General features: G+C 42.0%; 6 protein-coding genes across 6 annotated transcripts in view; 1 reads left to right on the top strand and 5 right to left on the bottom strand.

Annotated features, from left to right (window-relative positions):
• Nucleotides 1–27,649: 27,649 nt before the first annotated feature.
• LOC6565119 (irregular chiasm C-roughest protein) lies at nucleotides 27,650–43,151 on the top strand. The gene is made up of 7 exons (XM_001991053.2): nucleotides 27,650–27,694; nucleotides 38,404–38,964; nucleotides 39,476–39,676; nucleotides 40,733–40,960; nucleotides 41,333–41,435; nucleotides 41,544–42,092; nucleotides 42,234–43,151. Exons 2-7 carry the CDS (start codon nucleotides 38,413–38,415, stop codon nucleotides 42,989–42,991), a joined length of 2,391 nt encoding a protein of 796 aa, XP_001991089.2. The 5' UTR covers nucleotides 27,650–27,694; nucleotides 38,404–38,412; the 3' UTR covers nucleotides 42,992–43,151.
• A 5,618-nt stretch (nucleotides 43,152–48,769) lies between these two features.
• LOC6565118 (estradiol 17-beta-dehydrogenase 8) lies at nucleotides 48,770–49,821 on the bottom strand. Its single transcript, XM_001991052.3, has 2 exons — nucleotides 49,654–49,821; nucleotides 48,770–49,582 (listed from the first exon to the last, which is right to left on the bottom strand). Exons 1-2 carry the CDS (start codon nucleotides 49,694–49,696, stop codon nucleotides 48,879–48,881), a joined length of 747 nt encoding a protein of 248 aa, XP_001991088.1. The 5' UTR covers nucleotides 49,697–49,821; the 3' UTR covers nucleotides 48,770–48,878.
• A 2,733-nt stretch (nucleotides 49,822–52,554) lies between these two features.
• LOC6565271 lies at nucleotides 52,555–53,535 on the bottom strand. Its single transcript, XM_001991050.1, has one exon. The coding sequence runs from the start codon at nucleotides 53,533–53,535 to the stop codon at nucleotides 52,555–52,557; it is 981 nt and encodes a 326-aa protein (XP_001991086.1).
• A 7,792-nt stretch (nucleotides 53,536–61,327) lies between these two features.
• LOC6565269 (zinc finger protein hangover) lies at nucleotides 61,328–62,401 on the bottom strand. The gene is made up of 2 exons (XM_043216223.1): nucleotides 62,338–62,401; nucleotides 61,328–62,274 (listed from the first exon to the last, which is right to left on the bottom strand). The coding sequence occupies exons 1-2, from the start codon at nucleotides 62,399–62,401 to the stop codon at nucleotides 61,328–61,330; spliced, it is 1,011 nt and encodes a 336-aa protein (XP_043072158.1).
• Nucleotides 62,402–64,029: 1,628 nt separating this feature from the next.
• Nucleotides 64,030–64,999, bottom strand: LOC6565485. Its single transcript, XM_001991047.2, has one exon. It carries the CDS (start codon nucleotides 64,981–64,983, stop codon nucleotides 64,243–64,245), a length of 741 nt encoding a protein of 246 aa, XP_001991083.1. The 5' UTR covers nucleotides 64,984–64,999; the 3' UTR covers nucleotides 64,030–64,242.
• Nucleotides 65,000–69,462: 4,463 nt separating this feature from the next.
• The window catches only part of LOC6565484 (transcription factor SPT20 homolog), a 2,709-nt gene continuing 282 nt past the window's right edge, over nucleotides 69,463–71,889 (bottom strand). The window contains exons 2-3 of the mRNA XM_032738059.1: nucleotides 71,367–71,814; nucleotides 69,463–71,243 (exon numbers count right to left, since the gene is read on the bottom strand). Of these exons, the coding sequence (XP_032593950.1) occupies nucleotides 69,494–71,243; nucleotides 71,367–71,814 (2,198 nt within the window). The 3' untranslated portion in view covers nucleotides 69,463–69,493. The remainder of the gene's footprint in view (nucleotides 71,244–71,366; nucleotides 71,815–71,889) is intronic.

Genomic DNA, 71,889 nt, shown 5'->3' with positions numbered 1-71,889 from the left:
CATTTAAAGACGCCGCGTCGCGCGATTTCCCAGGCCAAAGAAAAAGCTGCGCTTAGGTTAACATGAGTCGTCTTAATTAAGTAAGCAAGCAGCCGCCACTTTGGCAATTTCGGCTGAGGGTCTCACAGTGGCAGGGGAAAGAGGGGCCAACAAAATAGTTGGTATAAATAGTTTGTTGTTTTTGTAATGGCACATTGTGCAGGAGGCACTTTTCCTGAGAGGCCTTTCATTATTTATTTGAATGGCTCAGTTTGTTACGTGGCAGCCTAAGCAGAGCATTATACATAGACATAGTAATAATAAAAAAAATAAAAAAAAATACAGAAACAAAAATAAGTGCATACAACTAACGACTGCAAATAAATTAAATTGCAACGAATTAAATGAAATGAAAACAAAATTGCGACGTTGACGCCGGCGACGAGGCTGTGAAAAATGGCTTCCCATTTTTCATTTGCCAATTTGCAGCAAAACGAAACCACAACAAAAGCAACAGCAACAGCAACACCAAGAGCAATGGCAATAGCAACAACAACAACAACAATGACAATAACAAGAGAAAAAACATCAAGCACATCTAAAAACAACTGCAAAATGGGAATCATAAAATACACACACTTATGTACATACCCTATATATGTATGTATGTATGTATGTATGTATGTATGTAGGTGTACATAAATAGCAAGTTGGACAAATCTATAAAGTCATCCAAAATTGAATCAAAAACAACAGCAACAAAATATGCGAGCTCGTAAAAAACAGAGTTTGTTATTTCCAGGTGTATCCGAGCCCAAAACATATCCTAAAAGCCATCCACATTCAGAAGCACACGCCCATTCCGATGCCCAATCACCAACACCATCAGATTCCCATCCTGATTCCGATTCAGATTTCGATTCACATCCATATCCACTCAATTTGCATGGCAGCTTCTTCTTTGTTGTTGTTGTTGTTGTTGTTGCTGTTGCTGTTTGGAGTATTTCTTGTTTTTTTCTTCCTGTTTTTGTTTTTCTTTTTTGTGTTTATTGCTCATATATAAAAATCTGAAATAAATCGCCGTAATTTAAAATTCAGTCAATGGCGTCGCAAATAAATCAAATATTTATTGTAACGCATTTAAACACATGCATATTTCATCAATAAAAGGGAAAATACATCCAAATACACACACACACACACCCACACACACACACAGACACATACTGCAAATAGTGTTTGGTTCAGACGCTTAAAATCTATATCTGAAGATATATCAAGTTGCGTAACTTGGTCAAAACCGATTCAGATTCTGCCACTTAAAGTATACAAATTGTAATTGTGCAATTGTGCCACACAAAAGATTGCAAAAATAAGCACGAACGTTCCAGTCGGGCATAACTGACCGCTGAATACTCTGATACCAATGCAACACTAGCTCATAACAGGTGGCAGTTGTCAGCAGGTGGACTGAGCTCTGCAACGGCCTGTAATCTGCGGCGTGCCTTAAATACCCATTTATTCTTGGTTGACTCTGAACTGATTAAAATTGAGTAAATGGATATAATGACCTTGTGCAGAGTATGTATCTGGCAAAAGGAAGCCACTCTAAAAATACATTCTTGATCTTGCTTTGGAATATAAGTTCTCGCATAGTCGCTTGAAGACAGACACATTCACATTTACATATGTATACACCTAGGTAACGGCATCGTTACGATGTTTTGGTTCCGATACGGTCTTTTCGGCACTAATACTATCAATTCCCGTATTTGGGTTTTCAAAAATTAATTTTTTAGGTTCTGGTTCCGATTCCAATTCGGGTTTGAACACAATAGTCAAAACTCAAACATTTGCACTAATTAATTGTTTCTAAACTGAAGGTCGCTATTGCTCTTACTTGTATTATTAACAGGTAAATATATGTTTAAACATTTTTGCAGAATTCATCCAACAAATTCGGAAATCACTTTTTTCACAATCTATCTGCTTTGTTCCATTTTCTTTTTGCCCTCCTAACTTTATTTACTTACGAGCATTTCTTGGGAATTGTTTTTCTTTGGTCTGTGCTCGAAAAAAACCGGGGAATATTTATTGTTGTTGAACAAGTCTAACAATGAAGACAAGAAAAATATGAAAGACAGCAAGCTGCAATTGGCCGAGACTTTTCAAGTTTTCAAGTTCATTGTCACTTGGTTGAAGAGATGCAGATAGAGAGATAAATGGAAAGGGAGAGCCATACAAATGCAGATAGAGCTGCAGATGCAGATATCAGTAAGACCCCCTCAAAGGCAGAGGCAAAGGCGACGCCAACGACCGCTGAAAGAGCTGAAAATGCCATAATCCAATTATGAATTTTCACATAAATTTTTTACTCAACCCAAACTCGAAGTCGAACGCGACTAAAAAAAAACAAAAAAGAAAATATAAGGACGGCAGCAGCAGCAGCAGCAGCAGCAGCAGCAGCACACAAGACACATCAGGCCAAATTAAAATAGCTCGAAGAGAGGGGAGCCCCTCAGCCCGCTCGCCTAATAATAACAATAAATTTTCGAGCATGAAGCAATTCAATGAAAATAATGTCTGAATGAAGATAGAGTTGGAACTGACGGGTGATGGGTGAAGGCAGGCGGAGATGGGGACAGAGATGGAGAGGGAGATGGGGATGGAGATGAAGCTGGAGCTGGAGACAATGTGGTTGATGTTGATGACGAGGTTGATGGCGACAGACGAGACTGAAGCTAAAGTTTAACTTGGGGACATTGGCAGTCTCATAAAGCGCTTTGTGCTCAGCTCCCCCAAAGCGCCCCATGCCAACCGGTATGGGGTGCCTGATGCTGATGCTGCTGCCGATGCCGATGTCGATGCTGCTGCTGATGATGGTGCCGAGAGAGAGAGAGAGAGAGAGGGGGAATCGTACATTATTTTTATCAGTCTGTCATAGTCATAATGATAAAGCTGCCTGCTTGTAATAATTACACTCAGCCTCTCCAATGATAAAGCGCCAGCGCACTTTGTGCATTTTTTGGTTATGGATTCGGATAAAATTGAAAGAGAGACAGAGACAGAAACAGAGAGAGAGAGAGAGAGAGAGAGAGTGGGAGAGAAACTGATTTTCAGCTCGATATGTTTTCAGGAGAGACAAGGGAGTCAGCTCTGCACTCGGAGAAAAAAATGCAGTTCTGCCCAAAATTCGCAAAGTTTCTCGTTTCGAGTAGGATTCATTCTAGAACTATTTAAAGTAAAATAAATCATTCTTTCATTCTTTGTTCTGTTAAGTAACTCTAAACTGAATCCACATTTCAATGGAAATTTTCCAAACTCCAAGCGCTACTGTATTGTTCCATAATTATAATATAGGCAACAACTCATTTGTGAATTGCAAGGAAACTTGTTTAAATAAGAATTAATATTTGTCGTTTTGTATCTTGATCGTCATAACTTAATTTAATTTTTTTCTGAGTGTGAATGGCAGCCAGACAGCTGGCAGACAGGCAGACAGACAGACCTCAAGTTGACTCATTCAAAGTCATCATCAGGCAGCGACAACGTCAACTTTGTCATTCTCAGCGCACTGCAGTCTGCACCAGCCAAAGAAACAACAACAACATCAATATGAACATCAACATTAACATCATCATCAGCATTTCTAGTCTGTGGAACTGTTGTCATCTTAAGTTGAGGTCGCTCTCCCCTTCGCAGCCAGACGCCACATCTTAGAGCCATCGAGTATGACAAATTCATTTATTAAACATGCTTTTTCATGCAGTCAGTCAGGACACGTTTTTGGGGCATACATAAATGCATACATACATACATACATGTACATAAATACATACATATATACATTATGTACATATATACTATGCTTGAATTGTGTTGGCTTCTCTGCTCATTTAGTGCATCCATTTGAGTTGATTAAAATGCATTTTGACGAAGAACTTGTTGCCAGTTGCATCATTTGCAATCAGTTTGTTTCGTTTTTTGTTTCGTTTTGTTTTTTTTTGTTTCGTTGGCATATTAAATACTTCCCCGAGAACATTTCAAAGCTCATTTCACGGATCCTTAATCCAATTCCCGTTGCTGCTTATCGACATTCTCTCCCCGATAAGCAGGATTGCAATTAACGGACTCTTGACGCTGTTGATTCGTTCATTTTTTTTTGTTTCTTTCTTTTTTTTTTTGTTCGGCATTATGTGAATAATCTTTGGGTTGACATGTCAAATCTTGTGTAATTTACATTTTTTCCAGTGTAGTTTTTCACCAGCATTGCTCTTAAGCAGTAAGAGTTCTGCGCAGATGCGTCTGCAAATTCAAGCATATCTAACATATGATCAAGCCTATATATATCGAGTGCCCAGGACCGACTTCTGACGGCCCAGGTTTATTATTATTAGGAACTGAAAATTGGAGTTGCTCAGTTCTGTACTCTTATTTGGGCTTACATTTGTTACCTGAGTGAGATATAATAAAAAAAAAGAAATTTAAGCGCGAAATGAAGGGGTTGCATTATTAATTGTAATAACATATGAATAATACATAATTTAATTTTGATAAATGATTAAAATGTAAATATTAAATTATTTTAATGGCATTAGCATTTGAGAAGCTTGCGGCTGGCTGGCTTGTTATTTGATGCATTCGAATCATTTTCATTTGCATTTAGTTGAAAATTTGAGAGTTAAGATTCGATGTGCTTGCCTCAAATGCTGCATGCAGCATGCTGCTTGCTGCTTGCTGCGTGCTGCGAGCTGCTTCAGACAATTGTAATCTTCACACTCGCTGGCACTCTCGAAATCACTTGCGTTCGCACAGCTCGAAAGCACTTGGCTTGAGATTGAGATTGCGTGCCCCAAAAGTTTGAATTTACTCAAACCAATAGCACACCCACAGCCCCAATCCCAACCCCAACCCCAACCCCAACACCAACCCCAACCCACATTTAAAGATAAGTATATATCGAGTGATCTGTTGCAAGTGCTTCACACTTGGCATGATGGCGGGGCGACTGTTGCTGCTGGCTCTGCTCCGTGTGATTATCAGCAATTTTCATAAAGAAATGGAAAATCGAAAATGAAAACGAAAACGAAACGAAACGTAACGAAACGAAATGAAATGAAAGCAAAGTGCCTGGCAACGTGGTAAAGTGCCGGGGCCACGGCTCCGATGCCACGCCCGCCAGTGAGCTACGTGCCTTTTTGGCGTTTTTGCAGCCTCTTCGACGGCCATGGCTGAAAAAACAAACAGCCAAAAATAATACACGTAATATCGACGACGACAAGACGACGACGACGACGTCGACGACGAAGTGAGAACATTTTCCAACAACAAACAATGCCCTCAATTTCAAGATGGGAATGGGAATGGAAATGGAAATGGAAATGAGAATCCGAATCAGAATCAGAATACGACTGCGTGGCGTATGATATGGCAACGTTGATGGAGTGGCTGAATTCTGGTGAGCAGTAGGAAGAGGAGTAGGGCTTGCGGATGGGGGCGTGCGAACCTATGCAAAGTGATTGCTGGCACGGCAGTGTGACAAAGGCAATGCGTGTTAATTAAAACCCTACCAGCTACTAGTCAATATTGAGACTAATCAGCCAGCAATATGCCCCATCCCCACCCCGCACATAAGTCGCTTCCAAAATGGCAAAAAAGAAGCAGACAACCAATGTCTGGCATATGGAGTTGTGAGTTGTGGGTTACGCGTTACGAGTATCCAGTTACGAGTTACGGGTTACGAGCTGCGAGACGTAATGCTGGCAAATTTTAATTACTTACATTTCACTTTTCAAACAGGCGGCAGCCGCGCAAGTGCAGATTACCCACACACACACACACACACGCACATCCCCTTATCCCCACAAGCACTGCTACCAGCCTAGTCCTCGGTCGCCTACCCCTTGCCTCCATCTCTGGCTCGTCTAAGTCCCAAACGTGCTATAAACCGGCACATGGACAAGGAGTCGCACTCGCTGCTGCAGTCACGACTTCAGGTCCGAGTCTGATTTCGAGTCCAACTTGGAGTTTAACTCTTCCAACAGGGTTGTAAGTGGGGGGGGGGGGAGGAAAGGAGGAGGGGGTGACACCTTTTTAAGTAATTACCGTTCGTTCGCTCGCTCGTTGGCTCGCTTGCCATTCACCTTGAGGCGGCCCCAAAGCGCAGCTCAAATAACCCGAAACCGTCTTGTGAAATTATTTAGACAGCGAAAGTAATCGGATGGCTGGACAGACAGACAGACAGGCAGACAGGCAGACTGACTGGCAGACTGACGGTCAGACAGTAAGTACACTTTGAAAAAGATATAGCGCGTATATCGTGCATTTATTAATTCAAAGGTGGTTTCTGAAGATTGCATTCCTATTTACAAATTATAAAATCTAAAATCTTTAACAATTCCTGTAAGCAACAGGAGATATAGGCTCAGAAGGGGAACAGTAGACCTGACTTGGTTGCAATGCATGAAGCCCCCCCAATAATAATTACATAAAATAGTTCTAAAAGATATGAAAAATACAGTTTGAAGACCTTCGCCAAAGGGCCAAGTATTTAATTTCTTTAGAAAATATTGTAAATATTTCGGATAATGATTCTGCCGATTTAGAACGATTTAAGAATTAGATGCGCTTGTGATCGTGTCCCACAACTCATAGTGATTATTTGGTTTTTATTTTTTACAGAGCAGATAAGCAATTGATTCGATAGCTTACTTTTTGTGAGTGTTGGACAGAGTTAAAAAACAGACTGGTGCAAAATGTAAATAAACTTCAGTGAGTGCCAAATGCCAATACGTATGTGCGCGAGGGAAGGCCTCCTCCCGCATTCCATCCACCCACTCCGGCCTGTGCCTGCTGGCGGATGGGGGAAGCTCTAAGAGTGGAGCTGACTTCATTAACTGCCGATTGGCATTCAAGGAAAAATGGGCAAAATGGGCAAAATGGGCAAAATGGGCAAAGGGGGCAAAAGGGGGCTGTTGCCAGTCACGGGGAATCGAGTACTCTTCTAAACCCATTCCGACTGTGGGGCGGAGGGTGGCCGAAGGGTGGCTGAAGGGTGGTCGTGGGGGAGGGGGTGTGGTGGTGATGGTATGGGAAATACTGCGCAACTCAGTCGTGCGGCACCAAAAGGTAGCATTTGCGGAGACCAAGAGCAAAATAGTGCTGTACGCGGAAACAGGTGCCTTAAAACTGAGCCAGATGCAATTTGATAAGCATATAACTGAAACACATTGCCACATCTCGCAGCGCTCCCAGTCTTTGGAACAGTTAAATTTGCACTTAAAGTTATTCTTATGCTTGACATGAAGGTAATCGGTGATCGGAGAACGCTAATACAGCACTCAACTGTGCACATGCTAAATTCGCCAATTGGTTCTCGCTTCGCTTCCCGAGTGCCCATCGGACATTGATTAAGAGTAGCAAGTGATAGATCTCAGATCTTTACCTTGGACGAGCTTCTGTCAATTTTAAACTTTGCCAATGCACGGTTCAGAGTACATGCGACACCAAAACATTGCCTCACTTTAATTTAACGTGCTTCTCGTTTTTCAATTGACTTGCACTTGACTTGTTATAAGTATTTATTTTTGTTCTCTTTGGCGTATGTACTAATCACAGTGACTGCGACTGTGACTGTGACTGATGTGAGTCACTGTTTCTCTCAGCACCAACAGATTAATCTTTCTTTTTTTTTTGCGTTGTGCTAACGATAATTACATGTCGTCTTAAGCGAGCACACAAAAACAAGCAGGCCGGAAGTGGGTGGCAATTCTGGCGAAAGGGATGCGGTTAGCAATGGTAAAAGGCAAATGGCAAATGGAAAAGGGGGCATGCGGCATGCGGCAGGCGGCTGGCGGCTGTTGCTCAGCGTCCTTTGTTGCAGTTTGCCAAGTGTTAGTTACATGGCCGCCATTCCGCTGGCACGTAATTTGCTGATTTTGAATTTTGTCTGCGAGAGGCGGCAAATGAAATGCTTTTGCATTTTAATGCGCCCAGACTGACAGCTGGCCCCATGATGGCCCGCCAGCAGCAGCAGCAGCAGCAGCAGCAAGTATACGTTGGTCGTGGGAGGGGGAGAGGGAGGGGGGGGGGTCTGCTAGGCAACAGCCAGCAAGTTGATCTTTGTGCTATTCTTGCTTTTGCATTTGGTGTTTGGTGTTCTATTTTTTTTTTTGGTTTTTTTGGTTCAAACTATTTGTTGCTGGCGCTGTCAACTCGGTTCTGGCAAAGCGGCCCCGGGCCATTTCTCCCCCGGAACATATTTGCACTGTCTGGCAATTTTTAAGTAATTTCAGCTCGGCTGCATGACTTGACTCGACGTGGTCGTCGCCTCGCCAAAAAGTAGGGGCTGCTGCTGCTGCTCCTGCTGCTGCTGTTGCTGCATCCTGTTTAAATGCTTCACCGTATTTCTTTTTTTACAGTCACTCCAGTTGCAGGCAGCGCGTCGCTTAAATTAAAAATAAATTTTACAGTAAACACACATAAAAAGAGACGCTGGCGTCGCAATCGTCGCTGGTTGCTGCTTGCTGCTTGCTTTTTCAGGGGCAGATAATAAACAGGCAGCCAGTCAGTCAGTCAGCCTCCCCTCACTCCCCTCAACTCCACTCCGCAAGCCCGAAAAATGCTTTCCAGTATTTGACTCTAGAATACCCAGCAAAAACTAAGTACAAATACATCTTATTATATAATTCCATTCTTTGGCAATAAAATACCAAGCAGAAAATGACAATCGATGTTTAGCTTATCTTTGGCATTAAAATCAATCGAAATGATAACCGTCAAGTGGAAAACCCTCAATATATTTCAATCAAATAATTCCAGCCTGTGACTACAAACAAAAGAAGGGTGCACATTAAAATTGATGGAAGCGATAATCGTCAAGACTGAAATTGATAATTAGGTTTTATTTTATTTTAAATATTAAATGAGAGAACGGTTGACCTGAAACAAGTGAAAAACATATTTAGATTATAAAAAGGGCTCACTAAACAATAAGCAACAATCGTATCTTGTCTATTAGTTTTATCAGTATCAAAAATAATATCTTACAATTTGTAAATTTTCTAAAATGTTCGAAAATGGCAACAAAAGCATGCATTTCAAAATATTTAGTATAACCAAAAATTTAAATAAATCGGTTAACAAATGAGAAGTTTAATTTCATCGGAATTTGCATATGATTTTTGGTATTATAACAGGGTATTTCGGATCGGGGCAAGATATTGCTGGACATTCAGAAATAGTTGTCGACTGTTGCCGGAGATAGGATAGCACTGCATAGGATTGTATGGAATTGGTTTAGATTGGCGGCATCTTCGCTTTTGTGCCATGAAATGGGCTGCACGCCCTTGAATTTGGCACAACTCATTTGCCGTTATTATTGTTGTTGTCGCTCTTGTTGCCGCTGCCGTTGCCGTTGTTGTTGTTGTTGTTGTTGAGGATGAAGCGTGCCAAATGGCAACCGCCGACATCAGAATGAAATACAGCTGTCCGGGCAAAACAGGGGCAGAACCAAAGCGAACCATTTCTGGGTGCGTTTGGCCACCCTAACTGTAAGCGTCACGTCTGATATTTTTAGCAAACGCTGCATCCGCTCTTGGCTGACAACAATTGGGTGAAGAGGTGGAGGAAGGGGAAGGAGAAGTGGAAGGGGGAGGGGTTAGGGGATAGGGGATACGACAGGCCGCTGAGAATCGTGTTGAGATGAGATGAGTTGGCAACCGAATGCGACACGGATTCTGCAAATGGCTTTGACATTGAATACCACTGTTGCCATGTGGACGTGGCTTAAGTAATGCAACACCCCCCTCCCCCTATGTTCCTTCTCCTCCTGTCTGTGAACAATCTAATGAACAAGAAAACTGCAGCGCCTCAGTGTTGAGTGTAGAAAGGAATTAAATTAGATTTGATTTCATTTGACTTGATTTAATGGAATTGAACTCATTAAAAGTCACAGCGCCCACACTGAAAGAAAATGCATTGCACTGCATTGCATTGTATTGTTTGGGGGCAAATTGTTAAAAATAGTTGCACTCCACTCGCTGGCTGAGCAACTTCGAGTGGAACCGGACGGAGAAGCAGGAGCAGAAGCACGAGAAAGAATGTCTAATTGCTATTGGGGCGTCTCGTTTTAAACATAGAACTTGGGGCACTTCCAGTATAGTGCACCTCGCTTCGATTTTTGCAACTAAATTTGTCGCACTTTGTCCTTTTCTACGAATCGTGAAATGCTATAAAAACTGTTGCAATAAAATAATACTCATACTCAAGGTAATGTAAATTTGAATGAGCGAATGAGGATAAATAAATAAATATAATCCAAAAACAATACTATCAATTAACAACCAACTAGTCTGACTACTACAAAAGAAAGTAGAAATCTGAAATATTTAATTTAATTATTAATGTAAAGCAATATAACAGAGTTTTCCATTGCTCTTTAATATAAGTTATCTTAAAGTGCTTAAGCTATTTTTATGTACTATGTCGGTCTAAACTTTGAAAATTGCCCAAAAGTGAAAACCGCCCTGAAAATTTAGAAAGTTTTCTTGTACTAAAAAATAATTTGTAAATTTTGGAAACAAATTTGTTAAAATTACCAAGGCTTTTTAATAATTTTCAGAAATATTTTTAAGCTCTAATTTAATTTTTAAAGGAATAAAATTTTTCCTTAAAATTATAAAGAACTAATCAAATTTGTTGTTTCATTTAAAAATGATGCGTAACAGATAAAACTCAAACCCTGGAAATTTGATATATTTCTCTCAAAATTTGCCAATGGAATGACTGTAATGGGATGACTGGAATGATGATTTCGGGAACGTATATTCCTACATAAGTCTGTACTCTTTGTATGTCAGCTGCGAGCTGAAATCGCGACCTGCCCAACTAAAACATAGTTAAACCAACTGGATTGCGATTGCCCTTGTCGATTGCGCATTGTTTATAAACATTTGTTGATAGTCGTTAAATGTAAATGGAACAGGCTCCAACCAAAGACGGCCGCTGCTATCAGTAGCTCTGCCCCGATTCCCCCGCTCCCTCTTTCTCCATCTCTCTCTCTCTCTCTCTCTCTCTTTCTCTCCCCACTCTATTTGTGACTATCTGATGCGTAAATTTAGACCAGAAAGCATTGATATTCCCATGCGTGAACCATAAATTATACGACAATTACCCAACAGCGGTAGCAGCAGCAGCAATAGAAAAAACCAATGGAAAAAAACATACACACACTCGCACACACGCACACACACACACTACATTAAAAATTGGATGGTGAACACTTCATCAGAGAAGATACCAATGCGAGGGCAAAACGAGCAGAAAGAAGCATTGCTTAGTCTAAAACCAACTAGGAGAACACCCCATCCTGCCCCTGGCCCATCCACTTATCCACCACACAACTCCTCTATCCCTCTCTCTCTCTCTCTCTCTCTCGCACTCTCTCTCGCACTATCTCTCGCTCTCTGTCCGTCTGTCTGCCTCTCCATGGAATCTCCCTCACACCTCGCACTCACACGCGTAGTTTAAATTGCGCTCGTCGCTTCGTGCCATAAATTCTCACACACACACACACACACACACACACACACACACACAGACACACACACACACGTACACGCGCAGACAAAATGTTAAAATAAACATTTGCTTTAATCTTTGGAAATCATGTATGTTTGTCTCTTCCCTATTACATCGGTCTGTCTGGTTGTCTGGTTGTCTGTCTGGCTGTCTGTCTGTCAATCCGTCAGTCTGTGTATCGATTCAATTATGCATGATCCCAGAATCGGCGCATCATGCAGACAACTGATTAACACGTCGCAACCAAAGCGGCTCCCACAGTGTTGACGCACATCACCTTCAGCTGTTCTTTGCATCCCTCCTCCTCTTTCTCTTTACCCTTTTCTTCGTTTTATACTTCGTGTAGCTCTTTCTGCTTTTTCTTTGCTTTTTTTTTAAATCTTTTTTTGGTTTTATTTTTGGCAAAAACCTGTGGCAGCCACAAGCGCCCATTCACGATCGCACCAGATGCCATATGCCAGCGTCTCAAGCAAGATGTTGCCGGCATTGATTGCCTCCTGTCCCAGCGCCACGTCGAGAGTCGAGATTCGAGAGTCGAGAGTGGAGAGTAAGGAGTTCAAATTGGCAGCAGTTGTGGGTGCAACAGCTGTGACTTTGATTGAGGCTTAGCGAAAGCCAAAAATAAAACACAAAACAAAAAAACCAAAACCAAAAAAAAATAAATAAAAAACAGCTACGATTCCGACTGAGTGTCATGACAGCGTTGACCTCAGGCAAATTCTTCAATTTGGGCAACAGTTGCAGTGTTGCAGTTGCAGTTGCAATTGGCCACGAATAAAACCCACGCGTTGCTTGGCCCACCTTCTTTACACTAAGCGAAACATGTTTTTTTTTGCACAAAGTTATGGAAAAAAACTTTTAAAAAAAGTTCAGGAATTCCTTAATTCCATTGATATTCCCAGATTAATTTGAATTCGTAAGTCCACAAATAACAAATGTATGTTGTTTTTTTAGTGTACCCCTTCCCAGCCACAGATGTGGCTATAAATTCACAATTAAGTTGCACCACTGCGGCGGCAGGAGTCGGGGCTACCTCAGTGGCAGTCGGCGGGCAGAGTCAGCCAAATTATAGACGACTTTGCCAAATGATATCCAAGCAATCATCTTAATGATTAACCGCAGCCGGCAACAGCAGCTAGAAGGCCCTGGCTCAAATAGACGCTCAACAGGGCCAACTGCTGAGATGAAAAACACTTAAACATCCAGGGAAGCCACCAGGTTCTAAGTTCTAATCAAGCAGGTCAGTTGGCCAACATTTCAAAAATGATCGTGGAGGTGATCCGACATTTATAATTATTCATACTTATGCACATGGAGGAGATTTGGGTGCAACTCACAATATTATCGATAAGATTCTATATATGCCACTTTGAAATTTAGTTCCTCTATATCTATCGATAATAATGGAATTAATATTAATATATGCAGGGAAACGCTATAGTCCTCTAACTTCCGTTCAATTAATTCTCTACAGCGCAGTGCATCAAATTACTCATTTTTATTATTTGCCGAATACATTATATTTGTATATATATCTATATATATATATATATCTCCTGGTCTAAGAACTTGTGTTATGGTTCGGATGGGGCTGAGCTGAGGTCGCGGTGCTGAGCACCAATCGGGTCGCGGGTTGCGGATAGCGAACGGCCTCCCCTCGGAGAGGTTAGCTGCGAATAATACGAGATTTCTCGTAAATAAGCAGTCCCGGACAAACAGCGGGTGCGATAATGTTGATCGTACCGACAAGGCGCTTGTGTTGCCGCCTTCCAAAGTATAGCCTCACACATCCCCCCTATCTCCCCACATAGTTACTCACCACATCCTATCCCTTCATCTCACTCCGGACCGGACTAAGGCCGGGTATTGCGGATCTCTGCCCGGGCGGACACATATTTCTCCGCAGCTCGTGGGATTCCATGAAAAAAGTACGATATGCTAAAATACCGCAGGATCTCCCTGCGGAGCTTGTCGCAAGACAGTTGGAACGACCCTCTTGTGTGGTAGACCATCCTCCACACCGTGCTGCTCCAGCAACAAACAGGAGAGTGCCACAGGCACAAGGAACTCTGGCTGTGAGTCATGGGAGACCGATGGCTGGTACACCCAGACCACCGCTCCCAACACCGAACGCCGCGAGGCCAAGGGGTCAACCCGGTGGGCTGGATGACCCAAACCGGAGAAATCTTTGCGGTTCTAGGGTCAAGTGGTACCTTCGGTATCTCCAGCAGGGACTCACCCCTGATGAAGCCCTGAAAAAGGCCAAAGAGCCCAGGGAGGACGTTGCAGCACCTACGCCAGCTCTGAAAAAGCGTAGCAACAATCTCACACCACCGGTGGCCACCCCCAAGAGGATGTGCCCGGAGGTTGTGGGCGTTGCCCGGGTTCGGCAGCGGCAAAGGTACTGATGAACAATGGGCCTGGAAATTTCGACCTGCGCCCAAGCACATCGCGTGCAGCGGCCACGAAGCCCAGTTCGCCGACACCCACCGAGCCTCGCCTGTCTTACGCAGACATGGCAAAGAAGGTAAAGGTGGCCGTGTTGCCCGTGGATTTCCCACGGGTCATGCTCAGTCACGGAGATTTATCTGTGTTGGAAGAGGCCATCATTGACGAAATCATTGCGTCTGGTGGAGATGTCGTGGTCTCATTTGCGGGCATTCACTTCCGTCAAATACCTGGGAGTCACTTTTGACAGCAGACTTAACTTTGGCACCCATGTGCAAAACACGATATTAAAGTGCTCCAGGGCGCTTTATACATAGATATTAAGATGGCTGTACCTGATGGTAGTAAGAACCATGTTAACCTATGGGGTGGTTGCATGGGGTGACAGGGCGCGGATGATCACCGTGAAGAAACAACTACAAAAGTTGCAAAGAATGGCCTGCGTATGTATGACAGGAGCTATGCGCACCTGCCCAACAATGGCCCTTGAAGCCTTAATGGAGCTCACACCACTCCACCATATCATAAGGCTCAAGCAGAAAGCCACGCTTCTCAGGATATCAGCAGAAGGAGTTGGGGGCAACCATATCCTAAGCCATAAAGATACCCAACTCCTTTCAAATGAACTGCTCCTGCTAATGCAACCTAGGGACGAAATGGTAGCCGAATACATATTCGAGCGAAATTTCGCAGTTCGTATGAGTAGTAAAAGGGAATGGACAACTCTGGATGAAGTCCATCCCATGAAACCGCACACCATAAAATGGTACACCGACGGATCACTCACGAATCAGGGCACCGGCCTTGGAGTGGTGGGTCCTCGGGTATTTTACCATGAATCCCTGGGAACGCACACCAGCATATTTCAGGCTGAGGTGTGTGCGATAGGGAGATGTGCGGACATCAACATAGAACGTAACTATCGGAATACGGATATATCCATCCTATCCGATAGTCAAGCAGCATTGAACGCTATAAGTTCGTTCGAAGCTAGACTTACTCGGGACTCATAACAGGCTCACCCTACGATGAGTCCCGGGTCACAGGGACATAACGGGAAACGAGACGGCTGACAAGCAAGCTAGAATGGGGGCAGAAAGGCCCCTAACAGGACCAGAACCGTATTGTGGCATAGGGAGGCACACTATACGACTGGAACTTAGAGACGAGGAGAGACAGAGACGGCATCAGAGCTGGTCAGAGGCAGTAGGACTCCGACAAGCCAGATGTCTCCTTGGTGGTTATAATCTTGTACGTTTTAAGCAGATTATAACCATGGGAAAGAACAACCTTAGGATACTTACCGGTCTATTGACAGGACACTGTAGACTAAGGAGTCACCTGACAAAATTGGGTATATATAGTAGCGATCTCTGCAGGTTTTGTGAAAGAGAGGAGGAATCCACGATACACATCCTGGCAGAGTGTGTCGCCTTAGCTAGAAGAAGAAGCAGCATCCTAGGGGCGCATGTTTTGAATTGCAAAGACATAGTAGACCTCAACCCAACAAAGATCCTCACGTTCGTAAGGGAGTTGGGGCTGATGGAAGAGCTACAAGCTCAGAAGGGGGGCACAATAGATCAAATAGGTCGCGGTGCAGCTTCCCCCCTAATAATAATAATAATAATAATAATAATAATAATAATAATAATAATAATAATAATAATAATAATAATAATAATAATATATATATATATATTCCATAACATTAGATCGATAACTCGTTTGCTAGCATAGTCTCGATAAGACACACATGCATGGTGTTGAGGAGCCAAAGAAGTTGCAGTTTGTGTCTTTTTGTGCTCTTTGGATTTTGGTGTGCGGCACTCTTTAACAGCGCGCTTACAGTCGCTTAACAGTGGCCGAACATAGCGAGACGCAACACGTTCGAGTCGGTTCGTGTTGCGAGCGTCGGCTCGCTGCTGGGTCGCAGCTGAGTCTGTGTCTGCACCCTCACCTGCTGCTCGCATTGCGTTTCGTTAGTTCGTCGCGTGCGTTTCGTGTCGACGGATTGGCCCGAAACCAGAAACCCAACAGCAAACACAAAAAATACCGATTTCTCGACAGCGTTTCGTATATTTTGAAAACATTACCATGTCCAAAGACAACGTGCGTTTTTAAAACTTGTTCACATATGAATTATATTTATTTATATTTTTTTTTTGAAAACATACTTTTTTTTTTGGTTTAAGTGCAAAAGTTAATCAGAAAGAAAAGTAAGCGAAATAATAATAGAAATAGAAACTGCGGCGTGGATTACCAGTGTGACATCCGTTGAAATTGCAGATTTCGGAAGAGTTATGAAGTGCATGCGTTGGCGCCGCAGCAACCGCAGTCGCAAGGTGCAACATTAAATAAAGTGAGAAAATAACAACAACAACAACAAGATAAATACAACACAATTAAAGCAAAAATAAATAATTGCCAGCAAACCGCCAGTGAAATTTCAAAGCGGTTTATTTACTTTTTTGGCGTGACATTTGAGCTTGCAACAAGCAGCAGCCGCAGCAGCTACAACAATAGCAACAACAACAGCAGACGCTGAAAATGTGAGTACAGAGTATAAGCCATAAGCCGCTTTTGGCCTGTCCATGCCACTTTTACTTTTATACCCCCCCTAATCCACCAGTCCCCTCAACAACCTCTTGGATTATTACGTTTCTTGTCTTTAGTTAATTTTTTTTTTTTTTTGTGGCTGCTAAAATGTTGCTCAACATGTGTGTAAAAAACAAGAAAGCAAAAAATAAATAAATAAAAATAATACAAATCCAAGTGCAACGCGCTTGCAACACAAAGCTGCGTGCCACGCATTGCAAGCGCATTTAGACGTAAATATACCAGATTTTTGGCTTATGCATTTTAATATTTGCCCTCTCACTCACTCTCACGCACACTTAGCCAACACACTTTGACCTTTTAATTTTTATTGCTTACACAAAACAGTTGCCGCAAAATACATTTTTTTTTTATGTTGTTGTTTTTGTTAAGCCAGCTTAGTCAGTTAGTCAGTTAGCCTGCTGGCCTGTTAGTCTGTTAGCCAGTTAGTGAGTGGGCTGTGCCCGCCAGTTGTGGCTGACATTTGCGATTGAACCGCTTGGTCGACTGACGCCTTTGTGTGTTGACAGTTATACCGAATTGGCTCAAACATAAATAATGGCATATGCCAGGCTAACGGGTGGCTTACGGCGAGTTTACTCAACAAATAACCATCGAGTAACTGGTGGGCTAAGGCGAGTGCACTCAACAAATAACCGAGTACTTTTCGAACACACTCAGAAAGACGGCTCAGAAAGGCAACAAATCAACAAATTTATTCTAATAATTTCATTAATTTTATTTCGAAATTTGTTCCCTGTATATTTTTTACTACTATACAATTTCATTGTTTATTGATGTCTTTCAAAAATTTAAATATGTTTTTCACTAGATTTCTTTTAATTTTGTTTATGCAGAAGAAATTAAAAAAAAACAGCTTAAAATATAATATTGAATTATATATATATATATACATGTATATATAATATATAAAGACTAAAAAAGAGTGTGTGCATATTAAATGTCAAATGTGTGAAAAATCGAAAAGAACTTTAAATAATCGGTTAAATCTGGCAACTGAACTGAACTGTGCCCAATTTGGCAACACAGCAGTAAAATTGAATAGAAAATTCTACAAAAGCAGTGCCTATATATATATATGTATATACATATCTATATTCATAGGTATTTAGCACATCTGACAATTTCGAAGAAGTCAAGTTAATGGCTTCTCCTCTCAGTCCATAGGCCGCATGCTAAGCACATGCTGAACAGCTGCCCCAAACCATGCCCCAAATTGTGTGATCGTTAGGTAACAATGCTCAGGTCTCCGATTCAATTTGTTGACTTCTTGACTTTAGATCAACTGAGCTGGGCTGAGCTGAGCTGAGCTGAGTTGAGCTGAGCAGTCAGGCCATAATCATTTAGTCAGTTCGTCTCGCATAGGTCTTGGCTCTGTTTCGGATGCTCTTTAAAATGTCTCTGCGCAGCCTCCTCCCTCCTATCTTCTCCCTCCCCACAGACCCAGCCCCCCAGCGCTTTTAAATGATTTATGACTACTGAAAGATAGAAATAGAAACAGACAAAAATTAAAGAAAAATAAAAACGATTATCATTATTTAAGCATGAACTAAAAACAAAAAAATAAATAAATAAAACAAAAAAAAAACATTAAAAAAAGAAAAGAAAAAAAATAAATACTAAACACTTGGAAGCGTGTCGTGGGGCTCAAAAGTTGCATGCTGCTTGCTGCGCAACTACGTCCTTGCCACACCTGGCAAGCAAGGAGCAGAGGAGAAGGCTAGTGGAGAAAGTTTTTGGTTTTTGGTTTTGCTACTCATAATTTGGCCCAATTTGCTGGCGTTGCAAATTGCTAAAATGTCTGGCAACGACAGCCGGCGGAAGTGCAACATGCTCAAGTTACCGTTACTGCTCTTACTGCCTCTCTTTGTAGTATAGAACGTATTGATTGTGCAGCAGCAGCAAAAAATAAGAAACCAAAATCATCTTGGGCACTCCGATTATTGAATACCCTTACAGACAGCAGTCAAAATGGTTTGCCTCCCAATTTCGACATATTGATTTTCGATTTGAGTCCGACAGTGGAGCATTGGAACAGTTACTCGCGTCTAGCTAGCTGATGGGTTCGAGGATGCCGCATGGCAAAAGGTTGTAGCAAGGGAATTTTAGAAAGCCGAAGCAGGCAAGTTGCAAGTGGCAAGTGGCAAGCCGGTAGCCTCGATACGGTCGATCGTTTTGACGCGTCCTCGTCAGCATGTCGAAAACTTATTTCTTTCCTGTTGCTTTTGTTGTTGTTGTTGTTTTTTGCTGTTTTGTTTTTATGAGCCATCCTGTCGCTTTGTTAGCTCTTTGCATGCCACAAATTATGATGCGGTGCGGATACCTTGCAACATGTTGCCTGTCACTCATTCGGTTGCAATATTGACAAGTGAGGCAAGCGATCAATGCACCAACTGCTATTGCTATGACACTGCCATTGTTGTTACTGCCACCTCTTCATTTCCCTCTCAATCCCTCATTCCCCTTGCCCCAACCAGTGATTTCTCTTATGTTGCAGTTGCTGCTGCTGCTGCTGCTGCTGCTTCTTTTTTGCTGCACGCAATAACTTATCATATTTGTTCGTCGATGTCGACGTCGACGTCCATTGTTAATTTGGTTAATTGGAGGCAATTGAAAGACGCTTTGCAGTTCATTAAGTCTCATCATAGCAAGGGGCTGGTGAGAGGGCTGGGGGCGGGCGAGTGGGATAGTTGGATAGTTGGAGCCAAGCATCTTTACGCCCATTTGCCGCATGTGGCAATGTACATTTGGTGACGAGCGTGCTTACTGCGCTTTGCCTGTGTGTTTGCATTGTCGCCAGACTAATTAAAATATTTGCACTCAAATGCTTGAGCAATAAATATTTGTCAAGCTATCATCATTAGAGACGACGACGACCCCAAATAGCCGAAGCACTTTGGGGCATGCCAAATGGAAATGGAAATGGAAATGGACATTAAAACAACAGCAACAATAGCACAAACTGCAAACGAAAACGAAAATGAAAATATAAATGAAAACGTACTCATGGAAATTAAAATGAGAATGAGAATCTATGAGCGGCATTTCTAAAGTGCCCCAGTTTGATGGCGGAAGGGGCTGAGGCTGAGGCAGAGGCTGAGGCAGAGGCAGGGGCAGAGACAGAGACAGGGGCAGTGGCTTTTTGCTTGCAGCTAAAGCTCTTGAAGTGCCCCAAGGCTTTGGCCTGCATTTCAGATGAGCTTTAATGGCGCCGCCTTAATGCAAGTGAAGCGCTTCATCACTGCCCAACCCTCTCCACACCCCTCTTAGCCCACACCAACCCATGCGCCACGTTGCAGCAAACAGAACGCCAATTAATAGTCATTGATGGAAAAGTTGAACCAGAGCACATTCAAGTTGAAGTGTGCCCCGTTTTTGGGCTGACTTGAGGGTTGCCAGCTGTCCAACTACTTATGTATGCATGTCTCTCCCTCTCTCTCCCTCCCTCTCTCTCTCTCTCTCTCTCTCTGTGTGTGGGTGTGGGTGTGGGTATGTGTATGCGTGTGTGCTGGGTAGTTCCGGTATGTGCTTTGAGGGTTGGCAGAGTGCCCAAAACAAAAAAAAAAAAAGATAAAGATAAAGATAAAAATAAAGAGGAAAAAACCATGTCAAATTAGTCCAAATGCGAATGGCAAATAGAAAGCCAAATGTGAATTTCAAATGGCCATAAAATTTGTTTATTGTTTGGCAGCAGCTTTGCCGAAAAACGTATACGATTTTGTCGTTGCCAAGATATGAAAAAAAATAAATATATATATATGATTATGGCGGCATCTGTTAACAACTCGAAACTAAAATCACAATTGAAATCCAATTGCGAATCTAATTCATTGCTGACTATTTAGCTGTATTTTGGAATACGACACGCAACTGATTTAGCTGTGAATTCATTTTAATTTTGCCATTAACATTTGGCAGCTCTTCAACGTCTCTCTCTCTCTCTCTCTCCCTTACTCTCTCTCTTTCTCTCTCTCTCTCTCTGTCTTTGTCTCGCCTCCCAAGGTATTTAAATTTGATTTGCAGCTAATCCCTGCTATCTATCTACCGAACCATCACTAAATGGTACATCAAGCATTTTTCTGAGTATCCGTATCATTGGCACAATCTTCATGCAACCTATCAAAAAAGTATAAAAAGACATTCCCTAAGAAGGAACTTTAGAAGGATACTCGTTATACTTGTTAATAGTAGTGGGTTTGGGCCACTGCTCGAATCGGTACCTAACAATTTTCGGTTTCGGTTTGACAATCTGGGTTATGTGCCTTTTAATCCCATCCATAAAAATATTATGCTGTTGATCATCGATTTGTTCCTTAATCATTTTTGTTTCACTCTAATCTGAAATGTGTGCTTGTCTTGTCCGTTTGTTCCCCAAGCAAGCAAGCTGGTGTCAAGCACTCTCAAGCAAACAAATATTGATCAGTGAGTAATACATATCGATGCATTAGCCAGAGAGGCACAACTTGTTTCAAACAATACTGCAATAATTGCTTAATTTTATGCTCTATCTGTTTGCCAAGCACAGAATTTCTCAATGCAACGGATACTGCGGAACTTCCTGTCAGGTGGCTCAGGCGATCATTGTTAATACTAGTACATGCCGCATGCCACATGCAACATGCAGCATACATATTACTACTACTACTTAGTATATGTGTCTGTCTGCACATTTATGAGACAGCATCCTATCCGACTGGCAAACACTCAGTCACCGTTTAGCGTAGAGTAGTTGCTGCCATTATCAAAGCGTTGCCAACACCTCTTCCTCCTTCCTCCTTCCCTTTCCCCATACCCGCACTCCTACACCGACCCCTGCTGCATACACATTCCCCAACCCCATTCCGATTTCTAAGCAGCGTCTGCGAGAGAGAACTTATGAAAATGTTTTACAATATCCTTTTTATGTTATTACAAGTGTACGTCCTTGTCGCCAGCTTTGTCAAAATGTCTGGCAACGTTTCTATGTGTGTGTCAGTGTGTGTGTTTATTTTTTTTTGCTCTGTTGTATTTTTTCTTCCTTTGGTTTCTATTTTTTTTTGCTTTGTGGTGCCGAGGGGGGTGCGAGGGTGGAGCAGGTTGACGCCTTCGTCGCCCGTCGACAACTTCGCGCTGCGTTTGAATATGTCATTACTCGTCGCTGTTTGCCACACCCGCTCCGCTGTTCCCTCATCCCTCCAGTGGCAACAATAATAAGAGCTGAAGCAGCAGCAACTACAATGTTAACGCCTCGTCCTTCGGCTCAGCTCCTCCTCCTTCAGCTACTGAAGCAGAAGCAGAAGCAGAAGCAGAAGCTGAAGCTCGTCAGCAAGAATGTATGTTGTCGTTGTTGTCGTTCTTTTGATACCCCGTAGAATGATTAAGAAAATGGGTATCCTAAGGTTGCGACACACTCAAAAACACTCAGAAGAAGTAAGCCCTGAAATGTTGAATATTTTTAAGTTACAATTTGCAATTTGGAATTTGGAATTTGGAAAAAACACACATCTGGAAATAACGTTAAATATAAAAATGAAGCCTTTAGCCATTTCTGATTTTTACAAATCATTTCTAAATGTACGCATGGCTCAGAACATCCACATCCGATAATATTGATTGACCAGATTGGCATTAACAGTTAGTGAATTTGAATTTGCATGGCTTCGAATAGAATAGTATCAAACTTTTTGTAATGCATTTGGCATATTAGCGCCTTTGAAGGCCAACTTTAAATTTGATGACGATTGGAAAATAAATGCAAATATTTAGAGTATGTGAAACTTAATAGTGTGGAGGGATGGGTACAGGGTATCTTCAGATGATGCCACTCTCGACTAGAGCACTCTAACTTGTTGTCGTTGTTGTTGTTCTCGTCGCCCAATGCTTTCGCTTGGCGAACGGAAGTGACAGTTGAACATTCATTCATTCATGCATTCAGTCAGTCAGGCCATGCCCAGTACCCAGTACCCAGTACCCAGAGACCAGTGTATTCAAACTCACAGTTGCCAGTAACTGAAGCCCTTCCCACCCACCTACTCCCCCGCATTCCCACCAGATTATTCCCCGTTCCCTGGCCAAGACGAGCTTCGGTTGTGTCGGAGGCAAAAATCAAGCCAGCGACCAAGGCGAACATAAAGGAAAAGCTTGACGGGCCAAGTAAAAGCAAAAATTCTATGGCAATTTGGCGGCATGTGTGTGTGTGTGTGTGTGTGTGTGAAATGTCTTCGTGACGCTCCTTTGCCGGAAACACAACGCTATGACGGAGCGGAAGTTTTTTGGAAGCGCATAAAATTATTATGGAGTCGTCTTCCATTTTTGTTTTTTTTTGCTCCTTTTCTTTATATTTTTGCTCCTTGCTTTTTTGCCGCTTCTCGCTGGCGTTGTCGTTGACGTTGACGTTGCCGGCGCGTCAATTGCGTCAGGACCTTTGGCTAGCACTTCATAGTCTGCCAAGCTTTTTATGGACGGGCATGCTTGCCAACGCAAACCGCACCAATCCCCACACTCTCCCAGCCAAGCCTGGAGCGGTTAAAGCAGCGATTGGTTCTGGGCTTCATCCTCTTCTTTCAATATATATATATATATATGTATATAGCATTTTTAGCATTCAGCTTCAACTTGAGCTGCGCACCCATTTAGCATTTCTTTGTATCTGTAGCAGCATTATTTTTATGCGCAAATTTAATATTTATATTTGGCCCAAGAGTATTTTAGCCATGACTACAGTTTTATCAACTAACTGACTGACTGACTGGCTGACTGACTGGCTGCAAAGTTGGCAAGTTCAGCGGTCTGGACCAACCACAAATGGGTCGTCTTATCTATGAATCTATAGATGGCACTGCAGCTCCCAACTCGCTAGCCTCTAACCAAATGGCATTTAGATAAGCTCAACTTTGAGAGCGGCCGCAAGGCCGCATGTGTATGTGAAAATACTGGCAAATATCTGTGGCTTCTGCTACCAAAATGATAAATTTTCACACAAACCTAATTATTGCCTAAAAAATTCAACTAAAATAAAAAGAATTGAAATGAAAATAAAAACAACAGCAAGGTCAACTGAATAAAACTTAGATACACTTTCTGCTTGGCAAAAAACCTTTTATAAGATCAACTTTCAGCTAGTTAAATTGAACATGAATAAAATCATGATTAAATTTTAAGCTAAAAACATAAATTCATATATCAGTAGACAGACTCCCGTCTGCAAGTGTGTGTATTCTTTGATGTGCCTTGGTTTTATTAATTGTGAGGTATTTATACATTTTTACTAAAAGTAATTTTTGCAGTTTTTTCCCAATATTTGCCAGTCAGACTACTGACTCAAGCGACTGTTTTTTCTACTCCTCGATTGGCTAAACTTTTGAGTCATAAGTCAGCTTTATTTTACAGCATACTTTAAGTATTTAAAGTGAAATTGAAATTGGGCGAAAGTTGACTCCGACATTCGCACACCAAATATAAATATATATAGGTGGCAACAATTGAAAATTGAAAATTGAAAAGAATTGAGCATGTTCTCGAACAAATGGATATCAGCAGCCACAGCAATTTTAGTGTGACTCATTGCTATATATGCACTGCTGGCAAACCCGCCCCGCCCCCCGCGCCAACTCCAGCTGTTGCCTTATCTAAGCCGCCTTCTTTTGTCCTGCTCCAGTTAAGCAGTGTAGTTGTTGCTGTTCCACAACCCACCCTGCCCACCCCATCATCCCTCCAACTGAAGTAATCAAAAATAGAAAGAACGCAACCCTCTGAAAGAGCTTGGCTTATTGTGTCTCAGCCCCACGCACTTGGCCACCCTTCACTACACAGCCCACACCCCTCGTCCTGCTGGCAGGATGACTCATGCGCTAAGCAGCCGCTTTGTCTCATTTGCAATGCCTCTTTTATTTTGCTTATTATAGTTGTGTGTTGGTTTTTTATTTTTTATTTTTTATTCTGGTTTATTTGTGTTTTTTGGGCTGCTCGCCCCCGCTGCGTAAATTAGCGCATTGGCCAGCAGCTGACTAGTGACTGGGACAGCTGACACCCTCGATCAGAGAGTTGGGCCGGATAAATCACCCCAACGAAAAAGCGAAAAAGTTATCCGAGCCACCAAAGCTTGTATCACATTTGTTAGACTCGTTCTCTCTCTCTCTCTCTCTCTCTCTGTCACTCTCACTCTCTCGCTCGCTTTCTCTCTCAGTCAGATAAAGCAATTGCATTACTTCACTTTTTTATTTATTTGTTGTTGTGAATACAATTTTCTGTTGAATTTGTAAAACATTTCAAAGTACAACAAGGACAACAAGCAACCACTTAACGGTTGTTGCCACGTTCATCCATTTTGTAGCTGTCTGTAGTCTCCTGGCCGTATCCTGGAGTGCGTTTTTCACCCCCCACCACCCACACCACCCCCACCACACACACACAGACACAGAGACACACACGTAAAACAGATATGTATTTATAAATTTGTGTGTTTATTTTTTTTATTCAGACAGACAGAGAATCGACTGATTCATTCAGCAAACAGGGCTTTGGGTTCCATTTGGTTTGTTTCGGTTTCGTGCCACACGGTTTTCTATCTTCGTGTTGTTGTTGTACTTTTATATTTATGTATTTCTGTTTTTTTTTTTATTTTCATTTTTGTTGTTTTTCTTTCATTGCATCGCATGTTTTCTTATGAATACGTCGCATATATTTCACTTTTATGCCACCCGCGTTGTTGCCGGCAAAACCCACCTTGCAACACTCGCACCCCTGTCCCCGCTGTCCAACTGCTTGCCGCAACTGCAGTTTCGTTAGGCTGGCGCATGCAAAAGGATAATAGAGCCAGGCTCATGAATCATGACCTGCTGTTTATCATATGCAGTCGGGCGGCCAGCAGGAGGGCGGGTATGTGCCGGTGCCGAACAACCCTATCTGTGGTTACTTATAGGCTCCACTTCTCCCTCCGCCCCCCTCAACCACCGTTTCACTCACCCCTACCTCCTTCTTTACCTGCTTTACCACAAATATGTCAATTTTTCAATTTGTTACATGTATGCATGGAAGTGGCAAAGAAGTTGAAATGCCGAAGAAACTTGACTGACTGAGAGACACCCATTATTACGTCAAGTAATTGGAATGCAGAAAACTTGATTGATGCTGATTTCAGTGAAGTTCCCTTGGCCCAACCAATAGTCAAGTCAAAAATCCCTTATGTATATCAAGCATAAGTTCCATGAATGTTAAAGCTTCTCAAATCTTCACGAACTGAAAGTTATCCACATTACTGCTTAAAGCTTCTCTAGTCATCAAGAACAGAAACTTAAACACATTAATTACTGCGTTCAGGCGTGCAGAATTCCAACTGCAAACTATTTTATGGCCAGCCTCAAGGGAACTCTTTGGCAATTTTGGTAAATGTAATTTTTGTTGCACTGCCTGGAAAATACTTGGCAACTTGATGTAATACCTAAAATACGACAAAACTATCAGAAGGATAAACAAACAATGCCGTAAAATAATACAATGCAGACAATTTTTGCAAATATTTCCATCAATTATCTCCGTCTTCCTGTAACATCTGTATCTTTCAGATACATCCGTATCTCTGTGTGTGTTGTGTGTGTGTGTGTGTGCGTAAATATACATTTTCTGCATTTGTCTCCAGCTAGCGTAATTCAATTAAAAACTTGCGTTAGCAGCATAAAACAAAAATGCTCTGAGCCGGAAAAACTATTTGTTGTATGTATTTGTACATATATATATATATCAATATCTATATGTGTGTGTATACGGATGGCTTTTTCTGCCTTGAAATTGTCCAAGTACAACGTCGGTCATTTAGCCAATGCTATTGGCCAGCTGCGCTTTGTGGTCGTCTGAAAGCCATTTGAAATTTTTGAGTTGGGATCGAGCTCAGTGGCTGCCACAGGAGGCCATCATAGAAACAGCATCAAATTCAGCTTGAAATTAAATCCGATTTAAGCCCATCCATCTGATATTGTTTTTGAAGCCACCTTTTCTAGTCTCACGGATCGTTTGCCAGCCACTAAGAAACACCAGAGAGCAGCACCAGCATCTTCAGAGAAGGGTCAACTTGTTAAACGCGATACACTCGAAACAAAATTGTGTTGTTTTGGCCAAAATCATTTCTGCACTTGCTCTCACATTCACACATACTTTTTACATTTTGAAGAAATATTTCAGATACACAAGTGAATGACTTGAATCGCTAGTATTTGTCGATCTATAATTGAAATATTTTATTTCGAATGCATTTCACTTTGGCAATTACCTAAGTGATATGCCATATGTTTCGCTAAGTGGAGTCCCTAATCAATTTGCAATGCTCAGAAGCAAAAAATCATTAAAACTGCAGCAATTATGGGCCATCACAAAGTTATTACACCACCCCCTCCCTCCTCCCCGCACACACACACACACTTCAACATCATCCTCCTTCATCCCCCCACCAGCTGTATGCAGAACATTGTGCGTAATTATGAGAACTGCATAAAAATGTCGATTTTATGCGAAAAATGCGTGCTCTGCTTGGTAGACGAACCTGCGACCATTCAACCAACTGGCTATAATATGTCTAATAAACATTTTGTGATCAACCACCCCCTCCCCCCTCCTATCTTCGGCCTTGGACTATCCTGTATAAAAAGGCCAAAGGCCTCAGCGGACAAATGCGGAAGCCGGCGCGACCTAACACGACTCGTGCGTGTTTATAGTCGAACAAGAACAACAAAAATAACAACAGCAACAGCAACAAAAACAAACAACAGCAAAGCAACAGCAACACCAAAGAACAACAACAATAGCAGCAAGAATAGCAAAAGCAAGCAACAGCAACAATAGCGCACAATAACAACAATTAATGTGTACACAAGAAAACCTTAAATTAATAAGCTGGCTTTTATATGCGACATACAACATAAATTACATACAGACTTACTTATATTATCTGTATATATATATATATATTATATATATATATATGTATATATATATATATATATGTGTGTGTGTGTGTGTGTGTGTATATATATTTATATGTGTTTCTTTCTTGCAGCTTTAACAAAGTCACTGGCAGAGCAAAAGAGCCTTGAGGGCAACGGTAAGTCTATTTGACAAATACTTAATACTTACCCCTCGTACGAGCGGAGTGGCCATAAACAAATACAAGTCCGAATACACTTGATGAACTTGGCTAAAAGCGTTTAACTACTACAATATTATTATTGTATGACGAGCATTTCAAACAGACAACAGCTTAATAACTCAAGCCATTTGTCCTTTAACTGACGCGAATATTATTTTAATGAAAACATCTAATTGAATAAAAAAGACTTATTTGAAACAATTGAAAATAGTTGTGTAGAATTGTACACCAAGAAATAATAATTATTAGCTGTCTTTCAATGACAACCGATTACTGGATCTACCCCTCTTCCTCTTCCTCTTCCTCTTCCTCTTCCTCTTCCGCTTTCTCTCTATCGCTCTCCCCTCTCCGACTATTCGATTTTCTTTATCGAATGTTAATGGCATTGGTTATGTTTTCATCTAAAATCCACAATTACGTGTTTCACATGAATTATTTATAAGGCCTGCATTTGACAGTTTAAACTAGATGCGATTTACATTGTCTTTGTCTGTCTGTCCAACTGTAAATCTTTCCGTCTGCCGGTATGTATACACAGCTTATAAAAAGCTGCAACTTTGCATTACAAAAAAAAAAACAAAAAAAAAAAAAAAAAAAACAATAACAACAACAACAACATGAACAACGCCAATGAGGCACTGCCCACGCCAAGCCCTTGGAGAGCTCAAGTTTGGAGTTTAGAGTTTGGAACTTGGCGCTGTTTAGGCAATCATCATTGACATCATTGAGTTAAGAGCTGCAGCTGCAATGGCCCTGTGATCCGTGCTAACAACTCTGGCTCTGGTACTGTCTCTTTTTGATTATGCACTGAGAAAAAAATTCACGACCAACTAATCGGAAAATCGTCAGACTCGTGGGTAATCCAGTTATAATGTTTAATTAAATAATTTAAAAATAACATGTAACATTCTGGGGCATATATTTTTTGAGTGTAGCTGGGCAGTGAGCCCAATGTTTGGTGTTCATAATAATTAGTTATAATCGGATTTAGTTGGTCGACGATGTTGTCGTTGTCGATGGCTATGTGGATGGCGATGGCGATGGCGATGGCGATGGCGATGGCGATGTTGATGGCGACACCGTTGTCGAAGGTGTCGTATGGCTGCGCTGTGTGGTTGCATGGTCGTTGCTATTGCAAACACGCCCACACACGTCTATATCCAGCCACGTGAACGGCAATGGCAACTGGACCGACCACAACACAAATGAAAAACCATAAAGAAAAACTCCAGCTTCAGCTCGAATTCGAATGCTGCCGGTGAGTGGGTCGGTCGCACAGTTAGTTGTTGTTGTTGTTGTTGTTGTTGTTGTTGTCGTTGGCGTTGTCGTTGTCGTCTATGCTCAGCTGCCAGTTCATTATTATGCTCTTTTCTAACACGTTTTGATTCGATTCGTTAGCCCAAAAAGAAAAAGAAAAAAAAAACACTTCCAATGCACTAACTAAGCCAGACATGCAGCGACATCCACACAACCTTTTTTTTTCATTTTTTTTTTGGGGGGCCCCACAGCGAGACACCGCAAGTGAAACCCGAATTCGACCGCACTCCTCCCTGCCCCAACAGCCGAAAAGAAAAAAGTAAATAAATAAATAAAAATACATAAAACTTGTAGAAGAAAAAAGTCGTTTTCATACATATATTATAGATACATATGTATATATTAATTTATTGAATTGATTTGTATTTGAATTTCTCTTCGATTTTAAATAGTGCTCTCTCTTTCCGTTTCGTTTCGTTTCGTTTCGTTTCGTTCACCTGTGCTGGTGCCGCTGATACCCCTGATATGCCCCATTCTTTTGGTGCCCCGTTGGTTGCACTTTCCGCGCCCAAGTGCCGCGTCATGTGGTTATTGATTATCGGGCATGGGGGCTCAACAGTGGCTTTGCCTCCGACTTTCGGGGTATATAACTCAATTAGCTGCCAATGGGTGGGGCAACTGTGACCGACCAGTCATGTGGCACCTAAGGATGACTCGGTGCATGAAGCAATGTCATTGCTGTCAAGTGCTGCGCCCATTGATTGCATTCTACGCCAAGCATATGAGTATTATGAGTACAAGGCTAGACAAGTATATGGGTATTATGTAGAGAACTAATAATACCTATTAAGAGTATGCTAGGTAGTGGAGGCAATAAATAACTACATAAGAGAGCACGAGAGAGAGAGAGAGAGAGAGCGAGAGAGGGGGGGAATGAATGGACGACAGAACGAGACATTTTAATATTTCCTAAGTGTAGCAACTACCAATTAATCCAACATATTTGAGAAATAATTGAAGCTGGTAAATAAACAGGTTCGATAAGGTAGAGAGACAATGTAGAGAAACAATTGTCAACAACACATTTCAATCCAAAATGGAAATGGAATCGTGTGTTGAATTTTGTAAACTTACTTTTGGCTCTTGAGCAAAAGTAACTAAATGTGAATAAAAAAAGTGGAATAACAAGAAATAAATCCAGCATGGAGCTCAATTAAAGAGTTCACTGGTAAACGCATACTATATATAACATATATAGATGTAGTACTATAATTGCTTTCAGGTTGATTCAATGCGACTAAGCGTCATTGACCCACTGAGTTGGCTACTGTTGATATTGTTTAGAATTCGTTCGGCTGCGCCAAAAAGATGTAAAGCTGCATAGAATCCAGTTTTGTGATCAATTCACAACAAACACCAACAATTTCAACAACAACATAGTCTTCACCTGATGCCTTTGTTTGTTGTCTGTTGTCTGTTGTTTGGTGTTTGGTGTTTGGCTTGCGTGCGGCAAACGAGGGGCAACCAAAATGAATTTGTATGGATCGATCTTGGCCAGCCCACACGCTCTTTTCACGTCACAGCATTTCAGTCTTAGATCTCAAGACTGGCAAAAGTGTGGCTTGAAAAATTCGTTCGTTTTGTGTGTGGGCGATCGAGCTGTGGTTGGGGCTGGAATCGAATCGAATGGGATGGAATGGAGAATGGAGCATACAAAAAGATCGACGGGGCATAAAATATGTTAATAAGGCTTAAAGTTATACAAATCTTAAGTCCGAAACGCACATTGAGACAAAGATAGATACAGGGACCGAGACGGAGATATGTCCAAGCCAAACACAGGTCGCTCTGTTGTAATACAAAACCATAAACACGAGTTTCTTCAGCGATTTTTGACAGCACTTTGCAAATGGACTTGGAATTGGAGTTCGTATTGGAGCTGCTGCTGCTTCTGATTGAGACAGCTGGCATAATAATGGTCTCCCAGCTAACGTTCCTATTGTCATGTGGATGAGTTGTAATGGAAAGCAGTGTTGCCATTTTGGCTATTGCAAATGTCAATGGGAATATGCTTAAAAAATGCGACTTTTTTAAGAAATGTTTGCGAACTAAGCGTAACATGAGCAACTGGAAAACTAGCCTTTAAATAAATGCCCAATGCCAGCTTTGTAAGTTTTCAACTTTTATTAAGCTGCTTCGAGCAATTACTTTAGTTGATTTTGAATTGGATTTTTGTTGACTTTTTAATTGGGGCAACACTGGCTGCGAGGGATCGATGACTCGCTCGCGTCCTCTCTCTCTCTCTCTCTCTTTCTCCGTCTTTCTCGCTCTGTCACTCTGCCTTTGGCTTTGTATGCCTGTCTTAATTTCCTGCTGCGCCCCATTTGCTCGACTTTAGTTGCTGTTGTTCCTGCTGCTGCTACTGTCGTTGTTGCTGTTGTTCTTTGTTGTTGTGTGCGTGTGTGTGTGTGTGTGTGTGTGTGTGTGTGTGTGTGTGTCTGTTGCTCTCGTTGTGGCGGCAACATCTTCTTTTCTCAATTTCGGCTTCACACGCTGCTTCTCCCCAGTCCCAGTCCCAGTCCCAGTCCCAGCCCCAGTCCCTGGCCAAGTCGCCAGTCGCCAGTCGCCAGTTGCCAGTTGTTAGTTGCCAGCAGCAGACCCACAGCACGAAATCAGTTAAGTTCAGGTGTTCAATTTACTGATTGAAATTCTGGTTCGATGTGGCTGGGCAACTTTCGTTGAGCGTCCAGTTTTTCGTCTTTTTCTTCTTCTATTTCAGTGTAGCTGTTGTTGTTGTGTCAACTTTTTTTACACATTTTTTTGGTTTTTTTCTTCTGATTTTCTTGCTTGTTAAGATGCGCAGTTTTTATTTGGGTGGCCACATATGATTTTGTTTCATAATTTTATGTTTGAACGCTATAGCTTGCGAGGAGCTATGCTAGAATTATGCTAATGAGGCCGTGTACCCAAGTCAAGATGCTTTAATTAGTGACCCAGCCGTCTGTTGGGCCTGCTCAAAATGAACAGACTAACTAGAAGACAACAGCAAACGGTTTGGGCAAATTCCGAGTCAACAAAATGAACTGCAAAGTGAACTGATTAAATGTCAAAACGATAAGCTTGCAAATGTTAAAACGACCACCGTCACCGTCCACCACCTAATCCCTCCGCTCTACCGCCACAGACCAATACCCCTCGACTCCTCTCCACCACTTACATACACATACTGAATTATGTGTGTTTGTATAGAGAAGTGAGTAGCCATTTTTATCTCGCATTTCCTGAACGCAGGACAAAACTTAACTTTTGCTGACTTTGTAGATAGTCCCAACAAAAACTTGCCCAGTTGCTAGGGACTGTGTGTGTATGCCATTAATAGGCGATTTAAGTTTATTTTTTGCCCGTTGGCCCCAGCTTTTTATTGACAATGGGCTGGAGCTGGCGGCTGCCCTTCAAGCAGTTCGGATGGCGCCTTCCAAGTGCCCCACACATTTGTATTGAATATACTCCACTTATAGCCTCCACCTCCACCTCCAACTCCTCAACCCTTATCGAGCATCTATGTAGGTTTGTTGGCAGGATTTGTTGGTTTTACTTTTACTTTGGCTTTGGCTTGGCCACTGGGCCCTTTGCGCTTAGCCGCTGCCTTTTAGCTAAGTTGTTCAGGCAAACAAATTGACAACAAAGTGCACCAGACACACACACACACACACACACACACACACACACACACACATGCAGCAAGGCACACAAATTGATTTTAATTGTTAAGCATTCCCTTTTTTAATTGTCCTAATCTCTGCCTATCTCTGGACTTGCCAATATCCCTTACCTTTTATCTGTTGCCATCTATCCTTGTGCCACACTCACTCCCTGCCCCAGCACTGTCAATACTTTTTTGCCAGCCTCTTTGCAGTTGGCATTTTCATTTTGTCAGCAAATGTCCTTTAAGTAGCTCCTTTTTTGCGAAGGGTTAACCGGTCCCCAAAGGCTATTGTGCAACTGTATATGTGTGTGTGTATGTGAGTGTGTGTCTGATTGTCGTTGTGCGATTGTGTGTTTGCGCCTGTGCGTGCATATTAAGTCACTGGAGGAGCAACGTTGCTCTTGGCTTGAGGTACAGTTGACACTTTAACTGCTGGTTAATGTGTCAGTTAGGATTGAGCCTGACTCTTTTTCATTTTTCTGCCAGCTAAAGGCTGTTTCACTCTCTCCCTATCCCTCCACAACTCTGTCTCTCCCTCTCTCTCTCTCTCTCTCTCGCTCTCTCTCGCTCTCTCTTTTTCTCCTTTTCTCTTATTTTAGGTATATTTTGAAGTATAATTATCACTATCTCTCTCTTTAAGAAGAATCTCCTCTATGTATCCCTATCAAGTATTTTTATCCCTTTCTCCTTCTTTCTCTCTGTCTCTGTCCCTATGTATCTTTCTGTCTCCCTGTCTGTCTCTGTAACCCTTTCTCTCTACGGCGCTATCAATATCACCATATTGATTTCTTTCTTTCTCTGTTTACCAACTTCTGTTATAAGTTTATCTCTCCATTCTGTTCTCTTTATCTGTGTACTAATCTGTATGTCTCTTTCTCTCTCTCTCTCTCTCTCTCTCTCTCTCTCTCTGTCTCTGTCTCTCTCTCTCTATCTGTGTGTGTTATTCTGACAATATATTTAAGGCACACATTCAAAAGCTGCCTGATACTAACAGGCAGCTATAGACAAAAGCTAATTGTTATACAAGTGCAAAGGGGCACAAATACGACGAGGGAGTGGCTAACAGCTTGTGGTGCCCATGGTTGCATCAGAGCGTTTATGCATGCAGCTGCCGTTGTGGCCTTAAATCTTGGCTAAGAAATTGAGGCAGAAAGTGGCTAAACTCAGAGTAAACTCGCTTGGCTTGGCAAAATAAAAGACAAAGACAAATAGATGTATGAAAAAACAACTTTGCTTTGGTTCGACAGCAAGCGTTCAATATAAATTTTTTAAAGTCATTTGTATCAGGTAGGCCTTTTATTGATTTATGAGAGAGGCAACTTGCTACTCGCAAGTTGGACCATTTGTCGATACGACGTTTGGACATTTGGCGTCTATTCGTCGACGTTGTCGTTGTCTACGTGCCTGGCTGGCAATGAGGCCAAAACTGTAAATGACAAAAGTCTGAAAGCGAAGGAAGCTGAACATCCGCTGCAGCTTGCATCTAATAACTAAAAGATGATAATAATGCGAGAGCAGAGGAGAGCAAAGAGGAGCCAGAGTCTCTCTGGCTCTGGCTCTGGCTCTGGCTCTGGCTCTGGCCTGGGTCTGGCTAAGCAAAAACTGGTTCGACCGGAGCGAGCTGAAAATAATTAGCATGGGGCAATGGGCGCTGAGTCGAGAGCTCACATTCATCACAAAAATAACTTCATTGGACTCAGTTCTGCACTTGAAGTTAGACTTGCAGATGGAGCCGCTCTTGGGGTTGAGATTGGGGTTGTGGTTGGGTATCGGGCGTTGCCACAGCACCTGTTCCCCAGTTGCAGCCAACTATAAATATCGCAAAAGATGTTTGGCATGCTGCGTAAAGGATGCTGCACGCATGCTGCAGCTGCAAACATCTTGTGGCCAGTGGCCACTTGCCAGTTGCCAGTTGCCAGTTGCCAGTCTAGTGTCCAGCAGCATCAGTAGCAACAGCAGCTGCCACTAAAGGAAGCCCAACGGCAGGAAAGTGACGCTGACAAAACAAGCTGCCCTCTTTTCTCCTGAATGCCTCTCTGGTTCCCTCGCATAACGATGTTGTTGATGTTGCTGTATCGATTGGTTGACCAGAGCCAGCTTGAGATTTATGTGTGATAAGCGTCGCCTGAAAATAATTACTGTATCTGCTGTCAGTTGGGGCAACTCTCAGCTTGTAACTGGCAACGAGCAAGTTGCAGCAAATGGCAGCAAATGGCAGCAAGCGGCAGCGTTAAATTAAAAACTGGAGCGGAAAGCGCCTGGAACGGAAATGTTTTTGTGTTTGTCGGGTGATTGGCATTTTGGTTTCAAGTGGACTCCATGCCTGCCAGATATCGGAAGGGAGATAAAGCTAATGAGAGAGAGAGAGAGACAGATAATGTGAATGTTTCAAAAATCATGTATTCATTATTCAATTAACAATAAACGCATAACATTGTATCGAAAGTCTATGAAGTTATTTACAAATTATATTTATCTTTGGACATTTTGAGCTACACACTTAATTTTGATTAAGCAAAAGAATCTTTGATAACACTTTTAGTATTATTATATACTATACTATATCATTAAAGTGCAATTACGAAAAGTGTTAATATTTTTTAGATCTTCAGCTATCTTGCTTTTGAATTGAAATATATTTGCACATCATCTAGTCAATATGCATACCACAGATATGTTTATTATTTTGGCATTTTCTCGTGTACCACGCTATCATATCAAATGACAATAAACTGAATACTTATGTAGCCAAAAGTGAAATCTCTCGCTCTGCCCGACAGTTTCCAGCATTAAAATGAAAATTACAACAGACGCACAAAACAAAACTCCAAATACACAGAAAAAATCGGTGGGGACTGGCGATAAACGAGCGTGTCTATAATCACTTTTAATTAGCGACCGTCGTGTCGGTTTCTTCGGCCAGCTGCCCGCAAATGGTTCCCAGTCATGTGCCTGTGTGTGTGTCTCTGTGTTTGGCCCAAAAAACTCAGTGCATGGCTCTAATTTTGAGTCATTTCCAGGTCTTGAAACACCACCCCTCCCCTCGCTCCCCTCGCTCCCCTCGCTCCCCTCACTCCCCTCACTCCCTCATACAAGTCAAACGGAAGCAAGCGCGGTAATCTTTTGCTATGTGCGTCTTGGGCTGCTCTTCGGTTTTATGGATTTGTTTAGCTTCTACTGCTGCTGGTGCTGCCGCCGCCGCCGCTGCTTCTGCTTCCCCTTCTTCTTCTTCTACTTCAGTCGTCTCTTTTTATGCTCTGTTATAATTTTCTGTGTGCGCATGTGTGTGTGTGTGTGTGTGTATGTGTGTGTGTGTGTGTGTGTGTGTGTATGAGTAGCGCCAATTTCCGTATAAATGCAATAAAAACAAATAACAGCCACGAACTACAAGAAAACAAAATTAGTTGAAAAGCAATAGACGCCAAGTGGCGGAAGCAAACTACTTACTACAGAAACACAGTATATATATACACATAACTATCTGTCTAAGTATGTATACCATATATATGTCTGCGTGTGCTGAAAATGTGAACAAAAATGCGTGAGAAAACTCGAGTATAGGTCGCACCTGACGACAGCGAGCCAAACGAACCGCTGACAGGTGAAAAGAGTGAGGGAAAGGGAGCAGTCAGAAGTGGGGTGGGCAGCAGGGCATTTAAACGAAGATGAAGATAGTATCGGCATCGGCATCGGCATCGCCATCGTCATCGGCATAGTCATCGATAACAGCATCGGTATCGAAGGTGGGAGCTGGAATCGAAATTGAAGTCTCCGCTGGCTAGCCAAAAGTGCCAAAGTGCAGCGGTTAATGGCACCATTGAATGGTGCACAATTGTGCGTATTATTTTCTTAGTATGCATATATATATAAATATATATTTATATATATATATATGTTATATAAGAAAATTAATAATATATGTACACTATTTGTGCAGCAATACACACATATTTGGTAGCTATGTACTTAGCATGGACAGCTGCAATTTATGAAACACATTCTGTTTCCCGTATTGAATCGATAATTGTGTATTTGACTATTTTTGACTCAACTCATTAAGTGTGTGAGTGCGTATGTGTGTGTGTGTGTGTGTGTGAGTTTAATGAACGCCTACCAGATACCAGAGATCGATATTGAAATGAATAGTTTGGATAGCTGAGTATTTAAGCAGTACTTATATAAATATATATATATCTATTTTTTTTAGAGCAAACACGTCCTTGATGCTCTGCTCCTAGATGGCAAAAATACAGTATATTTATTGTGTATGCACATTATGCCGCAATAGATGCGCCGCCAATGTTCAAGTGATGAACTCCTTCAAAAGAAGCGAATTAGTCTATCAGTTGTAAGGCAACGGACAAGGCACATTTCCATACGTGTGGAACTGTTCTGGCATTGAAACAGGGCATCTAGCAGTCGGACAGCTAGCCCAGTTGCTTAGGGATGGCCTGTTTGCCTGGGCTTGGCAACCCTTTTATTTTTATTGGGGCCGCATTTCATATTTCGCTTTTTTATACTTATGACTCTCGCACATTTTCTACATTTTACGAATTGCTCGGCAACATTTTTGCACATTTCTTGTTTATATGTTTCGGTTGTCGTAAACGTGAACGTAAACGTAACCCTTGTCGGGTCCTGAGTAAAGTAAGCGCACTTGAGACGCCACCGCACAGACATCTTTTCTTCATGTTGGCTAATGTGAATATAATTCCTTTTTTTCTTTTTGGCTTACTTTCCTTCTATGAATTTGTATTTTAGTGTGTGTGTGTGTGTGTGTGCTTCTGAGTTTTGATGTTATTTTTTCGCGCACGTACGCGTCTGTCTGCACTTGCAGGCGCTCCAACAACGCAAGAAATATAAAAACATAAATAAAACAAAATAAAAACACGCGCCAACATCAACAATAAACAATAAACGCAATAATAATACTTGAAGAGACCCCCAAGCAATTGGTGCCCACAAAATTTGTTCAACAAAACAAAAAATCGTTGATTTTATTTCGCGTGTTTCTTCGCTTGGCTAGCTTGCAGTGCCCGTGAGTAGTGGCAAACCCAATCTTAATTCATCCAGAAGGAGCATTGCATGCTTTTTGGGGTGCAATATTAGCGACACTAGCATGCACAGAAAATGGTCAACACTTTTGTCCGAAATTGCATTTGCTATTGGTGTTTATCGTGTATCGAAAATATGGCACAAATTCATAAAATTACTAATAAATTGGAGAATTAGGTATATGCTAAAAATTGGTTGATCTGTCAGATTCATTTCAATCGTATTTTATTAACTTAACTTTAAAAAACTACAGGTTTGATCATTTTGTAGTATTAAATGAAAATGTAGATCAGGGCTCGTCAAGCAGATTATAATCAGACACAAAATGAGGAAAAACAATGTTGAAATAATGTTGAATAATACCAAATGGTGATTTTGAAAACTTTTCCTAGTTCTATTGTATTTTAATTGAGTGAAATAGAGAATTTGTATTCCAATTTGATTATGCTTAAAATCACAAGGTAACCAAAATTGTTGAGTGGATTTTTAAAGCCTTCTTTAGCTTCAAGCCAATAACCGCTTGAGGCATCAACAATTTGCGCTTGTCATATTAAATGTAAATATTAATAGAATTGGATTGAATTCAAATGAAAATTAATTGAAACTCATGTCAAAATAATATTGGAATTTGCTTTTCTACTTGTAGCTTGGCACAATGACAACAAAACGGAAAGAGCTAGAACGTGGCATGCGTTTCAAGCCTTTTGGGAGGGCGTCACTGCTGCTGTTGATGCTGATGGGCGTTGTGGAGGCGGTGTGGGCGACACCATCGCTGTATACAAGCTATCAGAACCAGCGCTTCGCCATGGAGCCGCAGGACCAGACGGCTGTGGTTGGAGCACGGGTAACGCTGCCATGTCGGGTCATCAACAAGCAGGGCACGCTGCAATGGACAAAGGACGACTTTGGCCTGGGCACTTCGCGTGATCTGAGTGGATTTGAGCGCTACGCAATGGTTGGCAGCAATGAGGAGGGTGACTACTCGTTGGACATCTATCCGGTGATGCTGGACGATGATGCTCGCTACCAGTGTCAAGTGAGTCCCGGACCCGATGCCCAACCAGCCATACGATCAACATTTGCGGGCCTAACGGTTCTAGTGCCACCAGAGGCTCCAAAAATCACACAGGGCGATGTCATCTATGCCACCGAGGACCGCAAGGTGGAGATTGAGTGTGTGTCAATTGGCGGCAAGCCCGCAGCCGAGGTAAGCCAAATGCAAAATGCTAAATGCAAAATGCGAAATGCGAAATGCGAATATCGACAAATTGACATCTCAGTCGACAGCTCAGGCAGCAGCAGCAGCTGAAACCGCAGCCCTGTTGAAAGCGCTCTTTCACACTCAACGCTCAAGTCGAAACCAATCAAACAATGGCTCTGCTGCTGCCTGCTGCGACTCACACTCAAAAAAATAATAAATAAAATAAAAAGAAAAACATGCCAAATTTAGAAAAAAGAGATTAATTTTGGTCTTTTGGGAACATTTTATTTAATATCATAAATTTATTCACCATAATCTCAAAAATACATATATCTTTAATAAAGTACAAGTAAGACTAAATCATTTAAAAAAATACTCAGCGCGAGCTGCCTATCAAAAATGTACACTTTGTATATATTGTGGGGCATATTTGTTTCGGAGTGTTGAACCCAAATTGAGAGCTGACACTAAACAAAAAGTATTGTTCGTTTCTCCCCTTCTACGGTTATGTGAACAGATTACATGGATTGATGGCCTGGGCAACGTACTAACGGATAACATTGAGTATACAGTTATACCGCTGCCCGATCTGCGTCGCTATACGGCAAAATCGCTGCTACGCCTCACACCCAAAAAGGAGCACCACAACACGAATTTCACGTGCCAGGCACAGAATACGGCAGACCGCACCTATCGCTCAGCAAAAATACGTGTCGAGGTAAGCTTCATGAACACCACTGAGTTCCCTCCCAGCCAGCAGTCAGTAGCCAATAGCCAGTAGCCAGTAGCCCTGCAGTGCGGTTGCCTCAGCTGTCCAATCTGTCCGAGTCGTCTGTTGACAGGTCCATTGCAATTTAGCATCAGCTAGCGGGAAGTATGGTCAGCAAGTAGGACTTGGTCTGCTCGGACTGGGTCTTTGACTATCTGGCTACCACCATGCGCTGACGCCACAGTCAACACCTGAACCAACTGTCAACTGTCAAGGGGATCACCAATATATTATATATATATATATGCATATCTCTACAAATATGTGGTCACCATCAAAAGTAGAGTCTTTGTTTTTGAAATTAATATTTCTAATAAAGTTTATATGCGGCGATTTCAGTCAACAAGGGTAAATAAGCTTCGGCCTATTATTATTTTTTGTTTTCTTTTTTTTTTTTGGTTTTTATTAGGCTTGTGTCTTACACTCTTTACATTGATGGGCTAATTAATAGTGAAACATAAGACATAGGCATAAGTAAGAGCATTCATAAGAGACCCTCGGCAGCTGTCAAAGCTACTAAAACCACCACCCACCCCAAGTTCCTGCTCAATATAGATATATATATATATATATATATATATATTTGATTGTCAACTGAACACACCGTTAGCATCTTATGTGAGTATTCTGAGGAACAGTCAGCGCTCTTCAAGCCAATTACGCAAGGTTCGTAATGAGGTGCTCTTTCAGCATCAGTACAACTGGAAACTGGCCGTAATGAGAACTCAAACCAGTTGGACGATACATCGTTAAACTGAGTTGAGAGACTTTACAGTGAGTTAGTTCTAGACAAGTTGAACTAAGTAGGAAGCAGAGAAATGTTTAGAAGAACTATTATATTATTATGACTTAAATAGATTGTTCAACAAGGTAACAATATTAGGAGCTTAGGAAATGGCCTCAATATAAATATTGAAAGCAGGCTCCAAAATTGCGCAAAATGTTCATTGAATCTCAACTGAAACTAACTGATTTCCTGTGTTGCTTTCAACGTTTTCTCAATAGGTTAAATACGCGCCCAAAGTCAAGGTGAATGTGATTGGCCCTGGAAGCGGTAGCGCCATCGGCTCTCCCTCCACATCCACCTCCGTCTCCGGTTCTGTCGCCGTTCAGCGGATTGTGGAACATGCACAGGTGCGACTTGAGTGCCGAGCCGATGCCAATCCCAGCGATGTCCGTTATCGCTGGTACATCAACGACGAGCCAATTATAGGCGGTCAAAAAACTGAGATGGTAAGTGCACCAGCCTCAGCTCCTAACACTCTCTGCTGCCTTTAGTTGTTACGCAACGGAGAAAAATATATATTGAAAACAATGTTTGCTGCTGGTCTGGCCTGATCTGGCCACCACGTCCACATTCCAGCAGCGAGCCGCATAATTAGAGCAACTTTGCTGGCGCTGCGATAAAAATGTTGTATAATGCTGGCTAGCTATTTTGTCATGGCAATTACGGCTGGCGACCAGACTGAGAACCAATTGTTGGAGCGGCCGGAAAGACATAACGTTCCCACAATTTGCTGTCATTCTCAGCCAGCTCCTCATACCCAATCCTCAAACCCTAACTCAATCACAATTGCCACAATCCACAATCTATCCATTTTGCAGGTCATACGCAACGTGACGCGCAAGTTCCATGACGCCATTGTTAAATGCGAGGTACAGAATTCTGTGGGCAAGAGCGAGGACAGCGAGACGCTGGACATAAGCTGTAAGTGTGCATTTCAATGAGTAATATGCATATATGCAGAATACTGGAGTCCTAACCAACTAAACAACTCCACCTTGCTCCCTTATCCGTTGACTATCAATTGAATAGATGCGCCCAGTTTCAAGCAACGCCCACAATCGATGGAGGCAGATGTGGGCAGCATTGTCTCGCTCAACTGTGAGGTGGACAGCAATCCGCAACCGGAGATTGTCTGGATACAGCATCCCAGTGACCGTGTGGTCGGTACCAGCACCAATCTAACATTTAGTGTGAGCAACGAGACAGCTGGACGCTACTATTGCAAAGCGAATGTGCCTGGCTATGCCGAGATCTCAGCCGATGCCTATGTTTATCTGAAGGGTTCGCCCAGCATCAGTTCGCTGCGCTCGCAATGTGGTCTCGTTGGCGATACGGCGCGCATTGAGTGTTTTGCCAGTAGTGTGCCAAGAGCTCGTCACGTCTCCTGGACGTTCAATGGGCAGGAGATTAGCTCCGAGTCAGGTCACGATTACTCCATACTGGTCGATGCGGTGCCCGGTGGAGTGAAGAGTATTCTCATCATACGCGACAGCCAGGCCAATCACTATGGCAAATACAACTGCACGGTCGTCAACGACTATGGCAACGATGTGGCCGAGATTCAGCTGCTGCCAAAGAGTAAGTATACAATTAGCTATATATTACATTCGATGGTGTGCCACACTCCAAGAACTAACGAAATATTTTGCCCTTGTGCGATTCTCACAGTTTATTTAATTTCTTTTATTTATTTATTTTTTTTTTTTTTTGTCGGTTCAGAGAGCGTATCCCTATATATGACGGAAGTGTACGGCCTTTCAATGTTGGCCTTCGTGGTGGTGTTCATTGTCATTCTCATTCTGATCTACTTGAAGTTCAGGAAACGCACAAAACTTCCACCCGCTGACGTCATCAGCGAGCATCAGAACACAAAGATCGGCGGTGTTAGCTGCAAAATGGAACCAGGCGATCGCACTTCCAATTACAGTGACCTCAAGTTGGATATATCTGGCGGTTACGTGCCCTACGGTGACTACAGCACACACTATAGCCCACCGCCACAATATCTGACCTCCTGCTCGACCAAGTCCAATGGAAGCTCGACAATACTGCAGAACAACCATCAGAATCAGTTGCAGCTGCAGCAGCAGCAACAACATCAACAGCAGCACAACCACCACAGTCACAGCCACCACCAGCAGCAGCAGCAGCAACAGCAGCAGCAGCAGACGGCGGGGCAGAGTGTGCCGATGACCTTCCTGACGAACAGCAGCGGTGGCAGTCTCACTGGCAGCATTATTGGGGCACGCGAGATACGACAGGAGAACGGCTTGCCTAGTCTGCAGTCGACAACGGCATCGGTGGTTAGCTCATCGCCGAATGGCAGTTGCAGCAATCAGAGCACCGCCACCACCACCCATGTGGTGGTTCCCAGTTCAATGGCATTGAGCGTTGATCCGCGTTACAGCGCCATCTATGGTAATCCCTATTTACGTACGTCAAATTCGTCGCTGTTGCCCCCGCCCACAGCGGTCTAAGCAGTTAGTTGCCTATGGGTGTGCGAGCAACTAAAGCCAACCCGCCCACTCGCCCTACCCAGCTGAGCAGCCATCCAAGCAAGAATAACAACAACAACACTCGTAAGACTGATCTCAAGAGCGCACGTTGAGCGCCACACGGCGGTCAGTGGAGAAGGGAGGGGAGGGTGGGGGGAGGGGCATAAGGGTAAGTTTTGTTCGAGACCCATGCAACGTTTTTAGCAACCAAAAATTCGCATTGTATCACTTAAGGTTAAATGAGCTCATGCCACGTCAGATATGGCAGCACATACATGCATATATACATACATATGTACGTATATGCGTATGTACATATGTAAGTAGACCTAGGGCTTACTCATACAAATGCACACTAGTGGACTACTACTAGATCTTTAACTAACTACAGATATACCTAGTATTCTATCTTAAATTGATATATTCGTATTGTTTTCTTATTCATTTTTTGTCCTAGCTTAGTCGAAAGTCAGTTTTTTAAAAGGTCCTTTCCGGCTTTTGCTTAAGCGTGACAAATTCAATTTTTCGCTAGTTGTAAGTGGGCCCCAACTAAAGGCCAGATTAATATAGACTAAATAGTTAGATAAGCTAGAATGTTGCGCATTTAGAAGTCGTTAGAAACTTGCTGCATGTTAAGAAACGCCTTACAAAGATTATTTATTACAACAACACAACACAAACATAATATTGAAATCGTTAAAAAAAAAATCAATTACTAGAAAGACAAATCGAACACATTATTAAAAAATATATGAAAGAAAAAAACAAATATATACGTTTAAAAAATTAAAAAATATTAATAATTTGCGTGCCTTTGTTGTGCGGAAATGTTAAACAATGGCATAGCTTGTGCTCCCATCAAAAATGCATTTCCCTTACCTTTTTTGATTCAACTGTAAACTGTTGAGCATATCTTAAAGCTATCCAACAACTTACATATCCAACAACTTACGAGTATATCCCGACTTGCTGTATTAATCAATATTCTGCTTCTCCAACGGCTCAAATGTGGGCTTCGCTTCAAAAACGTGCAACAAGGGTCGCGCAAAATTATATATATATATATATACGAATAAAAAAAAAATTAATACGTGAAGAGAGTTTATGTAATGTGCTTGCAAAACAAACATACGCAAATGTGTTTATTGCTTAAGAAAATTATGCCAAAGTACCTGATAGTATTTAAGATGTGCATTTTTTTTGTGTCTAGTATTTTAGGTATAGTTGTAAGAGATTTTTTTCTTAGAGCTTAAGTGTTAGTTTTAGTTAAAAATGTATTTGAGAAATTGTAGTAACTAAATACTCACTCTTAAACAGTCGCCTTAACTTATGACACGCCCACATTTGAAGCTCAGCAAATCTGAAAACAATGATAAATAATGAAATACACATATACAAATAGTGTCAACAAAATACGAAAAAATCGAGAAAAAAAGGATTGTAGAAGAAAATGATGAATATATATAAAACTAAAATTCAATTCAAATTCTTCAGTTCAATTGTGCTAAGTGTACTTCTAAGTGTATAACGATAATTAATCTACATATATCCTAGCTGTAGTATGCCATTAACATACACATTACCGTATAGATTCATATACATTTACATACAAATACATACATATGCATATACACTTATCTATATATACATTTTTTTTCTATTTGATAGACAGCCTGTAGCTTTGTTCGAGGTTATATACTTACATAGACATGAAAGTGCATGAATAAAAGAAAAAGGCATAACATTGTACTTCTTTGGTTTGTTCTTAGTATATTTTTATTATTAGCTATTAAGAGCATTAAATTGCTAGATTTTTAGCTGTCGATATTTTGATCAGTAATTAAGCGAAATGAACAAATGTTTTATGTATACACAAGGCAAATGAACAGCGAATATGAAAACTACAGAAGAAAAGAGAAAATTAAAAAAAAAAAAAAACATTATATTGAAAATGAAACGAAATAAATAAAAATGTATTGCAAAAAATTGAACGAGTTTTATTTTTATCTTTCAGTATTTTTGGGGCAACATCAAAGCGCAACTAAGCTCATAATTAGCAGCAGTAGCGCATTGGCAGCAGCTGCCCTCGAATGTCAAATAAGGTGGCGCAACATTTTAAATATGACCCACTCGGCCATGGTGGTGGTATCAGAGTGAGAATTGCCAACTTCCGCGTCACAGAACTGTCAGCTGTCAAAGCTAAAAATCAAACAAACAGCAGTTAAGTTAAAAAAAACCCTCACCACCCATATATATATATATATATATATATATATATATGTGTGTGTGTGTGTGTGTGTGGATGAGTGTAAATTTATGACTAGGAGGCAGTGGGAGTCGGACACATGGCACTAAACAAAGGGGATGCAAGGGGGTTGGCTGTGAGGCCAGCCAGGCAGTTGACAATGCAAACAAACGGTTCGCTAAGCTCGACTAAAAATGCTTAATGAGTGCGTGAGGACGCACACACACAATACATACACATGCACTCTCACTCACACACACATCCTGAAACCCCTGCTACTCCTGCTGCTGGTTGGAGTCTATCCTGGCCGAGTGTTGGCCGCCGTAGCACGATCTGCAAGAAATTTTTGCGGCAGCGCGCCCATTTAACTAAATTAGTTGCCCTTGTCACAAACGACCCTCAAGCAGCCTCCCAACCAGCTAGCAACCTGTCACCGCCCACCTCCCCCCAAGCACACACACACACACACACACACACACACACATACATGTAGTGGCAGGGGTGGGGTGAAAACTATACGAGCACTACGTGCACTTAGTTGTCGGAAGTTGCAATTGCGGTTTACTGTGTTAATTGGCTTGACATTGTTGTGGAAACTATCGCGAGTTGCAAGCGCACGCATAGCACATATATGCATGTGTGTGTGTGTGTGTGTATATATGTATATATATATAAAAGAAAAAAACGTGAACTGCATTTGGGAAAGAATTTATGCAACAATACGACTGATATGGAGTTTGTATTAATAAAAATAACATTCTAAATTAGCCATATCTCGGTCATATCGCCAGGGATCTCGAAAGGACACGCATAGCTGAGTTTACAAGAAGAACGACTATTCCAAAATTTCAGAATTTCAGAACAATTTCACTTTCGGTCAACATTTTTACAACGGTATAAGTCGGAAAACATTTTAAGAAATCGGTAAGTCAAGATGTCAAATGTCAAATGTCTCGTATGTATTATTATTATGTTTGGTTCTTAGATTACCCTAATAACCTTGAATACCAATCGATGGCTTGTCCTTTCGAGTGAGACGAATTTTTCTGACAGACTTCACATAGAAGTATGCCTTAGAACTTTTGATTTTCTCGTCAGAGTTTATTTTTCAGCCAAAGAGTATGCTTATTATATGGTTCATTTTTGAGTGTAGAACATTTTCTTTGCCCAAAGAGTATGCAGTGCTGTTTATTGAGCTTGAAATATACTCTTTTATATATATTAACCATGTATTGCACAATTTCTCCATTTCTGTTTGATGCAAAAAATTAAATTACAAAAAATCATCTAAAATGTATCATAAAACATCTTCAAAGGGAGTATGCTGAACATAAGGTTGTTGACAAAAGAGGAATAATAGAAAATAGATTAAGTAAATCCACTCTATTGAACATTTTATAAAACATCTTTCTAGTATTTGCCGCAGTAAGCTGTCTACAGAGTATCTCGCAGTTGTGAACTAAAAAATCGCTACTTGCTTGTTTTATATATGGTGGTTTTACTCGCATTTTAGTAGAGTTCTGAGTTAATCACCCACCCGGTGGTGAGCTGTCCCAGCCCCAGCCCCAACCCCAGCCCCAACCCCAGCCCCAGCCTCAGCTCCAGTCGAAACCCCAGCCGTAACCCCACAACCGCGACCAATTCTAGCACACTTTTATGAACAATAGGCGGCTGCAGTGCACATATTGCTAACTTGGAGCTGGCTTCCTGGGAGCCCCTTTACAGCTGCAAGTTGGAGCCTGAGTTCGAGCACGTCATCGCTACGCGGCAGAGACAAAAAACGGACACAAGTCGCACGAAGAGTTACGATTTCATTAACATGAGATATGGCGAGTGGTTCTCTCTCTGTGCCTGGCGTGGGTGTGCATGTGGATGTGAATGTGGGCTGTGGCTACGAGCGGTAGTGGGGTGCTAGTGGGGTGCCAGTGGCTGGGTGGGGTTGATTGGGGTCGTCATTCGGCCGCGTTGGGCTGTTTTATGGCTCAAGTGACTGGCAGGCGTTGGGCTCTCATTGTTGTCGTTGTCGTTGTGTTGTTAATTGTTAACGCTATGGTGAGAAGGCAGGCAGGCAAACAGTCACAAGGAGTGGGTGGGGGACGGAGGGGTTGAGGGGTCCTCCTCCCAACTCTGTCCCTATCCCTCTCTCTCTTTCTCTCTCTCTCTCTCTTTCTCTGTGTGTTGTCTGTTTTATATGCGTGTTCAGTTGGATTGCGACTTTGGCCATATGATTAGGAAATGTTTTGTTTTTCACTATGCACTAAAAACGAAATGGGCAGAACGTAACAGAGACACACACACACACACACACGCCAAGTAGACCACAGTGGAATGAACAAGACGGGGACGAGGGGCCGAAACTTTTGGTCTTGAGCTGATGTTGCTTAATGTCCTGGCGACCCGTTCTGCGTAATAGCATGAATGTGTATGTGTGTGTGCGTGTGTGTGTGTGTGTGAATGTGGCAAGGCGAGTTGAATTTCTTGAATTAATAAAATGTCTTCATTATTTAAATTGCACGCAAGACCACAGGCGTAACCCACCCGAATGTGGTGGCACAAACAAGCCCACCAATATATGTACATATATGCCTTCACACACACACATTTATACATGCTCGTTTTCTGTGTGTGTGTGTGTGTGTGTGTGTGTGTGTGTGTGTGTGTGTGTGTGTGTGTTGGCAAGGCCAAGTTAATTAGCAGCTTGGGAATTGTGAAATATATTAATATTGTACACTTTGGTAGTTGGCCACCACCACCATTGTGCAGAGCCACCACGCACCACCACAACGTCAACGAAGCGGGAACCCCGCGAACCCCCCTGGAAAACGCGACACTGTTTCCCGTTGTCTGCAATGGCAACGCAACGATCGACCATCGACCATCGACCATCTTCAGCTCGTGCCGCATTTGCAATCGATACTTACCACATGTGGCAGTACTACTCTGGTACGAACTTCCATTTGAAATTGAATGCATTTTAATTTACAATCATAACAATAATCATGAAAACGTTTGTTTAGTTTAATAGCTATCCAATTGCAAATCGTGCAGGCTTGAAAGCCTTGGTATAAAATTCCACAATTTTTAGATTATTATTTTAGATTTGTAATTAATTTGGTGGTCAACTTATTTCTAAATAGGAATTAGAAAAGTTTCAGTTGCTTATTTCTTTTTCAATTATGATGTAAACCTATTTAAAAATATTAATTTATTCAATTATATATTCATCGAAGCAAAATTAGAGCAACTTTTTTTCCGACTCTATCTTGTATGTTAAAAAAAAAAAACATGAATAACTTGTAATCAAAGGAAATTTTTCCTTTTTGACTTACAGTTAATTTTCATTTAGATAAGCCAAAAAACATTTTATTTTCTGAAGAAAAAGAGGACAAGTTGGGTCCGGTGCTATGCCAAAAGCGCGCCCATAGAGGGCGCGCATGTATAAGCGTTCGATCAAAAAGATCGCGAATAGATGGCGCAACTGAGAGCGATGATCAACCAAAAAGCTTATCCATTTAACAAAAACACATAACAATAACGTTTTTCTTTAATTGTAGATCTACAACAAATAAATGCAAAGTTATTTAACTATGTTGTTGTTGGTGTTGTTAGTGGGTTGATTAATATTCACTTGAGGCCGCCGGTAACCTCAATGGCAGCACCATTCACATAGGAGGACCTCTCGGATGCGAGGAAGGCAATCACTTCGGCAATCTCATCGGGCTGGCCGAGGCGACCGAGGGGGCAGCGTTGCACGACCTGCTGCTTGATGTTGTCAGGCACCACAGCCACCATTGGGGTGTCTATGTAGCCGGGCAGGATGCAGTTGACACGTATGCCGAACTTGCCAAACTCCTTGGAGGCCACCTCGGTCAGGGAGACGACGCCCGCCTTGGTGGCGGCATAGTTCGCCTGGCCTACATTGTTCATGCGTGCCACAATGCTGGACAGATTGATGATGCTGCCGTTGGTCAGTTGCTGTTCGATCATCGCCTTGGCGAACTGTTGCGTCACCAAAAACGTCCCCTTCAGATTCACGCTGTAGACATCGTCGTAGTCCCGTTCGGGCATCTTCAGCAGGTAGCCGTCGCGGGTGATGCCCGCCGAGTTAACCACAATGCTTGGCGCCTGCTTGAACTGGGCCACTGCTGCGGACACCGCACTCTGTACACTCTGCAGCGAGGAGACATCCACCTCGACCGCAGCAGCGGGCACCATTAGCTGCTTGACCGTCTCCTGAGCCGATTGCAGATTGCGATCGGCAGCAATGACCTTGGCGCCGTCACGAGCCAGCAGGCGACAGGTGGCACGACCAATGCCAGAGCCGGCGCCTGAAAACAACAAATTTCTTGTTCACACACTTCGTCCAAATTGGCCACTTAAATCTAGCCCAGTTACGTACCTGTCACAAATGCCACCTTTCCAGCCAATAATCCACTTGCCATTGTGTGTGTCTGTGTGTGTGTGTGCTTATATATATTTGGGGAACTAAATCTAATCAGCGCCAGCAACTTGCAGGGGAAATTCTAAGCATAACACGCCACCTACGCAGCGGTTCAGTGGCAGTGTGACCAGAGCTGAGATAGCTGATTTGCCGGCAATTGATGTGAATCATAACTGCGATCAGCTGTCCCAAAAAAAAAAAATACTACGCGTAAATGTGTTCAACAAGTGTTTTATTTTGTGCATTTTCTGACTATAAAATTGTGTAGGTACAAGTTGTTCAAAATTATTATTATTTTTGCAAAACTTTTTTCGATTGAACCTTATAACAAAATTCATTTGCATCCAACAAGCCCAAAAGTATGTAATTAAATGTACATATGTTATGTATTTGCTCCACACTATTGCCGGCCAAAAAATAATAATAAAAATAAATTAATTAATATACATGTATATATATATTCATTATCTAATTAGCAATGACAAAAATAAATTAATGAAAGGTAGGAAGCAAGTCTGACAATCCAACACCCAGCCACCCGTAAGCATTTCCAAACTTTGAGGACGCCTAAGCATATACAACATTAAATAGTTTCGAATACAATCGAAAATTAATAATTAATATTGAATAATTAACAAGTGTTAAATAAAGAAATTACTAGGAATATCAGTAGAAAACAAGAGAGAACGTGGCAGTCGGGCCTAACCGACAGCGAAATATGCTGATACCATCTGGTAACAGGTGCCGCAGGGCAGGGTGGTACCAATCTTTGAAGGAAGTTCCTAGTAATTTATCCTTCAGCTTGCCCTTTGCGGTAGATACAGGTTTTTGTGCATTTCTTTTTTGGGCTGGACTTGGCGTAAAAATGGGGACATTTTCTATATTATACTTGTATATATATATTTTCTACCTCTGAATTGTTGGTGCTTCCTTTACAGTTCTGTACTGACTAAATATCTGATTGCATCAGTAATATGAGAGCCCATACTGGTTTCGGTCAAGAAATCATGGCTATATTCCATTCTACTCACGAGATGTAACTGAACTACATCGGCGTCACTAAATGACCTTGGAAGTGACGTTACAACTTTGGTTTAGGGAATCGATACTTTGCCCACCGTTCCCCTTAAGCAATTTGACGAACATATCCTAGGCCAATATAATCATAGAAGAAGGGCGTTGGGAAAGAACCTGTTCGTCATTATGAAATATAGCAGTTGATCTATAATTTTATTGTCAGTTATGAATGTGATTTTTGGTCTTAATACAATTGAAATATTTTTTAACATTTTATTGCCCACTCTTTAAATTAGCTTCTATTTTGGCTTCTATTTCAATCGCAAGATTTTCTAGATCTCGTTGCACAAACGGATAAAATAAAATATCTGGGAAATTAATTGACTCAGAAATATTTGTAAAAAAATTTCGTTGGTGGATCTGTAACAGGCTGATGATGATAAACCGTACTTTCAGTTCATAAGGCTCTATAATACGATACACATTAAATTCTCAATGTGGACAGAGATATATAAGAATAATTAATAAAAATATATATATATAAAACAGCATATTAATAAATCTCCAGCTGATAAGGCGATACGCAATAAATCCTCAAAGGTGCCGAGAAATACTTGGTTGAGAAGTACGGGAAAAAATCTCAGCAAAATGCTGTTGTCTACTGGTATTTCAGAGGACGCTGCTATAAAGTGCTGGTTAACAGCAGTCTTGCAGTCAGTTTGCCAACTGTAACTATATTAGCAAATACTATAAAGTAATCGATATCTCGAATGGCAACATATATAATATAATAATCTATATCTCTAATTGTCACAGCACCCATGAGTTTTTGCATTTATATGGATTTTTCTATATACTATGCATAACAAATAAGATAAATAAACATAATCAGATCTGATATTATACAACATTTAATTAACTTGCTTTTTTGCCTTTCGTTTAATGCTGTTATCATACGTAAGTCGATTATAGCTTTTTAGTGTTATTCAAGCGGTATTAGGTAATATAGCTGAAGTTCCCGATCCGCTTGCTCTAATCCACTAGATAGCGATCCGATGCTATTGCTGCCGCTGCGCGCCAGTCCAAACTGCCTGAGGATCTTTTTGAGATACCGTTTGGGTATGCGCACCAGTTGGCGTCTAATTATGCGTTGCACCTTGTTCCAGGGACGAATGCTGCCACGATTGTCCTCCTCGTATTCATTGGCCACATTGAGCTGCTGCATCACCTGCTGCAGCTGCGACTCGCTCAGCTGGCTCAGATCTAGCTGCTGCGGCGCGGCGTCGAGTTCATCGCTGCTCAGCCCATTGGAGGTGCTGCGCAATCGCAGCTGCTTTGTGTTGCTGCCACAGTGAACGGCACCCGAACGCACAGTGAGAGCGAGCAGCAAGACGTGCGTAAACAACATGCAGCACAGTGCACAGTACATGTTGGACTCACTTGGCTGACGAACACTATAAACGGCTTAAATAGTTCTGCGCCTCGGTGTACAGATTTTATTCGTTTTGCCACATCACGATCACTTCAGTAGGGAGAAGGCGGATGAGAAGGTGGAGGATGCTTGAGCAATCAAATAAAATAAATGTGTGTCAAGTACCATACGAAAGATTTCATTTATTCTGTTTTGGCCAAAAAGATGTGCGACTTCAATTATTAAGATTAGCTACAATATATTACAAAAAAAAAAAATGCATTTGTGTGTGTGTTTTTTTTGTTTTTTGTTTGTTTTTGCTGTTGTGCGTCGTTTTTGCTCGAGCTCCCTGTTTCTCCATCTCCCTCTCTCTCTCTCTCTCTCTCTCTCTCTCTCTATCGGTGGCTCGCGACTCTTTGCTGTTGTCATTCTTAAACGACTGGTATACGTGGGCGCTTGTTCTTGTTCTTGCCCTTGCCCTTCTTGTTCTTGTTCTTTCCGCCGCGACGACGATTGTTGAAGCGCTTGCGTTTGGTGGTCTGCACACGCCTCCTGATCACACGACGCTTGTTGGGCCGACTCTTTGTGTTCAGCATGACCTTTTGGCCATTCTTGAAGTAGCGACGATAGCGGGGTGGTATGCGTACACTAATCATCTGTCCCTGGCCGCGACGACCGCCCTTGCGGCGCAGATTGATGCGATTATTTGGGCTTGCCTTGCTCTCCGTTGCTCCAGACTCCGATTGCTCCGAGGGTTCGGTATATACTTCATATTCCTGTGCACCAGCGGCCAAAGCTGCCTGCAGTGCCTGCTCATCGACCAGCTCAGCATTGGCGGATTGACCCTGCACCTCGGACTCATTGGCGTCATCGGCCATTTCGTCATCCTGCGCATATTGGCGAGAATTGGCTGCCGTGGGTGATGTGGGTGATGTGGGTGATGTGGGTGAGGTTGGTGAGCTCACTGTGCCGGTGGCCGTCGGCACTGTGCCAGTTGAGGTCACGGTCTGTGTGGGGCTGCTGGGGCTAAGGGTACCGGTTCCAGTGCCAGCTCCGGTAATTATAATCGGAATCACGGGCTGATTGTTGCTGCTGAACAAATTCTTGAACATGAGGAATTTCTTGAGAAACAGGCGACCGCTCGAGGCATCCTTATTGCCAACTGCGCTGCCGCTAACACCGGGTGCGACACCACCAGCACCAACAGTTGCTGCTGCACCACCACCACCATTCAGCTTATCCTTATCGGCACCCTGTTCGAGGGCAACAGCCACATTGCCATCGTTGGAGCGGGCCAGAGCTGGCTCGTTGAAGTAGGAGCTGCGGCCGCTGTGACGAGCGCTGCTGTGGCCAAAGCTCAGGCACAGAAGGCTGCCTAAGAGCAGCAAGAATGCGACTTGATGCGACTGCATTGTAGAAACTACTCAACCAATGAGAACTTTTCTATTTATCTGTGCTGCTCGATGTGGAAGTTGTCGTCCTCGCCGTCGTTGCTAGTTTCGTCGTGTTCTCACACTGATCGATAATCAATGTTTGATACATTATCGCGCAAATTGAATGCCTTTTATACCCGCAATTGACGGCGGCGACGACGCAATATGCTAACGGCTGGGCTAAGTACTGGGCTCTAACTGTAAATGGCCTAGGGATCAATGTGGCTGTGTGTGTGTGTGTGTGTGTGTATGTGTATACTCTAGCATATGAATATTTTTTCTGTGTCTCTCTCTCTCTCTCGCTGTCTCTGTCTCTGTCTCTCAGTCGTTCACTACACTAGATATACCTGCCTATCAGTCAGAAACGTCCACAATTGAATTCAATTTCAGTTAAAAATACAAATAAAAGTCTGTAAAGCGCTTGCAGCTATTTGAACATACCATCAAAGTGCTTGGACCAATAGTTCTCCACCGTCATCATTGCTGTCCGACTCTTGTTCTGCTTATCATCGCAGTCCAGTGAAGCGTTCCATTTACCTTTCCTGGCTTTTGCCTGCTTTCTATGTGCGTTTCGCTCATTTGGCAATGGAGTTCTTACCTACTACTATTCCCCGTTGAAGTTACCCACATTCGCACCCCCAGAGAACCCCACTAACTTGTTGCTGTCATCATCTAATTTCAATTAGTCAATGCTTCGCTGTTAAAAAAAAAAAATAATAAAAAAATGGGGAAACTATGTGATGGGCATTGAAAATTTAATTTCTAATTACAAGTCAATTGAGTTAAAGGTGTACACAGAACAGGCCTCAGGCGAACCACATATCATATATGGCCTAAACGCAGACCACACATGTAACAACTAGTCTGGCCTAAAAATAAATATGCACTTATAAAAACATAATTATTGTTAAGGTGCACTTAGCTGCAGATGCTATGAGAATATTGTTAAGCACGTTTTGGATTTTAAATAGGTTTTACCTGAGCAAATACTTGAAAAATGATAAAAATGTAGAGAACCGTAAAAACATATCATAAATATAAATATAGAATATTAACTATTCAAGGGTAAATAATCAAAATGCATATTTCAACAACTGAAGTTTGAGTTTTGCAAAAGCCCAGTGTTGTTCCATTATTAATTCCAGGGTGCATTTTTCTGCAATATTAGTAAAATATTTTTTATATGTGTACACATTTAACTCCTTTTGTTCCGAATACTATCATTAGACATTTGTATTTTAAGATTTCACCGATACAAACATTTTAGTTCATAAATTTTTATAAATTAATTTTAAAATAACTTAGCAGCTTCTCTTCGCTTAGCAATCGAGAGATTAATTATTATTACTATTTATTATTATTTTATTAAAAATAATTTATACTATTTATATATATTTTCTATAATATGGAAATCTAGTTCTGAAAAATTTTCAAATTTCTAATTTGAAGACTTTTATTTCGTACATCTAAAAATTGTTCTCAAAAACAAGAAGACGATGATAGCAGTCAGGCTGATGAATGAAATAAATTAAATTTTGGGGCGATATTTTTCTAAGTGTAGCTACAAAATTGATAAGTAAAAGGATACATATTTATGTATATGGTGAAAAGGATCAAACAATAAAATGACATAACAAATCTTCAAAATTGATCATAATACATTATAATTAGGTTAGAGAGTAACAAGATCTGCTATCAATATTATGCAACTTCTGCAAGAGCTTTACTCTCGACGAGGAGAAAGAAAATAAGGGAAAGAGACAAGTTGCTTGGAGTCCAGATCATCCCAAATCCCAAGCCAAAATCGAAGCAGCATTTGGAAATAAAAATGGTAGTGAACGAACGCACTTGTCCTATAGCCATTAAAGCTAAAAGCCGCTATAATTTGATGTCCAGTTTGATTTCGTTCGTTTAGCTTACATTTTAAATATCGTTATATAAAAATGTTTGGTGTCATACATTAAAAACCCTGTTATTTCCAAAATGTACTTATAAAAACAAATTACAAATAAAAATCGACCTTGCAATTTTGCAATCAAGGTTTTCAGAAGACTATTATGCCCTTAATGAATTTGTATTTTAAATGTGCTTACAGTGTGTCGATTGCTGAAACTTGCCAATGAATCGAGGCGGTAATTGGGCAAGTGTTTGTCTACTAACATGCATTTTGCCAGAAAGCTGTGAAAGAGGCCTTCAAGCTCGTCAAGTCAACACCTGCACATCAAATGTGCGCTATATTGATTATAAAATCGATTTATTTCATGCACTATTTATTTCGGTCAATTGGTCAATATGGACATTTTAAAAATTAAAAATGCGATTGCGATTGCGATTGCGATTGCGATTCCTTCTCTGGCGGCGACGAGTGCGCAAATTGCGCCTGTTCATGCGGCGGCGATTCCGACGATTCCTGCGGCGTACGTTGCGACGTTTGACACGGCTGGCGCGCTGCTGGCGTCTCATAGCATTGCGGGCGATACGGCGATTCGTCCTGTTCTGGCGGCGCATCTGCCGGATATGTTGGCGCAGCATCTTGTTTGTCTCCCGTTCGCGACGCAGTTCGTATTCCTGCATGCGAGAGGTCAGCGACAACTGGTTGTTGTTTGCCCGCGATGGACGGTTAATGCTATTGAGGCGAAAGCCATTGACAGCCTCCAATTCGTCATCGTTGGCATGGAGTTCCAGTTCGAAGTCATTATCTTCATCTTCATCATCATTATCATTATCGTCATCGTCAGGATCATCGGCATGCTCCTCTTCGTCGTCATCGAAGCTGCGACTAGCTGGTGGTGAGCCTGTTGGTGGTGTGCCTGTTGGTGGTGTGCCTGTTGGTGGTGTGCCTGTTGGTGGTGTTACTGGTGTAGTGGTGCCGCTGGTTATAGTATAATCAGGAGCTGTAGTCGTTTGTGTCTCGCAGTTGCCCTTCTGCCCTAGATTGAAAGTTCGTCCCTCAGCTTGGGATCCACGCTTGAATAGGTGCAACCTTTGCTGCGATGACTCCGCATCCTCTCTGCGTCCAACTGCAATTGTGGATTGATTTGGGGCTACTTTCCGGTCATTATTTGCTTTGTACTCACCCCCTGCATGGGACAACGTTGCTATTGCTAGCAAAAGAAGCGCACAAGTTAGAAATCTCATGATGGTGATAACAACGATGTCCTTGTTCGGTAATCCCTATATAAATCCCGTATTTATCTTGACTTGTTCGGCCTCGCTGCTTGCCTGAGGCAATAATGCTGCTTGACTGTGCCGATGCCAATGGGCCGTCAGGGTTATATACCCAATGGCCAAGCTCTAGTTGCCAACAACAGAGTTACATTGCAAAACAAAAAAAAAAAATAAATATATATACATATATATATATACATATATATTTATATATAGAGAGAGAGCAGAGCAGAGTAGAGCAAAAGAAATTAGGCAGTCTCCTTAAGTTGTAAGGCATTTTGCATAATCCCATAAATTAATGTTGAAGTTGACCATTCGCACAACAACCTGATAACCCTAGCCATGCTCGCCACGACATTTGCATAGCTGTAGCTGTGTATCTGGATCTGGATCTGCGAATCAATCGATGCGCATTAGCATATTCATATGGCCGACGCTTTTGTTCTGAGCCAGAACTGAACAGAAATTCTAAGCGCTGCCAAAATGCAAGACATAACTTAAGGGCGAAAGTGTAACCCAGAGTCAATGAACCGAAACCAAACTGTGCTATTCGGTCCTTAAGTGATCAACATGCAGATCAGTTGCCATAATGCAATTTCCATAATTTTGATAAGTTCAATGATAACAATGCAATCATAAATAAAACTTCGCAACAAAAAAAAAAAATCTTTATATTTAATATCCATGTCTGGAGAATCGTCCGATTCGAATGTGCAACTTGAATAATATTTGAATACAAATGATATTTTATAGATATTTGATTTTGATAGTTTTCGGCAAGCAAAATAAATGCAATGAAAGAATTATTCATTTTATGAATATGAAATCGTAAATGAAATTTCCGTTTCCTTCATGACAAATATTTGCAGCAATGAACTTGAGATGCAACTGAAATACAAATTAGAAGAGGTTTAAGGGACATTTACATGATGATAATAAAACGGCAATAAATATAGAACAATATCACATGTGAAGTGTACAGTTTCTATTAAGAAGAATCTTGCTATCCTTAAGGCAAATAAAAATATTGTGAGTCAAGACTCTTAACTATAGATTATAAGTTTTGCTTCCCATGCTTCTCCAGATCCCCGATGCATTGTCAATTCAGTTGAGAGATTTTGAGATTTTGTTGAAAAAAAAAGATATTTATTTGAGGCACTTTTTTAGCTGCCATTGCATTTGTTAATTTGTTCAAGAATGCGGATGTGGATTAATGTGTCGGTATCGGAATCGAATAGTTGTCCTATTACCATTTAGGCGACCAAGATCCTACCGCTGCTGCGTCCACGGCGACGGCGCATTAGCCGGCGGATGCGACGACGCTGGTTCATGCGCTGACGGCGACGCTGGTTTTGCGTCCGATGACGACGGTAACGGCGTAAACTGTTTTGGCGACGACGCTGCCTCTGGCTTCTGTTCCTGTTCCTGTTGCGGCGATTACGCATGGCGCTACGTCTACGATTCTGCCTCTGGATGCGCTGAATGCGCTGCGAGTTGCGGCGCGTCGACTGACGCTGGCGACGCAACAAATTACGGATTTGCTGATTATACTGACGTTGCAAACGATTAATTTGGCGGCGATTGCGCTGATCCTGCTGATACTGGCGCCACTGCGTCTCAGTTGGCCGGCGCTGTCTTGCAGCTCCACCAGCTGAGGGCTTGGCAGCAGCAGCACCACCTTCGGCGGCGATCATAAAATAATCACCATCATCGTCATCGCCATCGTCAGCGTCATCGTTGCCGGCACTGCTGTCCTCATCCTCATCGTCATCGACGCCATCGGCGTAGTCACGTGCATTATGTGCGTGGGACCCATCATTATTATCATTATTCTCTATTGCCCTTTTTGCTGGTACTACTGAAGCAGTTGGTGCTGTTGTTCCCGTTCCTGTTCCTGTTCCTGTTCCTGGTGATGTTGTTGTTGGTGGACTGGCGGTTGGTGAGTATGAGGTGCTTGGAGTGTAAGTGGTAGGCGAGGTAGAGCTGGTGTAAGATGGTGTAGTTCCCGTAGTGCCCTTCACGAACTTGTCCAGAATTGCCTGCGAGAAACGGCCCTCAGGATGCGGATTCTCGCTTTGGCGCAGACCCAAGCGATAGTTCGAACCTTGTCGCTCAGCTACAATTAAAGGTTACTTTTTTTGACTCCACACAACCAAAGATCAGGAAAGGTGCCTTATTTTGGGACTTACCGATTGCAGGTGGTGTGCAATGCGCTAGCGTTAGCACCAGCGCCAGCACCAATTGTTGCAGGCCGTGCATTGTGGTAAAATGAATATGAGTGTTCCTTGAAGGATGACTCAACTGGGACTGGGATTGAGATAGGAGACTGGAACTGGGACTGGGACTTATTGGCTCTGAGCTGGCACTCGCCACTGACTGACAAAAGTTGGGAGCACCACGATTATATACCCATCCACTTGAACATCCACTAAGACCAGTCACTAAAGCCAACAACAACAACAATCAAGCACAAATTCTTGGTCAGGAGGGTTGATGGATTACTCTGTAATAGGAAACCCCGCCCCCCATACCCCCGCTGCTTCTACAATCCGCCAATTTGTGGCATTTTTGCTTGCCGAACCACCGGTGTGATTAATCTCGCAATCGCCCCGGGCGGGTCAAAGTGAAGAGGCCATTGGTAAAGCCGGCGTGTTGCCGTTTGCCGCTTATGGTATGCTCATTTGCATAGAACACAGAACAAGAACAACACCTCTAGGGCCAAAGAACTTTTGGTCAAGTTACTATGGTCAAAAAGTACAGAATCTCTCCTCTTCTGTAGCTCATCGTAGTATCTATCTTTAGACGCCTATGATTGATTATCGGCATTATTAGCTCTTAACTGTGCCACCCTATATACCGACGAACCGTCTAAATATATTTTTAGTAGCCCCAGGTGAAAGAGTTTTGAGTAGATTTATATATTTCTATTCGATTATTGTTGTTCTCGCTTTAGATTCGTTACAGTTAAGTCTTTTGCACTGGTGGCTTAGTTTTCGCAATTAATTAGCAGTTAGCAATTTTATTTTCCAACCAACTACACCGTTTATCTAACTAAATTTGATAACCATTTCTTATCCAATTTAAATTTTAATAAAATCGTCACGTTCACTTTGACATACATGTAGTCTTTTGATTCTGCCTGCAAATTGCCTATATTACATGTTCAAAGCAAATAATAAATATATACTCTGATACCAGTGTTTTTGTATGGCAAATAACCATCTAGCGGCGGTGAGGCGTTAATGGATAAGTGCACCTTTTATATTTGGTGACTCTTACTCTAAACTTTGGTAACTTTAACTATAAAATTGGGGGAAACATATGACTTTCATAGCTGTAGCTTAGAAACTGTGGAAAACAAGCGGAGTATCTGGGGTAAGTTAGGTAGCAATCAAATTTTTAAACTTTGTCAGACTCAGGCACAGACGAGAATATGTACCAAGTGTCAAGTTTACAGTAGAAAGGACAGAATGACGAACATTTAACAAAATCAATATACTCTGATACCGAATAGAAAAGTATGAACATATGGACAAAGCATTTGTAGACATGAAAAATTGCATTCTTATATTCTTAACTAAGCCAACTGCATAATATTCAGTCTCAATTGCAAACCAGGGAGATAAAAACTTTCTTGCACTTCACAAAGATCTTCTATTAAATAGAAATAGCGTTAGACTAAATTATTAACATAAATTAATCTTGCTCTAATTTGCCCGACAAAATATTGACTATTGACTTTATGCAATGTTCTTATTAAAGTGCATTTAACAATGATTTAACAAGGATTCTATTTACATGCTATATACAAAATGTAGTAAGTTTCCAAATAGTTGAAAAATGTCGATAATACACAAAACTCTATGAAACATTGCGTATACGCAGCATTGCCGTAAACTGAGCGCAGATTTGGGTCAAATCGATCATGCATGTTTTGCGGCTAACCACAAAAAAAAAAAACAGTTAATGGTTTTACTAGCCAAAAGATTGAAAAAGAAAAGAGCAATCGCAAACCCAAACTCATTTTAAGTATGCAGACGAATATGTAGAATATGTTAAACGAATCAAAAGGCAAAATCAAAAGAGCATTAGCCTTATTAATAACCATCGCCCAGTAGAATCTTTTCAGTTATAATAAAGAGAAGAAAGGCAATTAAAATACCCGTATATCTGCTAAGAATGTGAAAAAAAAAAAACAAATAAAGAATAGTGTTCGAAAATTCTAATGTTATTTTCTCAGCTGATTTTTTTTTTATCAACTGTCGCAAAATGAAGCAGACAAGAACTATATACAGAACATTTAAATATTAAGGAAATAAATATTACAAATGTTATTTTTTTTTTTATTACAGTTTATTGCTATTTGTATTTGTACTACTATTAAGAAGAAAAACAAATGCCCCAACAAAATAAATCCAATTAAAAAGTACACACAAGTGTACTCAAAGACTAGGAGGGATTTGTTGCAAAAAGAAAACATCTCGCATTATTTTCATATCACATTTTATTTATTTTCGAATCGTAATCAATTGCCGCATTTTGATGGTCCCGTTTAGTACTTAACTATAATACTTTACATTTATATGCTGCTTTCCTGAGCTGCTCAGCCCCGCAACATCACCTGACCACGACGACGCTGGGCACCGCCACGTCGGCGATTGACATTGGGGCGGATGACGCGCACATTGCGACGACGATTGTTGACGCGACGACGGACGGGACGACCGCCGCGACGACGACGGACGGGACGACCAGCGCGACGACGCAGCTGGAGATTGCGACGGCCGCCGGTCTTGCGGCGACGCACAATGACACGATTGGCGCGCTCCTCACCGGCTTCATTCTCGCCAGTGGAGGAGGAAGAGCGCTCCATGAGGGCGACAACGGCGCCATTGGGAATGGCATCAAGTGCGGCGCGTGGCACGAGGAGAGCAGCCTTGCCCGTCTTCTCATCGACGACGCTCTGGCCCTCGATCTCGATAATGCCATCGGGCACCATAATGGCGCCGGCCTGATCTCTCGCCACCATCATCTGTGTTGGCTTGGCATTCTTCAGCAGCTGCTTGCCATTTATTGCGTTCGGCTTGTGGCGATTTCCCATGACGGCTGCTTTGGCCAGCACCATGGGCAGCTGTCCATCTACATCATCGTCCTGCTCATCATCGTCCTGCTCCTCATCGTCATCGATGTCGACGTCTTGATTGCTGCCATTCAGCAGCACCAGTTGACCATTGCGTGCAAAGCCGAGACCTTTGCGCTGTGCCGGTTGATCATCATCGTTATCATCGTCAACATCATCATCGCTGAGTTCATCATCGTCATGACGCTGCAGACGGCGCAATGGCATCTCGGGCATATCATCGTCATAAGCGTCATCATCATCGGAATCGTTGTGCATGTCCTCGGGATCCTCTACAATCTCAAAGCCCTGCATCACAGCACCGCCCCCAGCATTGGCACGTCCACGTGGCACGCTAAAAAACAAATAAGGATGTTGCAACTTCTGCTGCTGTTGCTGATGCACTTGTCTTTGTTGCTGCAGGCGAGATTCTGCAATTGCAATTCACCACATAAGATGGAAGATGGACAAAAAGTTTCGGAATAATCACTTACCCGGCAAGGCCAAGGCCAGGCCCACCAGACAGCTGAGCACGAATAGAGCACCTAGTTTGGACATGGCTTCAGTGCGTGGGATCCTTGCTAAGAAAGATATAATATTTTGCTATTGCTGCTGCTTTTGCTTATTGCTTTTTGCTTTTACTATGTCTGCTGTGCTGCGTCTGCTGCGCTGCGTATTGTCCTACTTAATTGTAAGCAAAGTTCTAAAGAGAACTGTACAGAATCGCTGTTAGCTGCTAGGTTTTTATGCAAAAAGTTCTTGGCTCGAGGCAGAGGGCAGCAAGAATCAAACAAACAAACAAACAAGCGAACAAATAAGGAAAACAAAATCGATGAAATGACTAAACGAAACCACGAAACTCTGCCAACTGACTAAAAGAATCATTCTAGACATCTACTCACACAGAGTCAGTGGCATCGCTAAAAAAAAGAAAGAAAAAATGAAGAAAAAAAAAAAAAAACGAGAATAAAAGACAATCAAGAGAGATAACTCTAGACATTGACATAATTACGCCCATGGAATGGCAAACGGCTTCAGCTTCAGCTTCAGGTTCAACAACGGCATCCATTTCGAATTCATACTTATATCGAAGTCGGCATAAATTCAAGTGCCGAAATTGGTGGAAAGATGGCCAAAAATGCTGATCAAAGTTCACTGACCGCAGAAGGAACAAAAGCCGCGGTCGAAACCCAAACTACATCGATAACCAACTCAACCGACCACAACTGAGACCCCAGAACAGAACACACAAAAAACAAAAACAACAAAAATAAAATAAAAATAAGAAAACACAAAACACAAAACAGCAGCCACAAAATAAAACTTGAACCCAGTCACGCTAATGACAATATAATCAAAGATCTATGAACCCCAGCACTCTGCAGAACTTAGAACTTAGAGCATAGGGCCCAGAGCCCTATGCTCAATGATCAGTGACCAGTGTCCAGTGCTCAGCTAGCGACGTATGGCAACTGTTTTGGCCGTGGCACAGTCGCTCGGTCATATACCCAAGTGCTGGCCTTAACCTAACCCCAACCCCAAAAACGCTACGACGATGGCGCTTTACCTGTTGTCGTTTTGCTTTAGCCACTTCGTACGCTCCTCATGACTTTTCACCTTCACTTGTGCCACAAATCAACTTGTTGTGCCTCAATCACCTAGCGCAAACGATCAAAATCGCTATTCATATAAATAAATAAAAAAAACAAATGTGTTGTTGAGTATAAAGATCTCATATAAAATTATTTATTTATAACAGCAGTTATAGTTTCTGAAAACTCCAAAAATGTAACAATTTTAATAGCCAAATTGCAAATGTGATTTAATCAAGATCTTAAAATTCTTCAAATATGTAATTTATAAATTGCTTATTAGAAAGACATCTAACAATTACTAGTAATACACATCGTAAATGAGTTTCTTAAAGCATTAAATCTAATTTTTTCCTGTATAAATGTAGAAATAATAATAATACAATTGCTCTTTTCTACCGTGATTGTGTGGGGCAAATTGATGGGTAAAAAACACTAACCACAATCATCAAAGGCCGCTGGGAAATAGTGTTTTGTGAAGCGCTTTAACAGCATCTTCGCAAATGAAATTACTTTATATAAATGAATATTTCAATAGCCTCAGAGAGGAATAATATAAAATAATTACATAAATTTACAATCGAGTAATTATAGAGCTCTTAATAAACTGTTGTGTTCTTTTGAGTTTATGGCATGTAAAATTGAGTATTTAAGCTGAATTGGAGGAACTCTTGACTGTACTGCAGTAAAAGTCGTCGACTTCGAGCATGACATCATTACTCCCATTTCAACTCGCTCGAATGCAAAATGAGAATAACTTTTCAATGATGATAAGCCGCAATACGGTTAGTCTGTAAATTCGGCCCGCTATCCCAGATGACGATCCCGTTCATAAACTGAAATCGCGTCGAGAATTTGATTGGGTATCAGTGCCGCAATACTTGCCGCAAAATATCTATACTCGTAGCAGACGGCGCCTAACATTGCCATCAGTGTGCAGCACTTAAATACAGCAATGTGATTATTCTGCCAATTGTGATGCATGAATCCTGTGTTGTAGCTAAACATCAGCGTGCCCATTGTGGCCATGAAGCAAAAGAGTCCGCACACCCGATGCCCAAACAGCAAGCTGATGCTGAACTCATTGCGCAGCTGCTGCAACAGCAGCCACATTCCAGTGAAGAAACTCCCGAAGAGCAGCAAACATCCGGCCAGACCAAAGCGACCATGTTTGCTGCGAAAGTGAGTCTGCTTCCTCAGGACTTCGGTACCAACGCCAAAGAAGCCAAGTAAACAACCCAGCAGGCCAAAGGTCGTGTGCATCAGCGCATTCCGGATCATCATAGCCTCGCTCACGCACAGCACCTGAGCCACGGCACAATAGAAGGCGTGCTTTGCCGTCCTTGCCAGCTGCAGGAGCAAGCACTTGCGCGATATGGCGATGGTAATGGCGATGAACAGTATATGGGAGATGACCATGCTGATATCCAGATAGAACTCGATCGATATGTTTGGCCAGACGAAACCCTTAATAAACCTGCCCGTTGCATTGACTTCGATTTCATCGTCCTTAATTTGTGCGCGCTGCTGCCAGGATGCGTTGTCCATCTCCACCAAATTACTTCTATTATGGCCCCAAGAAACAATAATGTGTCAATCTTTGAATTATCTCAAAACATATGTGATTGATTTTAGAAGCAAGTGTTTATGTTTTATTAAATTCTTCTTATTTCGTTTTTCGCAATAGCCAACTATACAATATCTGTCATTTCCAATTACTTTGCATTGTTATGTGTATTAATACATTTAGCATATACTTTTATATTGCGTCAAATATAGCTAAGTCTATGCATATGTATTTGTCGAAAGCCTATAAGGAGCACAAAGAATAATATATATATATAAATAGCACCATAAAAACGGTTTGCATTTTTTCAATTACTAATTCACACAGTTCTAAACTCATACGTACTTTGACTAATGGAACCCTAAGCATATTATAAAGTAAAGACTATTCTCGATCTAAGCTCAGACAACTAAGACAAAAGTCAAATTTTCAATGACTGAATTAATAATATTGCTATTTCGTTGCTGGAATTTGTATTCATATATATATATATTCTCGATGCACATGCCAGCATCAAATTGTTTAGTTGTATAAGTTTCAGAGAATATACATGGTGTCTGAGATGATCTCTTATTTTATTGATAATATATTTATTTCACTAACTGGAAACTCTGATATACGTTCGAGTGCTGTGATCACAGCTGAGATTTCATTGCGTACTTTGTCGCTGGGTCAATCAAGCTCATGTGCGATTCGAGTGTGATAGATACAAAGAAGGGAACATGGAACGCGGCAAGCGAGTAGTGGAAGTTTCATCAGAGAATATGTATGCAGAAACATTGAAACTATGTGATAAAAAATGCGCATAGTAGGCAAATCAGATATTTAGCATTTAGTATTAACAATCATAATAGTTTTGTTCCGCGCCTGGATATTCTCGCTATGTTAACCGATACGAGCGATCCGACTTTAAGTATATCGATCAAGTGAACAAGTTTGTTTAGCGAACGGTGCCTTGGAGCCGAGGCAAGCACGCAAGGCGCATAGCTTACCAGAACACAAGCGGGAATTGACCTATCGTATCTATCATCATGAGATTTCCGACCTGTGAATATCTGCTCGTTTTCAGATGCTTATCAAGAATATATAAATACTTTATCTAGACAAAATTCTATTGCCCTCCCTAAGCGTATAAAAATGTGCATTTAGTAAGAGCACTTTGTACTACTATACACAAAAGAATGTTGAGTAAAATACAATAATATTTAATAATAATAATAAGCAAATAATAAAAATTATAAAATAAAAATGAGTTTAATTGATTCTTATTCTTTTGCAGAGGGTATTCTAAATATGTAGTTGTTTGAGCACACAGCATTTCTCAAAGCGAAAGACTTTAGTGAAAGAATGCTAGAATGATAGCAGTATCCGTACTGAAATGAGAACTAGAAAACAAATGAAAGATGTATCTTCAGTAGAAAGTATTGTCTAAGCAGGCACATCAGAAGCAACCATTCGTCTTTCTCTCCTGTTCTGTCGATCTCAGAGAATAGGACAGTTGAAGCCATCGAATTTGGTATGTGCAGACCACTTTTAAATAAGAGCATCAAGAGCATAAATTATGATTTAAAACAAGCGAATTCCTTAGATTCATAATCAGCAATAAGCCGCCAAATGAAACCATAATAAAAATATTAGGTATGCGCATATTTATGATGTTCAAGAAATATTTTAGAAAATTAAAAAATTCTGCATTTGCCTGAATAGAGAGCCACATATCATTTAAGAGACTCTTGGCAATAGCAAAATCCGCATAACAACAGGTCATCAGAAAAAGCAAAAGAAAAAGAAGAAAAACATGAAGAAGAACTGCCAAAGAAATTTCTAAAATGAGATTAGCATAAAAAGGTGCCGCAGCTGGTGCCCCCTGCGCCGCCTTGTGACCTCTTAATTTTTGTAAAAAATCAACGGTGTCAAATGTCAAAACTGCAAAACATATGCCGTGAATAGTAATCAGATCGAATGGGAATAGACATCAAAATGGCATCCAGTTTGAGAAGCTGAGCAAATGTTTAATAAATTGATTGAAGGTAGGGGAGAAATCGACTTTAGAATTAGACTTGGACTTGGACTTGGTGGCCGTATATGTATTTGACTTCGGCCAGCTGAAAGTTCAACGCACGAAAAAAAACCCAAATGGCCAACATAGCAATGAACTCAACATTTTTAGTTGATGTTTTTTGGCTGATTTTGTTTATTCTTTTATGATTGTTGGCACATAATGGAAATTAGCTATGGAATTAGTCAACTAATTTGGCTTAGGCACAGGCCAAGCGTTGAACTTTAAGCATATGCACAGCTAAAGAAATTCAAAATTGAATTATGAATCTTTCGACGTGTATTTACAGTTACTGCGCATTTTTGTGAATGTGTGTAGTCTCTCTCAGATGAATTTCTAATTTCGAATACCGCGTGTGTATTTTAGCCAAATTGCTGATCGCCACTTGCCGGCCCCTACTACTACTGCCACTTAACTGATCATTCACCCCGCGAAATATTCGACCAGTCAACCACAAGCCACTAACCCAGCACATGGCATCCAACCATTAATTGAGGAGCTGTAACCCCCGGAGGCGCTCAATTGTCATCATTATCCTCGTAATCGTCATCATTATCAGCATTTTTGGGGCAGCAGCAGAAGCAGCAGGCTATCATCAACTTGGGCCGTGTCGTCGTTTGTTCGTTGTTTCGTTCTTAACGAATGACGAATGATGTTGTCAACTGGGTCTTTGTCGCGCCTTCCCGCCGATGGGGTCGGGAGCTCAAGTGCTCGCATGTTGGCCTAATAATGTCGCATTGATTGCTCTAACAATTTGCCGCACTTAGCATGATTATGCAAATTTTCGGCAGTACCTCACAGCCCAAGCCAAAATACCCGAGGCCCCAGCCATGTGTCCAAGTCGAGTGGCAAGCTGCCTCTCAGCCTCTCGTTCCATTTCATTTCACATTTCACATTATCATACGCCAAGTGGGAGCCAGTGATTGAATGCTGAAGTTCTCTGGTAGTTGCCCTTAGGTGCTAAAACTGAAATATATTATTGTTGCTGTTAATGTGTGTTTGTGTATTGAGTGCCGACGTCGAGAATGAGACCGAGACCGAGACCGAAGCCTAAGCAGAAGTCGTAGTCGATTCAATGCTTTAAGTGGAAAGTGATTATCCGTGATTGAAAGCCCCCAAAACTGAGCAATGAACATTGCAGCTAATTGATGATTTGGAAACACGTGTAGATGGACAACACTGAAAGTTCGTTCTTTGCTAAAAACATTAAACTCTTTTCTAATTACAGCTATTCTCACAACTAGGAAGACACATAGTTGTGCTTCTTTGAATGACAGTTTCCATAGTTGTTTTTATTAAATTGAGGCATCTACTCCCACCGTACTCAATGGGAACCAGAAGACACTTCTATAAAAATGTTGTGCAGCTAATTTTAAACTATTAGCTATTCTTCTTCTTTTTTGACGTTATGGCATCTAAAAGCTTATATCTTTCATTTATATCATACGATCTACTGCAATTACTTACATCTTTATCTACTATTATGTTAATTGATTATTTCAAGGTGTCTGCTATGTGACTGCTTGAACTTTGAAACTTTTTCTAGCTGCCTGCTATGCAACTTTTATTGCTCAAAGCATTTTGAAAAGCTACGCAAGTCTTCGTAGAATGTTGATCAATTTTGAAAGCATGTAAAAGCTTTTAACGGAGAGCTTCTGTGAAGACATAACTCTAATATATCCTTAAGCCTCAAGGCTGCCTGCTATGAAACTGGCTTGGAAATCAGATGTCACAACTATCCGATATATATATATAAATAAGGTGCTCGCTTCGCATTTATAATCCAAACGAACCTCTAGCCTAGTTTATAGAAACCACCGTTAGTCGTTTTAGAATAACTAGTTCCTTGAACTTAGCATACGCTCTATTGATAGCTGAGAAATATTTCAAATTCTATGAATTCATTAATATAAATGACCCGGCTTTCTTTTGGCTCATTTTAATGGGTCAAAGCGCACGAGCTTCATTAATATGCTACTCTTTTTGGACGGGTCAACGCACGCCGATTAACGGCATTCAATAATTCTGAATAACAATCAAGAAATCACATTCGAAAAAAGAAGCAAAGAAGACAAAAAAAAAACAAAAAAATTAATTAATAAAAAAAATGAAGATATTTATAATTAACAGTTTTCTAGTCGGGTTTTTGATTTGGAGTTCACATTGGGTTCACAGCGATTAGCATTTTTCGGTCAATCTGTGAACGTTCGACTTTTGACTACGACATCGAATTCGAACTCGACTACGAATCCGACACACACACACAACAACAAGGGAAAAAAAATGTAAAAAAAATTTATTTTTTGCACACTGGGTTTTTTGTGATTAAAAATCATTTATGTGGTTTTTTTTGTTTTCATAATTGTTTCTTTTTCAATTCTTTCGCTTCTTTTCTCATTTAATCAGTATATGCTCTCGTTATATTAGTAGAACTAGACCCGGGCAGAGGGTAAATCGGCAGAGGAATTGTCCTCCGACACCGGCTCCAAAGCACGTCCCACCTTGCGGAGCGCAAATCGTCGGTTCTGATGCGTTAAATCAAGGTAGGGCTGGAAATCGTCATAGGACACATAGCGGGCATCCCCATAGACGGGCTGCACATGGCGCGACAGACCCGGCTCGTTGTCGTCGCCCACAATGATGAACTCCTGCTCGGGCATCATTTGCTGCGCCGCATTCTGCATCTGCTGCTGCTCGACGGTCACAACTGGCGACGTTTCCGCCGTCTGCTGTTGCTCGCTCTGGCCTTGAGGTTGGCTCTCCGACTGCGAATCCATGGGTGTCTCCATGGCGGGTGCTTTCTCCACAATTGTGGCGGGGCGGATGCGCGTCGGCAGGAAACCGGCAGCGTTGCCTGCTTGAACTGGCTTCGCGGTAATCAGTACGGGCTTGGACTTGTTGCCGGAGCTGGTGCGTGAGGGGGGGATTTGTGGTGGCTGAAAGATGTCCATCAGCGAGGCGTCGGCAAGTAGGGGCACCGCTGCCGCCGTCAGAGTCGGTCGCTTCCTCTTCTTCTTCTGGCCATTCTTACTGGGCACCGAACTGATGGCACTCTCGGGTATGTTCAAAATCAGCGGCTGCGCTTGCATGCCCTCGGCCACCGACACAACCGATTGGCGTTCGGGCGACGAAATACCCAGCTGGCTCCAGGGTATCGTGATGTATTGTGTGGGGCTTCCCTTGCGACGCAGCGGCACAGTCAACGGTGGCTGTGGATATGGTCTGGCGGGCAGACGCTGCCTCTTGGTTGGGGCTGCCACATAGCCATAGTTGGTGTAGGCGGGACTCAGGTGTAGCATCTCGGGCGCCACATACACGGTCTGGCCATTGCGATTGACCAACAGGGTCGCCTGCTGTGGGCGACGGACACCAGCAGCGGGTCTCGAGAGTATCTGGCTGTTGGGGGATTTGCGCAGTTGTGTGTTTATTTCAGCGGGTGTCTGGCCAAAGGTGAAGCGACGTATCTGATTGATCAAGCTCTGCTGGCCATTCTGGATGAAGCCCGTTTGGCTGGGCGACTTACGTGAGGTGTGTGTGTAGACTACATTTGAGAAGCTCTGCTCATTGTCCGCATCCGCATCCTCATCATCGTCATCCTCCAGCTCTACATCCGCATCCTCGTCATCGTCTCCTTCCTCCTCTTGCTCCAGCTGAGCTAACGGTTGACCACGCCTTACTACCTGCTGCTGCTGCTGCTGACGGCGCTGCGTTTGTGTTTGCGTTTGCGACTGCGACGCTAAAGATGACGCTGCCGCTGACGCCGACTCCGACTGCAGTTGGGTTTGCTGCTTGCGTCGCTGCGACTGCACTTCAGCGGGGCGACGTCGCTTCTGATTTGGCTCCTGCTGTTGGACTTGTTGCTCCTGCTGCTCCTCAGCGGATTGCTGACGCTCCTCATCAGCATTATTGTCGATATGCTCCAGCGATGACTGATCATCGTCTTCGTGGAGGAGCAAGTCATCCAGCTCCTCTTCTTCATCATAGAACTCCTCATCGTAGTGATCACTATCAAAGTAATCGTCATCATCATACTCCTGCACATCCAGAGAGTCCACATGATTGTCGATGCGATTTGGACGCTGGATACGATTACCGTTTGCGTTTGCGTTAGCATTACCATTACCATTAACGCTACCATTGCGATTACCATTGCGATTACCATTGCGATTGCCATTTCGATTGCCATTTTGATTGCCATTTCGATTGCCATTTCGATTACCATTGCGATTACCATTGCGATTGCCATTTCGATTGCCGTTGTTGAGATTGTTGCCGTTGCCGTTGCCGTTACCGCGTCTTCTGTTTGGACGCTGCTGAACACGGACTACAATATCGGGACGTTGGGTGGTGCTTCTGGTCCCATCACGCACAGGTGTATCTACCAGGCCGTTCAAGCCAGGCAAACGATCGCTGAACCAACCGGAAACGGATCCCGCAAGCGTCGAGATGGAGGAGCCCAAGCCTTGACCAGGGCTGCCGAACAGCCAAGTGCTGGGTGAGGAGGTTGAAGCACCTCCCCCACCTCCCCCTGCCTGTTTACCCTGAGCTTGCAACTCATCCAGCGTCGCTTGGCGTGGTTTGAAAGCAATCAACGGATGAATAATAAAGTCGGCAACGGTGTGCGGCTCAGCCGATTTCTCATCCACTTTGGGACTGGACTCTGATTTGTTGGTGTTCATGTTCGTGTCGCTGGCATTGACTGGCGCCACTGGTGGCTTCTCTGTGGGCATCTTGGGCACCACTGGGGCATCCTCTGCAAAAGCAGCCAAAGCCGCAAAGTGAACACACAAAGCAGCATTGCATTACACACACAGCACAGAAAAAAATT

Source organism: Drosophila grimshawi, unplaced genomic scaffold, assembly GCF_018153295.1.
Source record: "Drosophila grimshawi isolate 15287-2541.00 unplaced genomic scaffold, ASM1815329v1 contig_1006, whole genome shotgun sequence".
NCBI lineage: Eukaryota > Metazoa > Arthropoda > Insecta > Diptera > Drosophilidae > Drosophila > Drosophila grimshawi.
This window is presented reverse-complemented; position numbering and strand designations above follow the sequence as displayed.

Excerpts from the sequence above, each read along its gene's own strand:
- LOC6565119 (XM_001991053.2), top strand. The coding sequence starts at position 38,413 with ATGACAACAAAACGGAAAGAGCTAGAACGTGGCATGCGTTTCAAGCCT. Across the intron at positions 39,677-40,732 it reads CAGCAAAAATACGTGTCGAG|GTTAAATACGCGCCCAAAGT; the intron begins GTAAGCTTCATG and ends TTTTCTCAATAG. Across the intron at positions 40,961-41,332 it reads GCGGTCAAAAAACTGAGATG|GTCATACGCAACGTGACGCG; the intron begins GTAAGTGCACCA and ends TCCATTTTGCAG.
- LOC6565118 (XM_001991052.3), bottom strand. The coding sequence starts at position 49,696 with ATGGCAAGTGGATTATTGGCTGGAAAGGTGGCATTTGTGACAG. Across the intron at positions 49,583-49,653 it reads AAAGGTGGCATTTGTGACAG|GCGCCGGCTCTGGCATTGGT; the intron begins GTACGTAACTGG and ends TGTTGTTTTCAG.
- LOC6565271 (XM_001991050.1), bottom strand. The coding sequence starts at position 53,535 with ATGCAGTCGCATCAAGTCGCATTCTTGCTGCTCTTAGGCAGCCTTCTG.
- LOC6565269 (XM_043216223.1), bottom strand. The coding sequence starts at position 62,401 with ATGTCCAAACTAGGTGCTCTATTCGTGCTCAGCTGTCTGGTGGGCCTG. Across the intron at positions 62,275-62,337 it reads CCTGGCCTTGGCCTTGCCGG|AATCTCGCCTGCAGCAACAA; the intron begins GTAAGTGATTAT and ends TTGCAATTGCAG.
- LOC6565485 (XM_001991047.2), bottom strand. The coding sequence starts at position 64,983 with ATGGACAACGCATCCTGGCAGCAGCGCGCACAAATTAAGGACGATGAA.